Source organism: Colias eurytheme, chromosome 8 (genome assembly GCF_061535395.1).
Source record: "Colias eurytheme isolate Ceu_HAF_F1 chromosome 8, ilColEury1 Martin Lab GWU primary, whole genome shotgun sequence".
Lineage (NCBI taxonomy): Eukaryota > Metazoa > Arthropoda > Insecta > Lepidoptera > Pieridae > Colias > Colias eurytheme.
In genome coordinates this window covers 2,999,423-3,060,370 of record NC_142987.1, presented here as the reverse complement: position 1 = coordinate 3,060,370, position 60,948 = coordinate 2,999,423, and the positions used below count along the sequence as shown (strand labels likewise).

The window sequence follows — 60,948 nt, the reverse complement described above, 5'->3', positions numbered from 1 at the left end:
AATAAATCTTTTGCTAGCATTCTGATGCTTTATCGGTTGCACTGGATTTATCTCTTTTTTTTCAATCGCTTGAATGATATAGGATGGGGTCCTTGATGGGCATCGAATGCTGAAGTCTCGAATCACTGACAGTAGGCAATTTATGTAAAATCTTGATAATGGTCCATCATATTATTTTGCCTAAACGTTACATACTTTTTTATATATTCTATTTTTAACGAATTATTCACTCCAGTCCAAACAGCAAATAAGCAGACTTCTGCTTCTGCAACGTTTAGTTGTCCCTGAATTTAGAAAAAATAGTCATGATTCTTATCTATGACAAAAGTTTTATTTTTTGCATTGTATTTTTTTGAAATATTAAATTTTTTTAACCGCATCTTCCGCATTCATGTCTTTTGCCGGAATTAGACATTTAACTTCTACTAGTCCCATTTTCCCTTTTTGATATGGGAGTGTATAAAGTAATTTTTTTAGATATTTCTCGTTATACTTTTAAAAAGTTATTATTGTCATTTTGCTCATTAGGTAAAGTAATTTCGATATCAGTTTTAAGTTTTTTGATACCTGCAATAATAACGTCATAATCGCCTGCACATACTTATCGATTACACCCTGTATACAATCCACCATCCACATTTATAATGTTTTCCTGTCCTCCTCTCCTTTACGCTGTTCACCGATACATTTGAAATGAGTAAATCTGCTACCACTGAAGGATGTTTCATTGTGATCAGCAAATTTTCACCACTGTTGTCGATTATTTGTTTTTCATTTTTAATCAGCAATTGGGAATCATCAGTTTTGTTTTTTGCAGATTGGTGATGTACCCTAACAATACGTCGAAAAGGGAAAGCATCAACGAATTATCGTTATCGTCCTCTTTTTTTATTCTTCGCGTCTCTGTTACTTCTGTTTGTTTAGTTCTCAACACCCACTGAATTTTCTATGTTATTGTGATCTTCCATTACATCTGAGTTTTGATGATGTGATGATAATCCATTCGTTTTAATATTGGTACTTAGAGTTGGTAGACTAAACTAGAAATGGCGGACTAAATTTGTCAGCGCGTCTGTAAGATCAGAATATAAAACCAACATCCTGTATTTAAGTTACAAAATTAATAATCAAACAACATTAGCGGCATGTTGTTTGATTATTAATTTTGTAACTTTATTAACGTTGAAAATGACTAGAAGATAAAATTAAAAAATTTTGGAGTAAACAAATCATTTTCCCCGTATGGGGATTTCCCCGGATGAACTTGGGAAGTTCAAGTTCTCAATACAAGTTTATATTATATTTCGTATTTCTCAAACGAAAAATAAACATTTTTGGAACTTCAAAAAAATTATATTATAAGAAAATTTATGAGCTTACTTTAGTTTTAAAGAAATATACATCTCTTTACTGACACCCCGTAAAATAAAGAAATTGTTGCCTTTGCAATCTATTTGGTTTCATTAACTTTATGTTCGAAGATAATTTTTTTTTTTCTAGTAGTTACACGCGTATTTGTTTCGTTTATTTTCCATATCGAAATCAAATGTTTAAAAATACAAATATTTGCACAAAACTAAGATAAAAATAATCAATTAACAAAAATATTAAATTTAATGAAGTAGAGCAACTTTCACTTCGGTATGAAGGAAAATCGAGCGTAGAGCACACGTCAGAACGCTCCGGCCCAAGGAGCGCGAGTGCGCGACTAAAGAAATTCGCTAGGATTTTTACTAATTATTTTAAATATTTTTTTAATATTTAAAGAATTATCAAAATTAAAAAAAAAAATTTTTTAAAGGATTAACACTCATTGGTCTTCAACCAACTCGAATAAATTAATGGAAAAAATAACTTTTAGCAGTATTTATCAATAGATTTTGTAAGGCAAAAAATGGGAAATTTAATGAATTTATAAGTTATAACGTTCTAATTAAGAAAATCATAAGTTTTTCGGCAATTGTATTCAGCAGTTTTTAATAACGACTATATAAGGATAATAATGCGCTGATCAGATTGTGTAAATTGTAATCGGTTGCAACGTAGTGAGTGCACAAACTTAGCTCGAAATGTCTTTGGGGGAAAGAGACTTATCTTGAAGGCCTGATTAAGGTAACATAAAGTAACTTTACAAATGTGAAAAAATTCACGCACATTGCGTATATAACACTAATTGATAAACAAGAAAAAAAAATTCAGTTTATCATTTCATTAGCCGGGAAAAAATTGTCAAATAACTTGTTGAAAACGCAATTTTGCTAGACTGCAGCCTTAAGAGTACAATATTATTTTATTATTTACTTGAACTTTTGCATTGTGGTAATTTATTTTTTCAGCTTGCACGTTCACTCCCTCGTTTAACTTTTTATAGGTAGTTATTTCATTCCTTCATTCCGTTACATATACCTACCTAGTAACATTGATGTTGATGTATGGTTCTTATAATTTTACTTATGTAAGTAGTAGGATATTTATCAATAATTCAATATCTAGTAATAATGATCTTTAGACAATAGACAAACATTCCTTCATTTCATTCAATTCAATACATTTCATTTCAACACATCTTTACTCGACATCTACCTATGCAATTAAAATTCTTAATTCTTTTAACGGCCCGATTCACAACTTTGACAGGAAAATTAACTATAGGTACCTATATCTATCAGTTTCAAATCTCAAATTCAACTTTCTTACACAAAACACTTACCCTACGAATGGATACCTACCTAGCAATTCATGACTAAACAATATCAATCCTGAAAATCAGTTGTAGGTAATCTCACATGAAATTATTAAGCTTTTCGATCGCAGAGTCCTAAGGCCACTCTATACCTACTCTTAACCCGTTTATAATTAGGTAAGTACCTACCTACCTATCTATGTAACATTTACAAAACAATATTTGCTAATTGCTTCAATACTAGACCGTTTAGAAAAGCACTTAATTCTTAGTTTAAATATTATTTTATTCTTTTCATAACAATCAAATTGTTTCCTTTATTGTAATACTGTGACTTCGTGTTTTAGGATGAATGAAGCTGAAAAAATAGACTTTAAAATTGTTGTAGACTACAACAATTTTAAAGTCTATTTTTTCGGCTTCAACTTGTAGTATCTACTATTCTTCATTTCCTATACATATAAACTCATAGGTAGGTATAACTAATATACCTAACATTTTACATTTATTTTTTTACGGATATAAATAAATGTAAGAAAAATAATAAAATACTATATGTAATACCTACAACGGATATTTAAATCTGTGTACTGTGTAGGTACATACCTAATCCCTATAGGCTCGAAATGTTCTCACGAAACACATAATACCTAATTAGAAAATGTCCTGTGTCAAACATATTCAACATAAGTGACAGTAAAATATAAATAAAGCCCTAACCCTTTCCCCTTAGATATTTAAGTTAAAGCTCAATTCTGAAATCGTAACTTATCTCTCCCGTTTCCAGTAATTGGTTACTCAAGCCTCGGAATCCAATTATGGCGCCAATTACTGAGGAGGAACAGACTATACAAAATTTATTGCTAACCACTAGCTCAGTCTACGGTGTTGCCAAAGAATTGGTTTCAATTTACTATTTTTTATATTTGAAAACTGTGCTTAGTGAATCCAAGGCACTGTGAAAATATAAAAAAATCGTTGTTTTTATCTGTCGATAATATGTAAAAGTGCCACAATAAAATAGTCACTTCCATTAAAAATAAGTTAAGTTAGGTAACTACTATTATTGAATTAGGTAGACCGTAGATACTAGATAGTAGGTATCTACTTAGTAATAAAAAAATAATACTCATACGAAATTATTTTAAATAAACAATTAACAAAACCCACTCTATAAAATAAAATTATAGCAAAAAATATATTTTTAAAAAATTCTCAAAATCCTTATCCTACATTATACATTATATACATTATTGTTTCGGAGGCAGGCATTCAACTCTTTGTATACCGCCATCTGTCGTTGAATAGTCAAAGTAGTTCACTACGACATCTAGAGCTAGATGTCGTAGTGAACTACTATATATATTTTAAAGAAAAACATTACAGTGCCATCTGTCGTGCAATAGCAAATGTTAATTTATGCTATTATCCTATAGATGGCGCAAAGAAAAATTAAAAATATTATTTTTTTAAAACAAGAATAACTCCGATTTATATTCTTCATTAAATGTTTTATAAAAATTCAAATGTTTGTATAAAATTATTGTTCCCACTGTTATAGGTATTAGGCTTGGTATTAGGTATTATGAATACCACAGATGAATACTAATTATCTATTCAAACGTCAAAATCCTCGTTTCTCGATCTGTCACAAGTCACAACTTTCAAAATGTTTATCATCTATCATTGTCTAGAAAGTAGCAAAAACTTTAATCAAAATAAATTACACAAAGTTATTTCTTAATTTGCTGGCTACCCTCAAGCCTTAATCACTTTTCAATCCATACCTCCTCATCACACCGCAAACGCACTTGCACTTTTTGAAACACGAGAACAGCTAAAACTTCAAAACCATGTTCGTATTGAAAAGTTGCTTTCACATAATTTTAAGTTTACAATATTTTTAAAATGCTGACTGATTTTAGGAGTTTTGTTGACCTGGCTACGTTAGCAATGCATCGACGGCAGGAAATGGAGGCGAGGATACAAGTTTTTCTTGAAAAATGTGATCATGCCATACATGATATAAACAAATTAAAAGTTCAGGTAATTCGATTATTCCGTGAAAGTAACTCATTAAATATTCGTTTTGATTTGACATGAATTCCTATTTGTATTTTAAACTTTAATTAATCTAATCTTATCTGATCAATACTTGTTTATTCAAGGCACAAGGTTTTGTGGAGCAATTAAATTGTGAACCAGCAGAACTGAAGGAGCGCTTCTTGAATTGTATGCAACATCTGGACGAATACACGTATCTCATTACTGATTTCAACCTTGCTGTTGGAAAATTAGGTGCGTTTTTGCTACAATATGCAATTGTTTCATTATTATATCATATTTATAAAAGTAAAATTCAAGTGAAAGAACTTTATGCCAATATTGCTCAAGCAATATCTTAACTTCTTATTGTTCAGTATAATCTACCATACCTTCATACTATTTTCTACACTTTCCAACTCTCAACACCAATTTTTACATGTATTAAATGATGCATACATCTTCCTTATAGATGAAACTAGCAGTACAGATCTAACGCCAGTACTTGACACAAGTAAGAAGTTACTACCAACACCTGCAACATTCAACCTCATGGATACATTGAGCGAACCCACTCCTTCCACATCCACAGCCTGCCCCAACCTTTGTCCTGTTGAGAAACCGAAAAAGAAAAAGAAACCAAAAGAAGAGGATCTCTTGATATCCTTTTCTAGTGTCTCTTGCTCTACAGAAAGTGTTCCTATCGGTAATGATAGTGTGGAGAAGGAGGTACTTAAAGTACAGACTGATTTAGAGAATACTAAGTTAAATGGTGAGTGTTGTCTAAAAAGTTTTTTTTTAGATAAACCAATCAAGCATAAGGCAACCAATGCCTTAAATAATTATGGAGAATGTTTTGCCATAGACTACAAATTGAGAGTTCAATTACGGAGAATTTATAAAATTATATTAATCAAAATTAAATATTTAAAAGACTATAATTGTATAACAAAAAACTAAGATACCATTTCTCTGATTAGAGATAATGTAATTTATACACATGATTTATTGTTTTCTTTCTGTGCACATTCAACCTTCTAAAATAGAACAGAAAAGAATCTCAATTTATGAAACTTTTCTAGAACACTTGCATATTTTTTTCTCTTCAATTTCTACAGAATCAGCGACAAATGCAATAGGTAGTTGCAATTTACCAGCACAAACGCTACTACAAGTTGATGAGGTGTACCAAGGGTCTATAGTTCATATTGATGGACTAACCCTATGGGTAATAACTAGTAACTTTGACGATGTTTACAAGTAAGTTTACTTCCTTATCTTAATATATATAAATCTCGTGTCACAATGTTTGTCCTCAATGGACTCCTAAACCACTTAACCGATTATAATAAAATTCGCACACCATGTGTAGTTCGATCCAACTTGAGAGATAGGATAGTTTAAACATGTAGGTACCACGGGCGAAGCCGGGGCGGACCGCTAGTATAATATAAAATTCTTGTGTCACGGTTTTTGATGAATGACTGATAAAATGATTGTCATAAAATTTTATGTGCATATTGGGTAGATCTAAAAATCGAATAACATCTATTTTTCATACTATATAAATGTGTTAAGAGAAAGGCAGAACAACATTTGCTGGGATAGTATAATATAAAATATTTTTTGGTAGCTTATTTTTATAAATTTATTCATTAAAATTGTATATTCAAAACTATTTCAACTCTTCATTTTTTAGCCTAATGACAGACATGACTCAATACTATAAAGAGAACAAAGTAGAACTTAATTTGGAGCAAATAAAGTCATTAATATATTGTGCTGTATATGAAGAGAAGACGGAGGCTTTCTACCGAGGACTCTTTATAAGAATTTCAGAGGTGAGAGGAATAAAAAATTAAATTGTCATAAATGCAAAATATGAAAAATTGGTTATTCCTTATTTATTTTTCACTTTTCTAAGCATAACGATTAACGATAGATGGTTCAAACTTCGCATTTAATTTTTTATTTGTAATATTTTTTTTGTTTTTCGCAAACATTTACCATACACATAACAATTATTATTGTATGTAACACATGTTGTAATGTACCAGGATGACACAAACATAGCGGAGGTGTATCTAGTGGACACGGGCGAGACGAGGCTTGTGCCGATATGTTCATTGCAGCCATTGCTATCAATATTCTGTGACAAACCACCTATGGCTCGGTGCTGCCATCTAGCAGGGGTATGTTGTTATATTTTATTGGATGTTTTGTGATGTTTGGTTAATTTAAAATTGAGCTGGAGCTTTGTTATTAAATATTTAAATGTGTGTAAATATTACGATTCACACTTTTTAAGAACGATTTTCGATTCATAATAAAATATATGAGCTCTCTCTAAACATTTTTTTAAATCTTTGATCTTAATTACCTAATAGAGCGTAATTTTTTTTTTTTTTTCACTTTCATATCAAAATGTAATCTACTAAGTATAATATTTGTGAGAAGATAATTTTTCATTATTTTATGCAAGTTTATTTTCAACAGGTAGACCTTTTGGATTGCAATAATCAGGAGTTATTAAAAAGACAAGAAGTATTCATGGAGGACTTTATCGGCCAAGCATGCAGCATCATAGTTGATGATAAGTAAGTTAAATATAATTTTGTAATATAATTTTTAGTACAAAAAACATGGTCAGTCATTTATTACTATTAGATAAAAAAAAATTCTCTTGTCAAATTAAATTGTTATTACTTACAAAACACATTCCAATGTATGCATTTCTTTTATAACTGTATCATGCCTGTATATTTTATCAGTTAGTTCTTTAATAGAAAAAATGTTGATTACGTCTTAAAACAACTAATTATTTATTTGAATATTTCCATTTTTATAGCACTTCGGAATCGCTAGGCGTGTATGTGGTGTTACAATCAAAGAATACATTGAATGATTTGGTTGTTGAAAATGGATTTGCAGTTAAAAGTAAGTACTTTTCACTTTGATTCAAAGCAACGAATAATAATATATATGATTGCAAACATAATACATAGCAAAATAAAAAAAAATGAAAGCAACTCTGATAATCCCGAATTCTTTTGAGTGAACACTTGCAATCAAGGGTAAATTTATATATGTTATTACAGTTGACAACAGCACAACAAAAAATACAGATCCTTCCAAAGCCGCTGCAGATATGTCAGACGCTGACTTGGACATAACACAGTGTCCGGAATATGAGGATCCCGTTGAAGCTGTAACGGTAAGTCGCATTAAAAATTGTGAGACATTCAAATAATCTTATAAATAAATATTAATAAAATAAAAAATATTTAGCAATCAAATTTGTCTTTTTGAAAAATTTACTCGACTTTTTTTTTCTAGAATCGCTGTATCGAACGCTAGAAAAAATATTGCTACAGTTAAAAGATTTTTCCTACTTTTTTTTTTTTGTTTTTACATAACAGGGCTACCATAATCGAGACGAAGCTGATATATGCGCGCATTACAAGGGGGGACCAGAAAAGACTTGTTTCAAAGGTGCTAGATGCAAAAAGCGACATGTCTTGAAACATCCTGGTGAGATAAAAATTTTGGTTGTGCTTAAAATTGATTTTTTCGTGTGAAGTTTAAAGTTCTGTTATAGATATACTACGACATAACTACTCTGTATTCTTTTGCAAAATAGTTTATTTACGTATTTTCTATCTACAGATGGCTGGACACTGGACCGCGTGGCCGTAGCGGGCAAGGTGCGGGCGCTAGCGCTGCCGGCGCCGGGCACGTGGCTCCGCCTGCGCGTCACGTGGGTCGTGCACTACGACCACTTCTACGTGCACCTGCCCACTGACACCCGACCCGGTGCGTGCACAGATCGTGTGGTGTGTATGTACAGGGCGGACACCGGACCGTGGCCGTAGCGGGCGCGTCACGTGGGTCGTGCACTAAGACCACTTCTACGTGCACCTGCCCACTGACACCCGACCCGGTGCGTGCACAGATCGTGTGGTGTGTATGTACAGAGCGGACACCGGACCGTGGCCGTAGCGGGCGCGTCACGTGGGTCGTGCACTAAGACCACTTCTACGTGCACCTGCCCACTGACACCCGACCCGGTGCGTGCACAGATCGTGTGGTGTGTATGTACAGAGCGGACACCGGACCGTGGCCGTAGCGGGCGCGTCACGTGGGTCGTGCACTAAGACCACTTCTACGTGCACCTGCCCACTGACACCCGACCCGGTGCGTGCACAGATCGTGTGGTGTGTATGTACAGAGCGGACACCGGACCGTGGCCGTAGCGGGCGCGTCACGTGGGTCGTGCACTAAGACCACTTCTACGTGCACCTGCCCACTGACACCCGACCCGGTGCGTGCACAGATCGTGTGGTGTGTATGTACAGAGCGGACACCGGACCGTGGCCGTAGCGGGCGCGTCACGTGGGTCGTGCACTAAGACCACTTCTACGTGCACCTGCCCACTGACACCCGACCCGGTGCGTGCACAGATCGTGTGGTGTGTATGTACAGGGTGGACACTAGACCGCGTGGCCGTAGCGGGCAAGGTGCCGGATCACCTTATAAAACAGTAAAATTGTCGTGCTACAATTTCATGCCGATTTTCATAGGGTATGGGTACCTTTCCCGGTGTCAGCTCGACTCGTCGTGCCGAAGTTTGTTCGACTCCCACATAATGTACGTAATATGTAATATTTTTCTTAATTCTGACTACCCGCACTTATTTTCAGATTTCTTTTTAGGGTTCCGTAGCCAAAATGGCAAAAACGGAACCCTTATAGTTTCGTCATGTCCGTCTGTCCGTCTGTCCGTCTGTCCGTCTGTCACAGCCGATTTACTCGGAAACTATAAGTACTACAGTGATGAAATTTGATGGGAATATGTGTTGTATGAACCGCTACAAAAATATGACACTAAATAGTAAAAAAAAGAATTGGGGGTGGGGCCCCCCATACATGTAACTGAGGGATGAAATTTTTTTTTTCGATGTACATACCCGTGTGGGGTATCAATGGAAAGGTCTTTTAAAATGATATAAAGTTTTCTAAAAAACATTTTTCTTAAAGTGAACGGTTTTTGAGATATCAGCTCTCAAAGTCGTAAAAAGTATGTCCCCCCCCCTCTATTTTTATAACTACGGGGTATAAAATTCTAAAAAAAATAGAGGTGATGCATGCTAATTAACTCTTTCAACGATTTTTGGTTTGATCAAAGTATCTCTTATAGTTTTTGAGATAGGTTGATTTAACTGTAATTTATTATATTTGCTGCTACGGAACCCTTTGTGCGCGAGCCCGACTCGCACTTGGCCGGTTTTTTTTTGTTCAGGATTCCCGGCTTTTGTCATAATTAAAATTAATAAATCTGTATTCTACAGAGTCATTATACTAAAATTAATTTGATTTCATATGTAACCTGAAAAGAAAAAATATTCTACGAATTGAGAACATCATCATCAAAAATAAAGAAACAATAATTCTCCTAATTACAGAATCATTGCCGAATTTCGGAGTAGTGTTGCCTCCGACGACGCTGGATGCCCTAGTGCGGGATATGAACAGTCCGGCTACTAAACTGGCGTATAAACCTCTGAAGGTACTTTTTATCTTATACATTGTAAATTAATACTTTAGTGGCACTTCTACTAGTAGTGTAGTAGTTAGTTTACTTTTAATATTTTTTTTATTGTGTCTCAAAAAAATTAAATAAAAATCACTTAATACATTCTAACGTTTACTCAATAAAAATGCAAAAGTTACATTATTTTGAGTGACTTAAGTTATATTTCTTTTCTTCTGCCAATTCAAAATCTTTTGCAAAAAATTGGTCCAATTAAATATATTTTTTTTTGTGACAGACTACGCCAGCTCCGGGCGAGCTAGTGGCAGCTCTATATCCATTAGACGACCACTGGTATCGCGCCAGAGTTATATCCGCCACACGAATGGATCAATGTGTACAGGTAAAGTTCACTTTCTCATATCAATTCTCATTTCAGTGCTATTAAACATAATATATAATAAATCTTTAAATAGCGGTTATTTTCCCTCACAGTGGAGGACACAGGGGCGTGCACAGAGTTTTTCGACAGGGTAGGCAGAAATATTGTAATGATATTAAGTCATAATAACGAATACCTACCTACTGCAATGTTTATATTTTCACATTGCTGTACTCATATATGAGCTTACAATACGTAGTATTCCCCAAAATAATGGAAAATATATTACGATTTACACACCTACCTAACTACTATAAAATAATTTTCAAAGTACCTATAATAACTAGTGTTCTATATTATGAAATTAACGATTAACTTTACCTTTGTGTATTACAAATTCCGGTATAGATTGGCTCTTTTTTCTATCACTAAGTCTCTGTTTGATAAATGTTTATTCATAAAACAAAAATAAGAATTTTCCGTTAAATTATACCTAATTATCTTACAAATTAATACACTCACGATAGACATAATCTATTTAGTTACTCCCAAAACACTTCACTTGCAAATTGTCTTATTTAACATTATTAATTTTCTCAAAAAACAAATTTAACTTCAAAGTAAAATATTAAATAACGTTTGTTATTTCCAAAACAAAACAAATGAATAATGATACTATTTGCAGATGGTCTTTACCGCTACAAAAATGTATAAATTATCACACTTCTTAAATTGGTCGCATATTCAACTTCAGTTTCGGCTTTCGATGTGGTTCCGAATTCGGTTCGTACATTCGTATATCTTCGTAAAAAGACACTGCCTACCTTGTGTGTTTGTGTGCGTGGTTTTATAACATCAGTGTGCCGTGTTTATAGGCACGCACACATATAAAATATGCGTAGACACGCAGAGCACACATATAAAAACTTAGACACGGATAGTTTGTGTCTTTGCCGTCCCGTGACGTACTGAGTCCTGTGGCGGCGCTAGTGCAGCGCATGCATAGTGACTTGAGCTGTGTTATTGAAATTAGATAATAATGCCACCAAAATACCAATAGATGGATCTGAAATATATTTGAAATATTTTGATTTTTGTTTCTGAATACTACATGGCGTAATTAATAATAAAATATAATGACGCTGTGAATTTCATTTATGGATATTAAATACTGATCAGAGTTTGGTAAATGCTAGGGTAGGCAGTGTCTTTATGTCTTTATGGAATGCACGCCACTGGGAGGACATCTATTATAGTCCCTATTCCTAAAAGTGGCGAAGCTATATACAAAACTACAGCCCCATTTCACTGTTATCTGTGTTTGCTAAATGTGTTGAATCACTGATATACCCACATTTAACATACCACCTAAAGGCCGATTTTAATACCTGAACAACATGGTTTTCGTGGCGTGATGTCTACCTTAACCAATCTGGTCACTTACACTGATGATTTGTGTGATACTATTGACAGAGGACAAGAAATAGATGCAATATATGAATATGGATTTTAGTAAGGCATTCGATAATGTGGATCATTCGCTGCTGCTTTGAAAGTTGTCAAGGGTTGGTATTCATGGTCTAATATTACAGTGGTTTGCAACTTACTTGGGCAATAGAACGTCAAAAATTACGATTAATTGTTATGAATCTCAGCCATTTGTAGCTACTTCGGGTGTTCCCCAGGGCTCGGACTTGGGGCCTATTGTGTTTTTAATTTTTATTAATGATTTATTCTATGGAATTAATTGCTCAAGATTTATACTATTCGCGGATGACCTTAAAATATTCAAAAATAATACAGAGGGTGCTAAATTTCTTCAAGACGATCGAAATCGAATTTCGGAATGGACAGTATCTAATAAGCTACCGTTAAAATAAATAAGTGCAAATTTATAAAATTTTCCAAAAAGTTACAACCACACTCATCTTCGTATTCCATAAATAATGATCCTTGAGGAGATAATCCAAGTGCGAAACTTAAAACATTACATAAAAATAAGGTTTTATTCATCATAATAATAATTTATTGAATGACTTCAACAAAAGGAGGTTCATAAGTAACCTTGTTATAAATTGGCCATAAGCTTTTCTCACGAGCACTTCACGTTATTGTGGGAAAGCTATAGATTTTCATCCTCTATTTTATTCACATTTTAACTTTTTTGTCAAAACAAAAAGATAAAACTTTTGTTACATTTTTGAATTCTGAAATTTCACCAAAATCGGTTTAGTTGTTGAACGACAACAGCAGAGCATCTACTTTCCCATTTAAAACAGTAGGTGGGATTGAAACGTACGCATCCCCCGCAGGTGATGTACCTAGACTACGGCACCGTGGTGTGGGTGAAGGAGGACGCGGTGCGCGTGCTCGAGCTGCGCTTCCTGGCGCTGCCCGCGCAGGCGGTGCGCTGCGTGCTCGCCGGTGTCGCCGTGCGCTCCGCCGCGCCCGCCGCGCTCAGCGCCGCGCGCCACGCGCTCTCCGCGCTGCTGCTCGACCGCACGCTCGACGCGCACGTGCTGTGGGTGACTATATAAGCCCCGCAAGTTGATATTGCGATTGGCGGCCATCTTGGTGACGTAGTCGACGTCGCCCCGTCAGTACCGTTCGCTAATAAATAAACATAGATTTTTTACATACCGACCTGGTTTTTATTTATATTTAATAATTACATAACAATAATTAAAAAATATTTTCATATTTACACATCAACAATATAATTGATACGTTTTTAAGGGCTTAATCATTGTTTTTTTATAAGCAGCATACAAAACTAGTTTTTTATGGTACCGAAATTTCTTAGAAATATACCTATAGTCATAAACAGGCGTCTCGCTATTACAAATAAACCCATTACCCATGGAAATATTATATATTGTCTATATTTCCGTGACCATTACTCTAGCATATTTACTTTTTATTAATTTTTTTTTTGCTATAGGCACTTTATTGCGACGGATGACGTCACGCGGCTGATATTGTGACAAGGTTCCATCGCAATATCAACTTGCGGGGCTTATACAGTGTAGTGTGACGCGCCCATCGCCGTGCGCTCCGCCGGCATTTTATAAAATATTCATTCAATTTAACACCTTATTTCCGAGCAGTAACGTTCAAAATCCCATGTATACTCGTTAGAAAACTGCTTAATAGACGCATAGGCAGTTTAGCTCCTGACAATATTTGAGCGTGATTATTCCGTTAGTTTTAGCTTAGTCATTGCGTTTACGAAGAATAGAAGTATGCGTCATATCTGATCCTTTCGTAAATCCAACTTTTTTTTTTAATTGCAAGCTTTTAACTGTATGTTATTTACCATGAAGAAAATGGTCCTTCGAGCCGGATTGCAAATTTTTCTTTCGTGCCTGCTAATTTTCAATATTGTATTTTACTTGACAATATGAATAATTTTGTTGTTTCAGAGCACGTAACTATGACGAAATCACCGTAGAACTATTCGATGAAAACGGTTACAGCATAGCGGAGACACTCGCACAACAGAAAGTTGTTGAATTACGAGAGTTCGAAATGGAGGACGACAAAGGAGTACAACAAAAAATTGTTGTACCATAATTTTTTAATATAGGTAATTGAAAAATACTCTCAAAATGTCGATACAAGTAATTTTAATATTGTGAAAGTTTTTAATTATAAATCTTAGGTTACCGGCATTTATTAAAATGCCCTATACTTAGTTCTTATTGTTGTAATATGCAAATATTCGATTTTCTTTCCCAGTTAAATAGGAAACTCTCTTTAATAAGTACTATTTTAAGTGTAAAGTGATAACATTATTTAAGATCGTGTTTGCAATATTTTGTTTCCTTTTTTTAATTATTTCTTTTCTATTTAGAACCACAATTATTTTATTAAATATAGATACTTATACCTATAATGTTATTGCAATGTGAGTGTTGCAAGTACAGAAAGTTGGTGCTTTGTTGTATGTAATTTTCAAATTATAGATAGGTTTAAAATACATAAAATTCTCATTTTTAAATATACTTATTTTTAAAGTGTATGATTGATCAACTCCATTTCATCATTTAATTAATAATTTCTTTTCTAACACAGAAAATAAATTATTTTGCCTTATATTAATCAATATTTGCATTGTTCCTATAGATAGCATAATAATTATATTTTTAAATAATGTTCAATAAGTAATAAAGTCTGTGATTCAGATGTTTGTTTAGATTGCTTTTGATACAAGTGCGATTATTGTTAAGGATAACAGTGTGCGATGAAATTTGTGTTAAAATTCTGTTATTGTTTTAAGTTAATTAAGAAGTCAACTTGTTAGCTTGTTTTGAATATAAATCTCGGTCTAAAATCTAAATTAAGATTACGGCCATTTTTACCTAGTTTTATTGTTGATGTGTTGTCATGTTTAAATAAGTTTCTTTTTAATCGTTAAAATTAAATCATTGAACAATGAGCCGCGTTTCTTATGTCGATAAATTTTTCTTTCATTTTTATTATTGTATTGGAAATTTATAACAGTAAGTAAGTATGTATATATTTGGACTTTGGACGGCCTTCATAAATTTTAAAATATCCAGAGTAAGTTTTATATGACTATCATTCATTAGACTATTTAAAAATAAGTAGGTAGGTATTTAAAACAATTGTTGTTCATTTTTAACCGACTTCAAAAAAAGGAGGAGGTTATCAATTCGGCCGGTATGTTTCTTTTTTTTTTTTATGTATGTACACCGATTACTCCGTGGTTTCTGAATCGATTTACGTGATTCTTTTTTTGTTCGATGCGGGATGGTGTCGAATTGGTCCCATAAAAATTTCATTCGGATAGGCCCAGTAGTTTTTATTTTATGAGCATTTTTGTCTGTATTTGTAAATGTTGCAAGTGCAAGTTTAAGTCCGTTGTTACGTTAGAAAATTTGACCGCATAATCGTGCAATAGTCGTAAAGCTTGTATATCGATTGTAAAGAAGTTATAAATCTTCGTTGAAGAATAAACTCTTTTTTTGTATATATGCTTTTTATTTTAGTACTTCACCATTCTGATGGTTACTGAATAATATCGAATAAGAGCTCAACCGGAGAACTTGATAGAAGAGTTTTTACCTTTTAGTTTATATGCAATGCTTGTGAGCAAAATTTTCTACAGAAGGTAATCCAGTAGGCAATAAAATAAAAGAGAGGGTACACAGTAAGTATAGTTTAATATTTTAAAACATATTTAAATAAATTAATTAATCTTTAATTATGAACACTATAGATTAATCAATATTTCCAATTACTTAATTTGGAGGTAAACCATATCAAACTCTGAAATGCAATAACAATTTGATTTATCTAATATCGGCAATGATACTGTGATACATAGAAACAATTCGAATATTTATTAAGAATGATATTAAAAATTTGAACACTCATGTTAATAATTGTCATTGATTTACAAAACAATAAATGGTCTATAATCACAGTTTTGCTGTGCAATAGTTTACAAGAATAACTGTGTTCAAATTGCGGTACAGTGATTTTCAGGATTTTTTTTTTTTTTTTTTTGTAAATCAATGAGCTTAATAAAATATGCCAAATGTCTATCAATTTAACACTACTGCCTTATATATTAAAATGCATAGCCATAATATAACTAATTAAAATATCACACATTTATTACTATTCTAGAAGATACACATTTAAGTAAATATTAAAATATTGATTATACATTTTATTGGCTATTGAGATTGACAAAATCTAAACAATTGTAGTTTTGGTCTCCGTGAATATTGTTGAAAATGACTAGAAATTTATCACACACATAAGCTACATACAGCAGCAAGCTCTAATAGATAATTTTAACTTTCAGCAACAAAAAGTTTCGGCAACTCTGTTTCAAGACGAATCACTCTTACGGTGGAAGATAAGTGCCAATTATCATATGGATCTGATTTCTTCGTTCCATAATTCTCTGGAGCAACAAATGTACTGTAATATGATATCAACTCGTGGGATTGGTCGCCGTCTAAGTCGGCAATGGTGAGGGACCTTTCTTGGAATTCTAAATCAGGTTGGCATGTGGGCAATGGGGTATTAGAATTGATCTGTCCACGCACACATATCTGAAGTATATCCGTTTGACTGACATTCACATGAATATAGGTTTGCAATTTATCAAATGCAACTAAAACAATTCTCTCGGAAATATCGTGAGCTACAAAATTGTCGTATTTAATGAATGAGGATATGGATGCAATATTGATAGAGGGGCGATAGTAAAATTTGTCGTAGGTATTTTTCGGGCTTGAATTCTGCACGTTGTATCTTATTTCGTCGATTTTAAGTGCACCCTTTGCTAGGTGTGCACTGTTCCACTGTCATAATTTTAATACAAAGCCTTGTATCGAGTTTGGGAATGCGAACAAGCTAGGCCTCATTGCATAGACATGATTCGCTGTATACTCCCAGCTCACATTCGTTGTTCCATTGCGTTCGAGAATCAGCTTCAGACTAACTTTACATGAAGTTGGACATTCACCATAGTTTTCTACTCTTAGCTTACCAGCACCATTTGTATACACTTGTTTTGTGTTTCCAATATTATTTTTCAAGCTTAAATTAACTCTTTTAGAAGTTGAGGATACAGAAGAATTGTCATTTGTGGTACGATCAAACTTTAAAAGCTTTTTATATAGTTCTGGATATATCTGTCGAACAGCCACTGATGTGCCATTTTTGCACAGATAAGTTATGTTAGCTGTTTCATTCAGCAGTTTGACAGAGAGACAATTATCAATGATCATTGGATCTCCTATAATATTTCCTGTTGCACCAGAAATTATGAGGAGTGAATTATGATTTGTATTTGGATAAACTGTAGCAACTGTTAGGAGATCATTGACTTTATCCTTATCCATATCTTCAACAACCATGGGGAAATCAATTGCTGCTATGTTACTAAATACTTTTCCTTGTTTATGAATGTACCAATAATATGTTCCGGATAATGGATTCAAGGCAGCAAGCAATCCTTCCGTACCTGAGACTATACAATCATTCTGCTTATCATTATTAACATCAAGTATGTTACAGTTGATTTCTGTAGGGATCCTAGTCTCACGAGTATACCAACCCACTTTTCCAGTGTTGCCTACTATTAACAAAACCCCATTTACATTGTCGTTGTTATTTTGATTATTTTTCATATGATTGCCTCGGTAAATAAATATAAGGTTTTTTGTATTAGGTATTGCACCATCAACTACTTGAACGGCACCGGATAACTCGATTTCATCGTAAGGTACCTCCCAGCTAGTACTTTTATCTTGCCATTCTTTATTTGCACAGCTGCCTATATCGGAACATGGTATTCCCCATAAAAATAAAACAACAGTGAAGAGGCAAAGAAAAATCGAAGCGACAAAGGCGCATCGGCGCGGGAATGACATTTTGTTGGAGACATCTGATTGTAAGAAGCTTACGTTATCCATAGTGCTCTCCATGGTGTTCAGATTGGTATTGTAATCGTCCATATCGCTCATACTGTAATTTTTTGAGGATTGAAGACCGCTGTTGTAATCCACATTATTGCAACTATCGGAGGCTTTGATATGAACTGCATTTTGCAATTTCTGATCGTCTTCGGAGTCGGAATCTGATACCAGCTGCTTTAGCGGTGCATACGTACCACCATTTCCATTCGTGGACATGACTCTAAAATAAACAGCCTTTCACATGGCGAGATTCATCGATAAATAGATTCACTGGGTTAAACACAATAATTCTACAAAAATATTATCTAGAAAATTTATGACTAACAAAATCAATATTCAATAACTGCGCAGCTGTATTTATTTGACGTGACAGTTGACACTTGACAGTGACAGGGCCTTGATAATACCCACAGATCATAATCATAATCCAATTTACGTAATAAATTATTATGTATGTGTGTAAAACTAATAAAATTATAGAAATTTATATAGGTACTTCTGTGTAGGTACTGTTCTCTCTACAATAAAATATTCGGACTTCTCTTACTGTTTATTTTAAATGCATAAGTTTATCAGGAAATATCGATTCATCAAGTGAAACAAAATATGCTGCCCTCGGGCCACGGCTTTGTATTCGCATATCATGCACTATGCAGAGTTCAAGCATTGCTAAACCCACATAAAACATAACTTGGAAGAGGATTAAATTCGAATTTTCATCTTTTCAGTGCAAGTTCCCTAGTTCAACAATTCAAGGCATTACTATTTAGATAATATAATTACATATATTATATATAGATCCGACCACAACAGGCGGTAATTATGCGACGCGACAGTGCTTATAATAATTAGGGAATTCTCAATTGTATGATGATGTATTCTGTATTGTAATGCACTAGGCTCTTAGCTATGGCTAAATTTTGACCAATCAGCAAATATGTGCGCCGTGCCGCGTCGCGTATTTACGCCTAGTACGGTCGGACCTTTATATTTTAATAGATGTTGAACAAATAATTAACTATTACTGATATTCAGGTTCTCCAAGAAAATGTTAGAAATAAAACCATAACATATAGGCAGAATGTATATTTCTTTTATATAAATTACTTGCAGTTCTTTTCATACATTAGTCTAACATTAAACACATTTCTATTATGTCACACTTATTTAAATTGGTGCTTTAACTTAAAAGAATGGTAAGATTAACCAAGGAATAATATGCATACATTTTGAGGCTGAAACCACTGTTGTGACTAATAAATAATTTAAAAACAGCGATTTTATCCACTATAAGTTCCTCACGATTCGTATAGTTAGCTAAAAGGCTGTTTAAATGTCGTATAGAAAATCCATATACGACCTACAATGCAATATAATGCAAGCTGACCATACGATTCGTGAGCAAGTCTAATTTATCTGGCGCCTAGGCTAACACTAATTGAGATTATTGAAGGTACATGATTTTACATTATATTAGTGAATGTCACGAGCCACGCTTACGGTTGACCATTACATGATCGTTATTCATTTTTGACATACATCTCCTACACTAATTAAAATTAAGAAATAAATAGGAATACAAACAAGAACTATTTACAAACTCAGCCTCAAAAACACCTCCGTCTATTTAATATCATTGTGTTTATTTCCATTGATGGCACATTTTGTACAATATTCCAACTGTTGTGTGATTTGGGTGTATTAAGCAATATAGAATTGAACCTTTATAATACAGGATATTTTTTATATAGGAACAAATTAAGATTTAATGAATAATTATTAGCTTTTAACTTAAGTTAGTAGAGAAATAAATAAATAAAAATATATAAGCTCTACAAAATATTGTGATGATATTCTTAATATAATGGACAAGATCAGGCATCAACTTTGCATATTGTAAATAAAAATCGGTGACAACAGACGTACATCTGTATTATATTATTGAAAGGAATCAGTCTTGAATTACATATTCAAACATTATATACAGACAAAATTCTACCCGACACAGAATCAAACACTTCACTAAATACCATATTTGAGTCCCATATTCAATACTATTAAATAATACACGAGTTACGATTACCTAAACGTTAGTCGGTACATAAAGGAGCCCGCCCTTTTCCTAGCATCCCGTACTAGCAACATAATGGGAGCGAGTACGAACTAATGTTACTGTACTCGGTGGCAAAAATTCACTAATACCCTAATATATTCACTAAACGTTCCAATTGAACTAAGTAAACAGATCTGGTGTTAGATTGAGTATGGATATTCCCCGAGGTACTCTATGAGGGTCGAGGGTAGCGGGAGCAGCCTGTGCTTGGGGGCGCACCAGAGTTTTGGCGTGAGGGGGTTGGAGTCCAGCGCTTTGTGGACAGCCAGTCGAGCGGAGTGGAGAAGGCTTGGTGGAGACTGTCTCAGTGGAGTCTTGAGGAGAACTGGCGAGTGGGCACAGCCTTCACGATCCACCCACACGGTGCCAGCGGAACCACGGGCACCGACACTTGTATAGTGTTGCACTAGCTCCACCACACACCTGAACCTGGGCATGAACCTCGCTAGCGGCCTGTCGCAGTCTAATCTGTAAAGATGAAATATTTATATGAAAAAAATCGTTCAGTGTTGAAACCATTTTGTCGTAAATGTTTAGCTATATATGCCCATAACTAATGTTTGAATCATAATTATTCAAGGAAGCCATAATGTCCTTACATAAACAATCCGAGTAGGTAAATAATAAATATTAGTTCTGTTTCAAATACTTTTATCGTAATTTGAAATATGTCTTCAGTCTTTACCACAGAACTACAGAATGACAAAGTAACATTTTACTTAAAAAAGTATTCAAGTGCCATAACGAAACTTTATCGAAAAAGCTGCTAGCAAAGAATGTATTCATGACATCAGTGTAGGTACATCGCGATTAGCAGTAAGCGGTAATGTCAAAGCTATTTAACCCAGAAAAACCGCAATACTAGGAAGAATTACGCCCAATGCCTATTGCACAGTGGCTAGTTGCCGGTGTTGACTCAGTAATTATCTAACACTCGTAACAAGTTTCGTAAATAAATTCGATGAATGAACCTTAAATATTTCAATTTATTAACGATGCAATGACTCATTATTCTATACGAAATATTAAGACTATGCTATAAAGTATAATTACTCATCGAAATTTTGTGTAGCAAATAATTTTCAGTTGAATTAAAATAAATATCCAATGTACCCAGACTGGAATTAATTCTTCATAAATAATTAACAAAACATAATCTCAACAACAAATTCGTGTGAAATTTACATTTAAGATAAGTAATACTATTAATCGTACTATCGGTTGTATGCTTTATCTAAATCCCTGTTAAGTAGGTACTATAAAGATAAGACGCTTACCTAAAAAACCCTTGTTCATAATGCAGCCTAACAGATGTAGGCCCTCGTTCCGTTTGCACAGACAACGAGAATATGAAATTTCTATCGCCAGAATCCCGAATCACGAATGCACCAACACTTGCTTCTTTTAATAAATTTCTTGCACCCTGGAAATAATAAAAAATAACGTTAGTATAGAAATTATAATTGCAAAATTTTTACAAATCCATATAACATACACTAATATATCATATAGGCGGCCAGACAGTTATCATAAGCAAAATTAAGATATAGCTGACTGCTGATCCCATTAAAACTAAAGCAAAATACATTTTACGCTCATTTAAAATTGCTAATAGCAACAACAAACGCACGCACACACATCACGCAAACAAATCGCCTACTAGAAACAATTATTTATAATTGATGTTTTTATTTTCTTTAAACAGAAAAAATTGTAAACATGTTCAAATTAGTGGTGTTACGTGCATCCACAGTAATTTATCACTCATATAGTAATTTACATTCCTTGATTTATTTCATTTCAAACCTGCATTGTACATTAAAACAATAAAAAAATAATTATATTTTATCAATAAGATTATAGCAAATCATATTGTTTTTCCTGTTACAATTGCTCTTGTTATTATTATTATAATCTTTACGTTGTTTTTATCATTTCTGTGTAAAAAAGATAAAAGATTGTTTGGAACGTGTTACGTGTCTACATATGCTGATAAAGGCTTACAAATCTTTATTTTTGATTTGGCAGGAACTAAAATAACTAGTTTGAGATTTGAGCAATATCAAAAACAATTTCAATTATATTCCTGAACTAAAGAAATAAATTTACCTGCCAATCTAAGTTTCCATAGTACCATCCGGACAGCCGCAGCGCTTTGAGTGTATCTGCTAGCCGTCGTAGTTCATCATTGTATGGTGAAGGTATTAAGGGGGACGACGGCACGGTGCAGAGAGGTGAATGCGGCAAGTATGTGGGCTGTATGGTGAAGGGTGGCGTGAGAGGGGTCGTCTGAGCCTTCGCACACGACAGTGAGACACGGAGCTCATGCCTGCAGTTTGGGCAACAAGCTACGCCGGTCGACCAACTGTTAAGTGGCACCCCAACTTCGACGCACGCATCTGTAACAAACGAAACATATTTGAAATAGGTTTCAGAGCAAATATGCATTGGCTTATGTTCATAGTAACATGAGTTTAATGGCTGCCATGTGTGCTTTATTTACCAAAGTTATCACCAGCATAGTAACAGGCCTGAAAATACAAAATGGGACGCTGTTCGTACCGTTTTGTAGTTCACTACATAAAAATGTATTTATAAGAAGTGAAGTCCCATGTTCCCTCGTGGGGTAAGGGGCAGATGCATTATACATAATATTTATAAGAGATATAATAAAATTCAGTATGGAATCTGTATGTGCTTATCTCATGTACAGATAATGCAAGTCCTGTAGTTTTGACTTTCTCACAATAAACTGTAGACATAACTATAAATGTGAAGATTTCTCAAAGTGTGATCAAATTACAATATTGACCAAATTGAAACAAAAATTATAAATAGAACTTTCTATTGAATCATAATGATTTATTTTTCATAATTATAACTTTACTGATAACCATCTAGGGAAGAATATCAATTATTTCAATACTTCAAATAATAACGAGTAAACGCTTGTAAATGAAACCATTGTTATGTTTTTATTTCATATCTTTTACTATGTCTCCTTTCTTTTTACGCATGATCATAAAACAATATGTATTCTAATTGTAAAAAGAAACTAAAATCTACATCATAATGAAAAATATTTTTTTTACCATAAACAAGTTTACATAGAAATATAAAGCCTCGGGTTGTAGATATAGTTACTTACTACCAAGTATTCCTTATCACATACTATGAATAAATTCCCTTATCATTACGAGTTTAGAGCTATATTTACATTGAAATGATAAGGCACAGTAAGTTGCACGTGAACTAATAGAAGAAAAACACGGATTCTTACAATAATTAAATAATCATCATTTTATAAATTTTAGCGACTAACTTCAATAAAATTTAAAATGAAGTACCCAAATAGGTAAATAATTAGCGACACATTATTTTTGTGTAGGTAATGTAAACTCACTTTGTGAAGGTAATCTTCTTGCTATTGTCATGTTTAAAGGACGGATTTTTACTTCCCGCCTTTCAATCAAACACATCTGCCGTTTACTCTTCGGTGGAATATTAATTGTTCCACCTATTCCGTCTTCAGAGGCCACGGTTTTAAAAGTTTACTCAATCAAAAAGTCCAAAATATTCTCTTTCTTCTTCATTTGAATACCACGTTACGAAGATATCCTTCGATAAAGCGAACACTGCACGAAGACAATTTTAGTCTTTTACGAAACAACTTTCACTATTTCCAGTCACGATTCACCGCATCAGGCATCCCGCATCCAAAATCCAAACCCGAAATCCAAATGTCAAACACACCGCGTAAACTTTCAAATTAACAAATGTCACTTGCTAGTGATGTACAGATAATTGCACTATCCAAAGACAACTTCAATAATTCTTAGATTGGTATTTAGTAAATTCTGACTAGTAGTGAACACAACAGCACAACGCGATCGCACGATGAACACTAAAATCTAAATACAGTTGCGTATAAAGTGGGGATCGGTGCGGGAGGACGACGCGAACGGCCGAGTAAGCTGTGAGACTCAAGTGACGAAACTCGAACGCTCAGTGTTTCCGAGAATTCATTCACAAACGAACAATAATTATCTAGTTATCTAGTCATTTGCTTGCTATCTTCATTGTATTGTTTGTACGTGTCAATCATTTCTAAGTAAACTCACATTCATATCTTTTTTTTTATAATTCATTAATAAGAAACACGTTGAGACAGTTCGTTGAATTAGTTTTTGTGATAAGTAAACATTTCGTAGAATAAAATTCAAGACTTTTAAAAAAACTAACTGCTAAATAAGGTGTATTAAAAGTATTCATTACTGCATTTTTTTCTGTAAAAAACAATAAATAATCGTACTATCTAAGCCATATACTAAGCCATCGTCGCAACTTTTCGTTAACTACTTACCTAATTCCATTTTTTACTGTGATGGACATGACTTGGAAAAAGAAACGGTTTGACTAAATAGTTAAATAATGCGTGACCCGGTTACAAGAGTTCATGTATTTTTTACTGTACTGCGAGCAATACCCTAGTCACGTTCTATTCGTGGAAGAACTTTTATCATTTTCATAGACCGTACCTAGAGGAAAAGGTATGGTAGGTATCACAAATTTTTGTTAGAAATTACGTTTTCGATTAAATATTCAAAATCATTAGAGATCACGTCTTGATAGAACAGTAATTATATACCTACCAAACATAAATATTAATCTGATGTAGGTACGTAATTCGTCTTTACTTTTTTATACATTTCCATGTTATTGAATATGAAAAAAAATCGTTTCAAAATTTTTCTAAGATTCGATAGCGTCGATATAGCGATCCTTTTATATTTTGATAACAGAGTTACCAGACATAAACGCAGGTGGTTGGTACGCATACAAAATTCGGACGTGCCATAGAGAGCGAGTTCCCCGTAGTGCGATTATATTTGGCGTTCTCGGAATCACCTACCTGCATTGAAAAGCTTTCACATCCAAGAAACATCTGCCGTTCGCGCAGTGTTCTCATCGGCCGCGGCAGCTGCGTGTTATTTATTGTGATCTCGATTCAAAATCATGTAACCCCCTATCAAAATTAAGTATTATTGTTGTTCAAATTCGTTGATGCGAAAGTATGCTTTCAACATAACAGCTGCGCATCAAATTGTTGTTTTTTCAATGGTACGTTAAAATTTCTAACGACTTACTCCAACTACCCTATTCAGCCTCTAATGTTTTTGGAATGAAGTGAATGAAGATTTCTACTCTCTATAACCGCGTATTACATCACTATTTTTATCTGTCAGAAAATATTGCCATGTGCCATATATTGCTATTTGCCAAATGCCAATTGCCGTTTATTTGTTTCGCGGTCAATTGGTACAACAAGGTTAAGAAGGTAACTAAGTAGGTTAAATTTATGTGTACCTACAGTGTTTAGTGTACAAATTGTATTTCATTAGAATGAACGGTTAAATATTTGATTCGATGTCCCCGAATTTCATTATTTTTTGCTGTTTAATCGATAGCTGGTAGTGGATTTTCTTAACAAACTGCTTTTCTTTTCCAACAAAAATGCGTAGTTTTTGTGAAAATCGAAAATGAAAATTATTATTTTTAAGGTTATTTTTGTACTAAAAACGACACTTTTATACCATTGTCGTATTAAAACTTCTAGTAATCTCGCACACAGGCAATATTTTTAAATATAATGCCGTATTATTAATTTATTTATAACAATTTCTTAAATTATATTACCTGAAAAAATATGTAAGTTTGTATTTACCACGTATTTACGACATGCCATTATAGATAATAAATGTTATATGACGCGTTCACAATTGTAGATAATAAATATAATTCGAAAGTGATTTTTAAAATGAATTTGTCAAAAATAATTTTAAGGACAGCGCTAGTCGTCTGCTAAACGGATGAATAAAATAAATTAGTTGTCCGATTACCGGATGAATAAAATAATTTAATCGTCCGATAATTCTTTAGAGAACTGCCGCACGTATACGTTTACGTTTATACGTTTTTTGTGGGGGGAGGAGAGGGGGGAGGAGGTATTTTATTTTTTTGCGCGTCGACGGAGCCCCGCGAAGCGGGGCTCCTATTTCTGTGTAGTTTTTTTTTAAGAAACCTAACCTAACCTAACCCAAAGGCTAACCTAACCTAAACCTAACCTAACGAATTGAGGGCGAATATCTCGGCCATTTTTGATTTTAGAGAAAAGTTGTTCCTATAAAACATGCTTATATTAGCGTAATGTTTACGATAAAACAATAATAAATAGGTGTTATAATGACACCAACTCCATCAAAAATTTTCTAAGCCCAGAGCCCCTTTTGCTTTAGTCCAACCCAACTAGCTTTAGTGTTAAAAGGTTATCTAGTAATCCGAATAATCGGACGATTAAATTATTTTATTCATCCGGTAATCGGACGATTAAATTATTTTATTCATCCGGTAATCGGACGACTAATTTATTTTATTCATCCGTTTAGCGGACGACTAGACACTTCGTAATTTTAATTTAGATAGCATTTGATAATAACAAAAATTTTACGATACATAAATAAAATACAAACAGGTTGTTTAAACCTACGTAGTTTTTTTTTGTTTGAGTGGGAATCGCCCTAAAGTCGCTTCTGGCACTCGCCGGCCGCTGCCGCGGCACGCTCGCTTCGCTCGCTCGGCTCGTGCGGCAGTTCAACAGTTAACCTAACACGCTCGTCGCTTCGCTCCTCGCTACCTATTTGAATACTAAAAGTAAAAGTTAATCGATTTTAAAAACTGAAGCAAGTGAGCTATAAAAAAAACATTAAAAATTAAAATGTATCATTTATACTCTATGATAAGCTAGTATATTTGTATTGCTAATCTGTGATCTGCGTCATATTAACTAATCTGTGTTATCTGTGGCTTGTTGTGAATACAAAAATACTCAGAGGAATAAACCTATAGAGTTCTCAGCAAAAATATATGGAACGATTTTTGGCTATACTAAATTGTTAAATTAGTATTTTAACAAAATAAATTGTAATATGTAAATAAAGTAATAGGTACGTAAATATATTTAAAAATAATGCGTGTGAGTGTGATAATTAGACACTTTGATACTATAATGGCTTAAGATTTTACTTTAAGTTGCGTTTTTAGTACAAAAATAACCTTAAAAAATATCATTTTCAATTTCGATTTTCACAAAAACTACGCATTTTTGTTGGAAAAGAAAAGCAGTTTGTTAAGAAAATCCACTACCAGCTATCGATTAAACAGCACAAAATAATGAAATTCGGGGACATCGAATCAAATATGCAGCCGTCAATCGGAATATTAGGTAGGTATTTCGATTTCGTTTTCTCAGTGAATACCGTTGACCGGCTGTTATAACATTATTATACTCAGTAGGTACCTACCGGCTACCTTATTAAAAAAAAACCTGTTGTATTGAATTAAGACCGTTGTATCCGGATGTAAATATAAAAATTATAATACAAATTACGGGCGGAAATAGTATATACATGTTGTTGTTGTTGTTTTATATTCAATAATACGCACGCTTATTACATATAATATTAAATACTAGCTTTCCACCCGCGGCTTCGCCCGCGCAGTCAAAGAAAAACCCGCATAGTTCCCGTTCCCGTGGGATTTCCGGGATAAAACCTATCCTATGTCCCGGGGTAAAAAGTATGTCCTTTCTCGGGTATCAAAATATCTCTATACCAAATTTCATGCAAATTGGTTCAGTAGTTAAGATGAGGTGTTGAGTAACAGACAGACAGACAGAGTTACTTTCGCCTTTATAATATTAGTATGGATTAATATCATGTAGGTACCCAGTTGTAATATTTAGGAAGTTAGTTTATTTATATTAATTTACTTATAGGTTAACTACCTACAAGGATTTAATTCAATTCAACCGTTCTATCCATTTTGAAGTTTCATAACTACATAGGTATACATATATTAGTTAAGAACTTAAAAATTCAATAAAATATTTTACTATTCCTTATCAATCCTTTACATTTATGTACCTAAGTATCTATATTTTACATCGTAGTGGCTAATGTTAATCTTATATTTATAGGTATCTAACCAAAATGTTGCTAAACTCGTCAGCATAAATATTCATGCTTAGACATCACACGCTATTTGCGGCGAATTAATTCGTCATTACATTACACAATCCGACTTGATAAATAAATACAATTGATAATTATTTTAAAACGTGCGGACCGTGTCCTTATGGGTATCAAACCATAATATTGCCGTCTTCTGGGAATTTTGTTGAACAAACGCGGGAGGTGGTTGAACTGGTTAATACCACTAACCACAGTTACTATGTTTAAAAACGATAAAATCTCAATAGCTTTATTGTATTTACTAAATAGTTTATGAACGTTGATATAAAGGACATGAAAACTGTAACGGTAAATATGTCTCAGATTAAAGAATTTCGTATAAGTAACTCAAATTCTAAAGTAAATCCTCTTAAAAGATAAACAGTGTGGGTATGCGAAAAAAAGATAATCCTCTGAATTAATTACACTGTACAGTAATAAGACTTACTTCCTACGCTCATAGAATGTTTTACCGTTTTCGGTTTTGCTTCAATACTTCGCGAAAGGAACTGTACACGGTTCAAATATCAGCGCGAAATTCGACTCCTATTTTTATATTTGATTGGGAAAAGTTTTTTGAAATTGCAATGCTCAGCGAATGCTCAGATTTATAGTAAACTAGCTTACCGCCCGCGGCTTCGCCCGCTTTGACTTAAACCTAAGAAATTATATAGTAAAACCTTCCTCTTGAATTACTCTATCTATTAAAAGAAACCGCTTCAAAATCCGTTGCGTAGTTTGAAAGATTTAAGCATACAAAGGGACTAAAGGGACAGAGAAAGTTACTTTGTTTTATATTATAGTTTATACTATGTATGTAGTGATTGTAATTACCATAGTCAATCTGTGTCTGTGTGTATTATGTTTAGTTTTCTCAAATCAGCCAATGACTGTACATATAACAATAGACATACATTTATTTCTGTTTACTGAGAAACCATAGTCTTTCAAAAATAGTTTTCGACTCGAGAGTAGTGAAATTCCGAAATATTTCTACATATTGTAATGATGGCAAGTTGCCATACAATCTACTTGTAATTAAATTGTGTAATAAATAAAGCAAATGTAACAGAAGATTAACTTAGATTTATTATACAATTATGAAAGGATATTAATTCTATTTACTAATGCATTATTTATACGTATCGCTGGTAATTAATTCTCTGACATGAGATTAATATATGCTTGACTGAGCTTCGTTTCGTCCTCTATAAAAACACTATTTAAATTGTAAAAAAATCGTATAATATAATTACAATAACTATTAAAATATTAAAAAAATATAGACGAGCATATTTTTGCGTATACAGGGTGTAATCGTTAAGTGTGCACAAGCGATTATTCCGTAACTATTGCAGATATCAAAAAACTTTAAACTGATATCGAAAGTACTTAACCTAATGAGTAAAATGGCCATAATAAATTTTTAAAAATAAAACGAGAAATAACCAAAAATGTTACATTAAACGCTCCCATACAATTTATTTCCCATACATTTTGTATTCATAGTAGATTTTCGAAGTGACGTCCTTATTGTGCAATACAATGAGGAGGTCTATTTACAGTTTCTAAATGAACTTCCCTCCAAATTTGCGAAGTAATTAATGCAGAAAACCAAAAAAACAAAAAAAAAGCTAAAATCTTTCATATTAAATGTATAGGTTGATCCAAAAGTAATGATAATTGGGTATTTCCTGTGCACATAAAAATATAAAATAAATATTTTATGCTTGCACATGTAATCACTAAGTTATCACAAAAAAATTATATCTACAGGCCACGTTTCCAAGTATTAACATTAATTTTAATGTGAACAGTGCGAGCCAGAATGTTTCCCGACGAAAAGAAGAAACAACGATTCGACATTTAGAGGGTGAATTTCTAAATTTTTAATGAGATCAGGATAATTTTTTGTCACGATTTGTGACCATGGGCGTTACCTCGGTTCACCATGTTTATGCTGAAACCAAGAAACAATCAATGGCCTGGATGCGAGCTTCCAAAGTGACGGTGAAGATTTTCAAAGTGAAAATTAGTGGGATAGATTAAAGCCGTAGTTTTTTGGGACGCTGAAGAAATGTGGAATATTTTAAGAAGGTAGCCACTACTACACAGGGCTCTTACTACACAGACCAAATTAAAAGATTGCGGGTAGGTTAGTAAGAAAAAGAGACATGGCAAACTTCGGTCTTGAATGTTGGTTCACCAAGACAACGCACCAGATCACAAAGCGTCAGTTGCGATGGCTGCCAATCAAAAATCGGCATTGAAAATGTTTGAACACCCACCCTGTTTGTAAGATCTAGCTCCTAGTTAATTCTATCTCTTATCTCGGCACAAGAAACACCGTCGATACAAGAAATTTTAAGACGACAGCGAAGTGATGGCCGATTTTGAGGGGTTTTTGTAGATGAAGTCAAAGTTTTTTTTTTTTCTAAGTTAAGGAAAAAAAATATCGAAGTATATTATCTAGTTAGAAGACTATCTAGAGAAATACATAATTATTTTAACTGTAATGACCTTGTTTAATATTGATTATCATTACTTTTGGATCAACCCATGTACATGGGATATTCATATCTCATACTAAATGTATGGGAGGGTTTAAAGTTAATTTTTTAGATATTTCTCGTATTATTTTTAAAAATTTATTATGGCCATTTTACTCATTAGGTTAAGTACTTTCGATATCAGTTTAAAGTTTTTTGATATCTGTAATAGTTACGGAATAATCGCCTGTGCACACTCAACGATTACACCCTGTATAAAATCGCGTTTGCTTTGATTTGTATCGCAGAAAAAGAAACACTGAATCTTGTTCGATTGGACCTAACAAGGTTTCATACATCTTTATAAATATAACGTATTGTTTATATTTTTTATCATATACTATTATTACCCGGGCTCATCAATCATCATAAAGCTTTCTGCTGGTGAAGTAAATTTTCAAGTAGTTTCAGAGGCTAACTATAACTTTTTTTAAACTCACGCAAGTTAAAAATTTTCTTATATTATTGTAGATTTATTTAATTAATGGAAGTCTTGGCATTCTATACTCTCCTAGTAGTATGAAGTATGTAATTTAATAGCAGATTCAGATTAATTTCCCAACTTGAGTTAGTGTTGTAGACTATAGACTATAGTCTATAGAGTGATTAGTGAGTAAACTCTACACGCCCATTGTTATTTGGCAACGTGTTCGCAACAAAACTTTCCAACTTCGTTAGTTCGAGTGAGTTTAGATACGTTAAAGATGGTTGCTTTAACAACATTAATTATAATTTTGACTTCATCTGTAAAGTTATGATTATAATAGATCATACTATTGTAAAACAAAGACGTTAAAAGATTGGTTTCGCGAAATTATCTATGAATTTCACGGAGTTCTAGTAACTACGCTTATAGGTACTAGTAATATTAAAACAATGCCCATATAGAAAGTTACTGCACCCACACTCGTAATGTTCTCGCATGGTATTGTTAGTGGAGGTTTTCTCGAATTCTCTGTTGTATGACAGTATCTTTCTCAGAAACGCCTTTGTCGCTATTTATAAAGTATACCTATTATATTCTGAAAGGTGTTCGTTACACCTTCGCCTCGATACTTGGAAAAATATGAATAATTTTGTACTTTGCACACGCTTGGCTTTATAGAATTTTAAAATTAGAATAAAATATGGTAGGTAGTTATGCAGTATAGAAGTTAGAACCTGCATCCAATAGTCCTATCAGCAAATTTTAAGTTCTTTACGGAGCTGCGGGCTATAAAGGTGAAGCATATTTTTCTTATAAACAACACTAATTTGTCATATTGGAAGATTTTGATAATATCGTCTTACACGAGGTGGACAATATCATTTTCACGGTAAAATTATATTCATCATCTGACTTTTTTCTAAATTCAAATCGTATTGCATCATGCATAACATCCCACTTTATGTTTAAGTGGTAAATTTACAAAAATTAAAGAGTAAACCGATGACGAAATTTGGATTAAAATGAATACTCAAAATCAATTAAGCAACAAAACCTCACCGATAAAATTCGTGGAATCCATTTCAATACATTTAACAGCCTTTCGTAAGCATTTCACTGAACAGAATAATTGATATGGCTTATTGGTATACACATGAGATTATTTATTTTACGGTAACTGGACAGTTTAATAAGCGCCCGTTAGAACTTGGAAATGAACTGAACTTTCACATTGCTAGCCTAACATGTAATATTATGATACACGTATAAATGTCTCGGATTATCTTGAATTAATTTAATATTATTCTTATTTGCTAGCTTATAGGTACTGACAAGTTCGTATACCTATTAAACTAGGCCCTTTTTTCACCAAAACATATCTTTAAAAATACTGAAACTGAGAATTTAATTTGTAATGGCACTTTGGCCTGTAAAGTAGGTACGCGAGCGAAGCTGCAGGCTGAAAGCTAGTCATATATCATAAAGTCACGTCATCCGAGAATTTTGTCAAACTTTTAACGATTTCTTTGAATGTTGTATCTGTCTGAGTTTCAAGTCTAGACTAGATCGGGTTGCTATGACAACGCGTCTCGTTGCGAGAATTGTGAATGATTTCATCATTAATCTTTATTAAGCGCGGTATCGCCTTTCCGAGACTATTAATCTCTTTCACTACAAAGCGGATGTTAATTAAGAATATCTTTTGAATTTCTAATTCACTAGAAATTATTACTACTATCCTTTACTATCTAACATTATTATAATATTATCTGTGCTACGCCTACTACTAAATGTTTGTAATTATATTATTTTTTATTATCATACTAGCGGTCCGCCCCGGCTTTGCCCGTGGTACATGTTTACGTTTTCTCTACATAAGAACCATCCTCGTACTTCAAGGAATATAATAAAAAAAGAATTATCGAAATCGGTTCAGTCGTTCTCGAGTTATGCGCTTACCAACACATTTTGCGATTCATTTTTATATATAAAGATTCTTTGTTTCCTAGTATGAGTCATATTAATATTTATGACAAGATAGTATCATCAATTAATACCTAATACTTAATTCCAGGTACTACGTTCGTAAATACATACACTATACAGATAGTATTACGTTATAACACAGCAACAGTACATATCCGATCAAATTTTCTATCTGGCTGCCTACAATTTGCTTATTGCACTGTGAACGACCAAATAGGTCAACATTTCTTCAAACTCAACTGTAAAAAATGTATACGGATCTGTCATTTAGGTGTCACTTGAAGGCATTTATCAGTAAGTAGCAACGAGCAACACCGTTTAGCAGAATTAGACCCGAGTGCTTATTTTGTGGGTGTTAAAAGTAAACTACTAGGAAACACTCGTCATACCGCACATTATCGTTATGAAGAAATATTCACTGAGTCACAGGGCTGAACTCGTCGAGTTTCTTTGTTTTATTTTTGTTGCGTCCTTGTAGTAAAAAATAACAATTCTAAGTATAAATATTTCTGGCAAACCATTTGTCTGGATGAAAAGCGAATCTGGTTTATTGTAAATACAATGAATTCCTGAACGAGTGCGTAATTTCGAAACTTAAAAACAATAATAGATACGTACCAATACTATGTATCTCGTTTACAGTCTTATGTAGAGAAAACGTAAATATGTACCGCGGGCAAAGCCGGGGCGAACCGCTAGTTGCATATAATACTGAAAGGTTTAATAATAATAATATCGGCCTTCTACTATCATATGCTATCTATTTACTATCATATCATATTTTAAATCGTAAGGGGATATATACATAAAAGAATAATAATGTATGCCAATGAAAACGTGTTAACAAATGATGTCAACACAACGGAATTTAAATTTCGATTGTTGAAACAGCTGTTGATACTCGCTCGTTTGTTAAAATTCACGTAAAAATGTATTATCAAGAAGTAAGAGCAGAACATTGCGAAATTAATTTATATAACGCAGCAAAACCGCCATCGTTTCTCAGAAGGCGATTTAAATGTTCCGCGAATAATCGCATGTCGATATTAAAACACAATTTGTATTATTACGATATCTTGGATATAAAATATCTGAACGTATTTCCAAGAAGGACGTCTAATAAAGACCTCGAGTGCTTTCGATACCTTAATTGGTTAGTTACAAGAATATGCCACTACCTGATAACTTCTGTTGATTTGAAGCTTTTTTCCCACGACGCGAATGTCTTGTACTGGGGTTCGTAAATACAGTGAAACTTGGTTAAGTGGGACCTGGATAAGTGAGAAACCTCCATAACTGGAACTCATGTTGAGGTCCCAACACTTTAGCACTGAATTACCTCTGTTAGTGGGACGAGCTAAACCTCTATATCTGGGATTTGTTCTTTCGATTTATCGTCATAGTTACCTCTATAACTGAGACAGCAAGTGAATTTTACATGCATAAACCTCTGTAACTGAGATAACATTGTTTGTTTACTCATTCTTATTCAACCCACAAATTCCACACGTAATTCCAAGTACGTAAGTACAAATTTTGAGCTTCAATTACCTTCAGTTTTAGTTTTGCTTTACTATCATACAGATGTTTATTTGAAAAATGTCAAAACGAAAGCTACAATCGTTATCACCCTTCTGTAAATGAGACAGATATTTATTTATACCTGTATATCTGAGACACTAGGTAAGTGGAATACCTCTATAAGTGAAACGACATTGCAGGTCCCTTGATGTCTCACTTAACCAGGTTTCACTGTAATTAACTATGGTATAGACTTTAAGGTATATGGTCAAGGTTCTCATAAATAAATAAAAAATAGTTATTATTTTATGCTCATTAATGATATTTGCCACGATTTTTGCAGCGTCTCAGCTGTCAAGTCTTTTTTAGTGTCGCCAATTAAATACCTGAGTATGTCTGTAGTTGTAGATCTTTTTTGGTAAAGCAGTATTAAAGTCATATTTGTAATCTTATATAAAATTATATCTAGATATTTACAGCTTCTTAAAATAATCCAGGTAGAGCGTAGAGTAATAATTTATCAATCAATAATGCAATCATCCGTCCATTTAGACAATAATTTACACAAACGGCGTGCTAGATTTCCGATAACATTTCATTACCTGTATTTTTAACAATCCATACTAATATTATAAATGCGAAAGTAACTCTGTCTCTCTGTCATGAAATGACATGAAATTTGGTATAGAGATATTTTGATACCCGAGAAAGGACATAGGCTACTTTTATCCCGGGAAATAGGATAGGTTTTATCCCGGAAATCCCACGGGAACGGGAACTATGCGGGTTTTTCTTTGACTGCGCGGGCGAAGCTGCGGGTGGAAAGCTAGTTTAACATATATTTTGTTTATAAGCATTGACACATTTTCATCATACTTCTATAAGTTTCAAAACGTGTCTTAGTAAAAATCCTTTCACACTTTCATTGTTCGCACTAAAAGGTGTGCATAGAATCTTGATAATTGATATGATTATATATAAAGATCTTTTCATACTATGTATCACTTTTTCTTCTTCTTAAAGAATTGCATTTTCGTTCTTTATTTTTATTGATATGTGATAAAATTGTGAGTCAATATTCGTCACAGTTTATTTTCTGTTTATCTGCAGGGTATTCCCTATAGGCTATGATAAGATATGCCGCTCATATCTTTTGGTAATCTCACTTGAATACATAACTATTCAGATTCAAAAATCCGTCTTCTTACTTTGGTCAACTATTTCAGGACAGGACATATTTCAGGACAATTTTCACACACGGCACGATCTGATCCCATACTAAGCTTTCGCTTGTGTTATGGAAACCAGATGGCTGATAAACATACATATATAATTTTAAATAAATACTTATATAGATAATTAACACCCAGACACAGAACAAACAGTTGCACTTTAAATTTCAATAATAAAACAGTGCTTTCTCTAGCTCCCAGCAATGTATAGCAATTACCAATAGTAGCTTAACTTGGATGTTAATAAATTTATTTGAATTAACAACTGTAACAGCTATTCATAATATGGTGATAAGTCGATCATAGATACTCGTAATGGGTTGCATAGTTAATTGGGTATACTATCCCATTATTTATTAAAAAAATATCACGTTGTTGCAGAAAATATTTCTCTCTGCAAAGTTCGATTTTCAATTGCGCAGTTTCAAAAGCTTTTAAGAGAAAATTGGATGCCGGGAGCGAGGGCCTTTTAATTTAAGCTTTATGCGAGTAAACGCAAATAAAAATGTTGATCGAATATTTTTCGTCCAATATTGTTGTATTTTATAGTTAATTGGGTTAACGATTTTATAATTGAGTCCTTGTTAATTTTAACAGCATTTCGTAAATATTAAATTCGTTAATAATAATTTAATCCGGTTGGACGTTTTCGTTTTATAATCATTTTATCTTCAAGCATGTTTTCGAATGTGAATAAATATTTAATTTCTATTTTATATCTAAATTCTAAAATGACGAATCAAAGAGTTCTTTAAAATAACTATACGGAATAGATGTAGAGCAACATAAGAAATAAACTTTATAAAAACTTTATAAATAACAGTTTTTTCTCAAAGCAAAGTCCAGTTTTTTATGTTAATAGATAAGAAGATGAATCGGGAACTGAAATCAAGTCCTAAAATATATAAACACGTTCTACTTAAAAATTGAAATCAAAATCGGTACCTAGAGCTCTTATTATCATACATTAGGTACACTATAAGTTAACACTCAAATGTGCTAGAACTGTTTAGCTATACTTATTTAATAAACATGCTCATCAATCAGCAATCTCCTCAGAACACACTTGCTTTATCGCTATTGATATTAGATTTCTCAGTTTTTTCACACTTCAGATCAACACTTCGCTTTAAGATATTTAAAAGATGTGAGATGATACGAAACACAACGTTTTAAAAAAATAATCCAACAATAATATGCAAAACATTCAGCATTTCTGACTCGCACAAATCTTTGATATATGTATATACGTCACTCCAAACCGTATAGGATAAATACCTATAGACGAATTGTTTTCCGGAAACTCAGCAATGGACACGGCCTTCACAAAAAATTGTTTCGAAATGTAGCTAGATTTAAATTTCAGAGCATTTTTTTTTGCAAAACTGCAAGTAGCTCGTGGATGTCAATTAGGAGATTCCTTTATAATAAAAGAGAAGCACATTGATGTTTCGTTAGTCACTTCAGAATTCCTTTAGTAGGTGGGTACGAAAGGGCCATTCACTTTAGCCTCTGACACCGAGGCGAGGTCGCACGATTTCATCAGGTTTTCGTCGCCTACGTCCCTACTCATTCGACTTCTATGAGAATTGAAAATGTGCACTCATATGTGAACAGTAAACAAAACGTCGTGTAGATATATAATTTTTTAAATAAACATTTATAAAAACACTCTATAGACTGACAGATTGTTGTCAATTGTGTGTATCGTCCTTGGTACTCGAAAGGAAAAGGAGGACGATGACGATGATGTCAATTCATAATGTCCGAATTGGCCTCAATCCAGTGCCAATAAAAACGGAGTGTGGCGCGGCTCTGAAAGCTCATAAAGACTTTGGCAATAAACGTGCCGTTCGAATGTAGAGTTTCGCTGAGCAACCTTCGCGTGTTCTCAGAAACTTCGACGACCGGTTGGCCGTTCGACGCTGCTGATTCTCGGAACGACAACTCGTGGCCGTTTCGATTTTTTAAAATAAACGTTCCGTTATAGACTTACGTGCATAGCTTAAGATTCATAGACGCACAATTAGATGTTATGCAACCCATTAATAAGAGTGACTATTTATGTCGCGAGCCAGCCACGCTTCCGAGTGAAAGGGCTTCCTACTCTGAACTTGTTAAACTGGTTGTTGGATAACGAATTTGCCTTCATTCACGCGTCCAGTATCACTACAGCGTTTTGCTTACCTAATGAAAATATAATATTTCTTACACGTGGCTAAATAAAACATACACCAAGAAAGTTAAACATGCGACATACGCCTTATCAGTCAATATGAGTCGCGTTGCAAGTAGGTATACGAGTATATTATTATGTGCCGTTTTGCTGACGTAAATACAAATGTTACGCGCAGACTGATTGACTGACCGACGCTGATCAGGTGATCTAACTTAACCTTCACCTTATCGTAATTTATTATGATACAATTCAGTGCACTACGTTGCTTAAAAGTATGTAAATTTAAAGAAATTTTATTCTAAGTCAATATAAAGAGTAATTCCTCGAAGCGTTTGTTGCGTAAACAAGTAAATAACATTTAAGAGATTTCTCAGATCTTGCAATTTGAACGGCGGCTCTGAGTATTTATAAAAAATCCTCCATCAGTCGATATTAAAACTAACAGCAGCATTGCAATCTGTGCTCTGTGTTGTTTATGGTAGAGCTATTTCGGTGCAGCAATGGAGATCAAAGCAGTATTTCAATCAGTTCATTAGGCGAAACCGCCGGCCGGCTTCGCAGTATTCCGCTATTGAAATTTAAACTAGTTTATATTCCAGAAAACGTTTTTGCTTTTCCGTTTTGTCCTAGGGCAATGGTAACAACGATGCCCAACCGTGACCAAGTAAATTTATGCTACACTAGATCCTAACACGCGACAGCTTTGGTAACGGATTGGTTCAGAGAGCTGATGAGGAGATAATATTAATGTTCATATTATAATTGAAATGAAATAGACCGGACCATTGGTCGATTGTAATCTCTTATAACCTTATCCATTTTTTGTATCTATTCAAGTTAAAGGTAAACAGCGGTAAGTATGATATAATTTCTGATCCTGGTTAATTGGAATTGATTTGATTAATCATTTCAAGGAAGTTTAATGAAATTACACGATTAAAGTTTTCTCTATAAATGGTTATGTCATTCTGTGAACTTTTGATCTATTATTGACTAGAAAACTTACATCATTTATTACTCACATCAACATCGCTTTACAGTTTGCACCACGATGACTTCCTCATAACTTTATGGAAGAACGAATACTACAATGCATAATGACTGTAAGTTCTAAGAAGCATAACACGAGCTTCGTACAAATCTCAGGTCAGCAAGCGTTAAGTAAAATTTAACGGTGTGTCAATCTTAGGTTTTTCGTCATTCCGCGAACAATGGTATACGGTGGAAAAAAATGGGCATTATACTTGCCATTTCTCATAACAACCCTCGGGTCGGAGGCTTCTGAGGATTAATTACGCGTTCCGCGTAGGGCCGCCACCGGGCCATTCGATTCTCGGTAAACACGAATCGAAAAAGGAGCAAAAACGGACGCGGCTCATTCCGAGAACACGCATACCTGCGCCAGCGCACACATCCCACCTTCCGACGTTTCGATCCAACGCACATTTTCCTAGTAGTTTGTCTTCGAATGAATATCTCTTTTTCATATTCCTGTTAATTTTATATATCGTAACGTTACATTGATTGATTGGCTCTATTCGTGATATACGTATGACATTCAGGTACTGATTAGAAGGATTTTTTCTAAGATATCAATTGAGGAAAATTGTAAGAGAACAATAAAACATGTTACTAGAGTCATTGATACGTGTGTCACCAACGTAAGTTCTGAAACAGGCAACAATTTGACTAATTGAAAATTAAAATAAAGAGCAAAACGCGGTCGGCGATTCTGAGAATATTCATTTCAGTTATATATGGCCTGCCTTTGTATTGCCTCAACATGTTTTTCAAGATAAAACCTTTGCCTAGTAGCTTGCATAGTCAAACGACGTCGATGACACCGTTTTCTGGGAAACGGTGTATGTTTGCATTATGCAATGCATTACGGCTAACATAAAAGCATAGTATTAGTTAAACTAAGTACAATTTATGTACATCTATCTATGTATCATTGTGAATGCAGTTTATAATCATGTTCTGAGAACGCTTTAAATTCTTATTTGCAGGAATTTTAATTTTATGATTATTATTCGTAACTGGCCTGTAAATTACATTTAGTACCATTGATTTACGTTGAGTACTAGTATTAATCAAATTCGTATGCATTTATTTGCATATTTCCTTATTATCTAATTAATTGTGAAAAAAATTTAATGCTTTAAACCACAATGATTTTACGATCCATTTTCTGGGTAGTAATACTGGTGTTATAAATTATAATGTGACAGTGTAGGTAAATTTAAAGATCTCGAGAAGGACGAGGCAAGGACATGATGTCAATCAACACAAAACCACAGTAACAGGTTTAACACCAAATTTGCAACGAAACAAAAGCGGTAATTCTTATTAATAATTGTTACTTCATGAAAAAAGATAAAAATCGGTGTAGAATTGTATTTAAATAGAATCGAAGCAACGTTAGCTCTTGGACGAATGCATTTTATCCAATCCAAGTTCCGACGACGAGTACAATCGCATATTGTTTGTCATTTACCGGGAACATCAGAGACTGGTTTACGGAGAACTATTATTGCCTTTGTTTATCGGCGAAGGGAGACAATGGTGTTTTTTGCGTGGTATATTAAGCCAAAGAGCGACCACTCAATGGCTATTGTTGGCTTTTATTGTTCTACGATGATTATTTTCGTAGAACGATTGCTATTATAGGAACAATTTTATAGAAGCCATACTGAGAAGTCAAAGAGGATAAATTATAAGTACTGTTATTTAAATTACGGGGAAATTATTATCTCCAACCTTGACGTTGATTACCGACATTGAAGTTTTCTTCTAATACTAATTTAGAAATGCTTTAAGAATTCCACAAGAATTCTAAAGAAAAATAAGTACATAAAAAATTTATAGAATCATTTGAGGTGATCTTCTCTTCAAAGAGAAAGTGGCCTTGGCTACAAATAAAATTGCAAGCAGTACAGTAATTCAGTTTCACTCTGTAAGAAGTGAAATTAAATAATGGATAAAAGCATACAACGTTCGTGAAAGTAACCTCCACTTTAAATTACTTTAACACTTTCTAATCGTGCAATATGTTTTAAATATAAACGGACATAAAATAAAATAAAAATTTACTGATGATAGATTACCTGCATAATAAATAAAGATTTCTGCAATATTACAAATATATATTATAAGCTTTTGGTCGCGGCTTCGCTCACATCTATACATATAATAAATCTGTAGAAGGGTCAATTCTGTACATTGAAAATATTGAAAAAATAAATAGCAGGGGGTGTTACTGGATCGATACCAAACCCAAATATGTGATTAAAAAAATTTTTGTCTGTCTGTCTGTCTGTATGTGAAGGCATCACGTGAAAACTAACAGTTCGATTTCGATGAAACTTGGTACAATTATACCTTATTATCCTGGGCATAAAATAGGATACTTTTTATCCCGAAAAAATACGTAGAAAAAAAAATAAATCTTATTTTTTCTTAATTTTTCCGCGCGGACGGAGTCGCGGGCGGAAGCTAGTAAGTAATGTAAAACTACATCCTTGAATCAACCACACAAAAAAGTCAAGCTGTTTATGAGGAGTGCAGTGACAAACACACACGGAATGAATATAAACATGCGTATATATTTTTGATAGGAAAATAGAATTTACAGACAACGATCGATTTTCCTTTACAGAGGAACGATACAATGTTTACGCACAATACTGACTATTGATTGCGTTGCGTAACATCGGTTTGTTCGCTTAATAGGCTTTAACATTAGTACAGCGTATTATACTATATCATATTAACATATTAATTTTAATATCCTTGACAATATTCCTTTCTTAAGGCGAAACAAAAAAATGAAAATGTTTTGATTGTCGTGAAGAAATTCTTGCTACTCGTTTACGATAACGTCGCACAAGTTCGTAAAATTGATAACGTACCTATACATACCTATTTGATAAAAAATACTATATCATCGATATAAAAAGTGGATTGTTATTAGTCTAGACTGTAAATATTTATGAGTATATAGATATCAAAGTAAATGGCATAATTTGATGACATTTGCTAGAGCTCTACTTAAAGTAGAGTCAAAATATGTAATGGAGGAATACGAATTCTGCAAACTCATCTTCTGTCTTCAGTAAAGCTTTGGATAACGTGACAATTGTTTTCGTTCGCGTAATTGTTTTCAAATGAATGCCCTGTCATTAACACGCTTCGACAACATACTTGTGTACGTAAACATTTACCATTTACATTAGATCGATCGCTTCAATTAATTATTCAAGCTATTCGTGGTTAGATTAAATATCAGTACCTATCACCTTATACTCTCGTAATAAGGATACTATTTTACATTAATTTCCAATGAGATGTATGCAAAACTCAAAGACATTTAAATACAAAATATTCATTATCATATGGCATGGGTCATGGTAGTGAAACAAATGCCAAATTTATCTGAAGATGAGATCAAAGGTCGCGAGCAGATAATAAATTCAAAGAAATTTAAATAGTGACATAATAGCTCATGATTATTTTATTTTTTATATTACTGCAAGATAGAAGGTGACAGAAGGAACTGGTGAATATTGTTTTTATTTTATGAAATGATGAAATGTTTATTTAAACAATTCTTCAAGCTTCCATAACGATTTTAAGATTGCATTTTTTAACGAATCGAAACTTGAACTTTGAAGTCAATGTCGAATTTGCACCCTACATTCTACAACCGCCGATTACATTTTAATTGATTTTATGTTCTTTTGTTTTAAAATAAATAAATCTACCCCTTTTTTGTTCTGGAAATAAGGTAAAGGTGATGTCAAAATATAAACTGTTATCCTGTGCTGTTATCATTAATACTTACCTACCAAGTTATTTCCATAATACATAATATTACCTAGGTATGTACCTTACATTCTGTCCTCATTTATTGCTTTATTTATTTTTTCATTATATAGGTAATACATATTTCTTTGAAACAGCGCATAGCATTTAATGTAGATGACCTGAAGACCTTAGCGATATCAGTTGGCGCCATTCGTGATGTCAGTAAATTATTTCGTTTATTTTGACGTTCTTAACAAACAACTTTCAAGTCCCTCTAGAACTTTCTGTACTTTATTAATTTTTAAGAAATCATTCTATAAATATTGTACTTAAACTTATTAAAACTAACTCTTACCTGGTAGTTTAACCACCATTTGAGGTGTGAACGAATGGTTGGGATCCAATGTAAACGCCTTAAAAGACAACTAAACACAGAAACACAAGTCCACTTTTAATTATATTTCCTCAAATCCACTTCATTTGCTCTTTCGATTCGCAGTAAACTCTATAAGCAGTTTCGTAGAAAGAGAATGCACTGGAGAAATTAATTTGCAGAAACCGACGTCGCTGGCGGCTGTTCGTCCGCGTGCCGTGTCAGAAACGTTTTCTAAGAAAGCTCACATTCAATTTCACTCAATGTCGAGAGTATTTATCACAGATAACGATATCGTAACGGGAGGTGAAAGTTCGACGAGGCGGGCTGCATCGACGTAAGCCCTCTCTTGTGTACGAAAGTCGACTGGCGAACGCGAAATAAACACGCGGGAAGCAAGCGAACGCCAACGCGACCCGCGCGCGCCTTCTCTACGTCGCCCGACGTGCCCACACTTCCAAGAACTACCAACCTTGACGTTTCGAAGAAATAACTCAAGGCATTGTAACTTATTTTATATAAAACTTATATTTCTTAGAGCACGCCATCCGGCGCGCAGCTGGCGTTGCGACTTCTATAGCGGCCCCTCTTCGACCTTTGATAGTTAAATATGTCTAGCTTTATTGTATCTATCAATCATGTGACGTACTCGCCCCCTGTTCCCAACAGACGTGGAAGTAATAAACGTGTTGGAGTTCATTCACTTCGTAGTCTATTTTGTGCTGATGGGCGCGCCTCGAAACATTCTGTTAATAGTAGATAGGAACTTGGTTCCAATCAACGGAATGTGTATCCTAATCCTAATAATGTATAAAGAGTATACTCTACATAGATTTAAGTAGGTATCCTATACACCATGTACATACTTTTTTGGTTTCCATTATCCATAATAATCAAAGTTGAACAAATAATAAATCTTATCTTCTTAATGACATCCATTTTTTTATAATATATACATAATTATCATACGAATAGAAGGTATCCGGTATAATCAATTTCACGAATCAAGAAAATATTGTGTAAAAATGTCATAAAAATGAACTCTAGATTTAAAAGGTACGCCTATACCACGAATATCTACTTTTTTATTCGTAGATCAAATTGCAAAAACTTTCGAGAGAAATTCTGAACTTTGGCCTTTGGCCTTTTTTATCTTTATTGCATACATGCATAGATCGATGGGGCTTTTGGCACTTTATATCTACCGGTAAACCTATCTCTAGCAAAATTTATCTGCTTCGGAATTCATGTCATTTAAAAGAAAAAAAAAGACTATAATATTTTCATAAAGTCGGCTCTATCTATGGAACAAATGTTCAGATTTTAACTTAATAATTCTGAAAATGGTACATATTATATTCCGTTATAAAAAGACTTAGATCATAAAAAGACGACTCTACATTTTCTTTACGCTAACTGTGAAATCGTTTTCTAAAATAACTAATCTGACTCTAGCCTTGTTATGTCCATAATTTTATTAATGAGAATCGGCATTTCATTTTCTAAAAGGTTTTATATATAGGTACCTATATCATATATGTAGTGTTCTATAAGTATGTTAAGTGTGGTGACGAAAAAATTTTGCAGAAGTAATTCAAAAATTCTCAATTTTACCGAAGTAAGAATTTGGGTCTAATGTAATGTAATGTTCGTTGACCATTTTATAATCAATAATTTTTATTCGTTATCTGTAACCAAAATTTTCCATTGTTATAGTTTGTATAACAATATTGATATATGTAGTTAATTAGACATTGTTTTTGTGTTACGACATAATTGTTTTTTGTTAGGTAACCCGAACATTTCGCGGTAACTCCGTATCTTTTTTATCTTCATGTAATAAAAATTATTAAATATTCACTTTAGAATTAAATTATATATTTAGTAACATACTAAATTCTAAGAAAAGATCAATTCGAAACGTACCTAACACTTATGATATAAAAAATTGTACCAAAACTTTGTACAGTGAATATTATGGTACTAGCAAAAAGTATTTTTTATCATTCTATCTTTGGAAATCAAATTATGATTAATAACGCAGATACTGTCGACAAAATATAATATAATCCCTAATCAATGATAAAAAATTGTTGAATATAACGAGATATTAGATGACAAATGACTGACAGAATATGAAGCTTGCTAAGAGAATTTAACACATTATTAATCTGTGATTATTTGTTCATTTTTACGCTTAGAGCATTTTTACTCTAATACAGGGGGCACGGAGACCAATGAACGACAGAACAAAGAGGTTTTCTATAGGATTACTTATGTCAATAATATTAATTTCATCAAACAGTCAATACATTCTCAAGTAGTGTGACCTAACCATTACCAAAACTTCATAAGCTTAATTATGTCAATTAGTAGCAATAGCGGATTCTATTCTTTAGCGTTTCTGCCATTTGTCACAGGCCCGAAGAATATTGTTGGAGATACCGCCAAAACTGTTTTAGGGTAGAAGTGACCTGAATTACCTAATGTATATTAAATTAATATATAGCTTTTATATATGTTTTAATTCATATATATGTAGATGCAAAATAAATCTTCGAAATCTTAAAATGATATTAAGTTGCGTGCAATAGATCTCTACCTAATTCCGGATATGTCACTTCGAAAATTATAATAAAATCTGACTTAACACAACTTCAATACTTTCTAATTTCTATCCTACTATAATTATTTATTGAAACAAGCTGCAATCACAAGCGAATTGAGAATCGAAATGTAACTAACTACATACCTATATGTATATAAAATAAAACACTATAAAGTGGGGATTGTTTTCATTTTAAAATTGAAATACCTACGGAGAAAAATAACAATGAAATTTCAAGATAAGGATTTGGATTGGAGCTATCATTGGCGGAAGGCCAATGCCCCTCAGCTGGGCTAAAGTTCTTTGATAATACAAGGGGAGCGAAATAAATCTAATCTCATACGTATAGTATCTATATGTGTCTGTTTATATACAGAGATGTTGTGCTCTCTCATCCAACAAAGGCTGAACTGATTTACCACAGACTAAGTAATAGGTATTACCCGAGAAGCGATGTTTGCATATTGCAGGTGGATTATGGCCGAGGATAACATGTTTTATAAGAAAAATGTATACATACGTACTATAATAAATACTACTTCTATAAAATTAGTGTGCGATCCTTCAAAAGTCTGTGATATAATCATACCTTTTTTTTTTATAGTGGGGAAATCTTCCAAAGATACCCAGTGCCCCCGGGGAAGGAGCCGTGGGTTATGTCGGATTCTTACCGACTAAAACCCCACTGTGTTCCATCGAGCCGCTTTAATGTGATATAATCATACCTAGTAAATTTCTCCTGATCGAATTTCGGCTACGGCCAATTTAATGGACACGTGCTTAACTAACATACAAGACAATTAATTACTATTGTAGATATTTAGTTTTTTACTAAGTACAGCCTCATAAGTGGTATGCCAAACATTAAATAAAACAATAACATTCTACAACAAGCCAAGTTGCAATCATACAAGTCTTTATAGAGATTTACAATTTAAACCATTTAAAATATTCCGGAATCTCCACGTATAGACATTATCTAATCAAATTATCATAAACTTGATCCGAAAAAACCATGTCTACGTATTATATCATAAATGGTTTTTCTAATACCTATGTACCTAGCCTGGTTTTTCTCAAGCGAAATAAGATTCTGGATTTAAACTGGGTTTTCCGTTTAAACATTTTCTATTATTTCAAGTCAAAAGACATTAATAACGAACAAGCCGATATGATACAAAATTATATTAGAAATGATGAATTATAAATTATTAAAACTCTAAAATATCTAAGTAAAATTTTTCGTCAAAAGAGCAATCTAGTTGCTTAGTCTAGTTGAAAAGGATGAAGTGGAAATTTGCCTTCCATTTTAAACATGATAAAATATTTATTCTTCGAATGGCTCTTGGTCTATAATATGATGCCGGATACTCTCACAGGAGTTCTTTTATGTTCAAAGCCACGTGATTCATGTTTGTATGAAATAAAATTGTATCCTATTTCATATCCTTCTAGCCACAGACATACAATGTATGATATAATTCGCTATGCAACAATCGTTACCACTCTAATATTGTAGACTTCGAATATTATTTGTATACAAATTAATATCAATGAACTGTCTATTCGTAATGACAACTTAGAAGTATTTGAACAGGTTGATATTATGGACACAGAATACATAATAGTAGCTAAAAGTTATGGATCTAAAAGTGTAACTAATTAATACACCACCTACCGCAAGTAAAAATTTTCTTCATATTAATTTTGATTCGGCTAATCTCGGAAAAAACTTGATCCATTTCAACGGTTAATTATAGCTAAACTATTTAGAAAAGAAACTCTCAATTATACACACAAATCGCTTTGCCCTTTTTGTGTCACAACGAATCATTTATTGAACATTAGGTTACTGTTGAAAATTTCATGAATGGGAAAAATACAAAAAATACTTTAAGACTTTACTTCGTGAACGTTTAAGCTTTTCTCGAGCACTTTGTCACTTCTTTTGTTACACAGTTGCATTTTCTTACAATTGTTTTACAGTTTAATATTCACAAATGGAATCGTTTACGAACAACGAAACGATTTCTAGTCTATAGAAAACTTTCTAAGTAGTTTTTCAGAAATGTAAATTTTATTGGAAAAATATTCATTGGATGTTTACTGCGAGGAGCTTTTAATGTTTCAAGCAGATTTTCACAGCTTCCATTCTTACTATATGTTACTACATAGTACATACCTACATAATACCCGTAGCATCTCAAGAAATTACGGGGTATAACATTAATTTGTACAAATACCCCGTAAATTATATGATACAATTACATAATAAAGAAAATAACATTTTGCCTTTCTGCTGCATGCTGAAGCTCTATCTAGCCCTATGCTATTGGATTCGCTCGCAAGGCACCAAGGCTTAGCCTATGCGTTATTATAATATTGACCTATAGGTCAATGGTCATACTCCCAAATATATCAAATGTCAGCATAATCGTTCTTGTTTGATATATCCATCAATAGCACTTTCATCATATTCGAATTCTTATTAAATTGGGCTGTAGAAAAGTTAATCTTCAAAACATTTACCAAAAACTTACACAGAAAAAACCATTCTTCTTTCGTATAAAAGCAAAGCTTTCTCTTATTTAAACGAACATTAACATTTAACGACACACGTTTCATAATTTCCAGAATATCTTTCTATAGTCGTACAACAATGGGAGATTTCTCCTCTCCAGGTTAAGTGCAGATAATCGAGGGTTCCTCGAAAGGCGACGCGTGTGACAACTGACATGCGCCAACTTCTACGAACACATTTCTTCATACGCTTTCTGTGTACACTCGCTGAGTAAAGTTATTTTGAAAGCAGATAATATCGTACGTTTGGATTTTTAAAATATGGTATCTAGAGCAAAGTTTCATGAGTGAATTTTTTACTGTATTTGGTTTGTATCTTGTTGAATATTAATATATGTAGAAATAATAAATTATAAACGCTGATTACTAACAAGCAGTGCGGTATCTTATAAAACTATAATACCTAATATTTTATAGAACAGATTTATTTCATCGGAAAAAATTACATTCCAAAATGACTGTTACCTAAGTATCGTTTTTATATTAATTCATGAGACGTTGAATTAAAGCAGTTGTAAAATAAATATTTACTTCTATATGTATTTTTCTATTACTAATCCATTCTGTTGCTGACTGTACACGCAACACATGGTGCACATATGGTTATTGTACTCTCTTCTCCCAGCGTCATTTATTAATCGAAATTATAAATTTCTTAACGTCATTGTGATAATGACGAATATCCGACACAAAAAAAAACCTTAATTATAGCTATTATCAAAAGATTTAAGACGTGTTCATGCTGACTATCTGCAGGACTGTATAGTGTATTTACAATTGGCCATGACTAGATAAAATTGGTATGGAAGATCTTCCTAATTATTAGGTCTTAGAGATTATTATCATATATAGGAAAGATCTTTAAATCTGGATAGGAGAATTATTAAATCAATATTTCCAAGAGCACAATTATCGTGAATTCAATAAGAGCGCAATTTGTCGTCACGAGGCAAGAATAATTTCATTGGAAACTCAATGGACGTAACGAGTCAACAAGGGAACAAAACGCTTCGTAAAAAAGCTTTAATTTTAATTTAACGTAACGGTATTCCAGGTTTTCAGAAACAAGAACTAATCAATTCCAATATCCTATGTACTGAATCATGCTGTTGGATGTTTGCGTGGAAAATCATTGTATTGGATTCTAAGAAGAATTTTTTACTATCTGTTTACGAGAAACACTTTAGATATCGTTATTCCATGAATTTTTTTCATTTGATGCCTTTTTAATTGCCAATTGCAAATTCGAAAAACAATTATAAAGAAACTATTACAATAAGGCATATTACTGGGAAGTAATAAATGATGTTTGTTTTCTTATAATATAATTAGATGAATTATAAGGTGTGTGTATAAGTGTTGAGTAGATGAAATAAATACCTACATAACCTTTTTTTTAGAGACTTCTCTACACGCTTAAAAGCTTGGTTTAAAGATTACCTACTAAATAGATTGATTTGTTTATTAGGATTAGGTACTAATTTAAAAATAAACATTAGGATTAAATTAACATTTGGAAGGCAATAAATCTTATTTACTTTCGTATATTTTCACATCAGACAAATTCATAAAGTTTAAATTAAAATAAAGTTCTAAAGGAAAAGGTTCTTCTCGCCTCATCTACGGGTGGATATTTTTTTCTGTTGAATGGTAGATATTGTATTTTTTCAAGGAAAAGTATTTTTTCAAAATAACTATTATTTTCTTAATCTGAAAATCCGTTGAGCCGTTCTTGAGTAACAAGTGTATAGGTAGTTCTATACTAACACTGCTTTCTATTCCAGATACAGTATATACAAAAACAGGTACCTACCAATCATAAACACACATTTTCACTGCTTTCTCAATCATTTCGTAGATTACACATACCTAAATAGATGCTAGAAACCTTAGTTAGAAACATTATCATTACTGAAAGAATCCCCACCAAAATAAGAAAAAAAATGTATGGTACCATAAATATTGATATTAATTTTACACACCTCGATTTTGACTTTGACTGGGATTACCGGATACCTCCTTAAAATTAATGCCTACCTTGTTGTTATTATATTATGGTCAGTATTTTGACGACACAGCTTGTACACTGAATTTCCTTTACTTTTCCTTCCTTGATATCCTACGTAACGATTTCGTCAAGAGAATTTACGTCAATCGTTTACGATGAATGGGTCAAATTTACACATAATTTGTGTCGTAGGTGTCATAATGTTGCCTCATATAATTTAATTATTATATGAGTAGGTAATACATTATCATCTCTGTGACGTAGATATCGTGGTGAAATGATACGCCACTGATAGGTAAGCCATGACTAAATGAGGAACACGGTTATTTATTTCAAACTGTATGTTGTTTGAAATATTGCCGCGTGTGAAAAACAACATCAATCTTTTTAACGTTGACAAAATAATCGTGTAAAACGTTGAAAGTAAAATGTTAAATGATGATATTCATTCAAAAACACACTCGTGTAGCGTAAATGTCACTCTTGCAATATATTTATAGATTCTGCTCTGAATCAGTTTATCGACGCACGTGTCCACGTGTAGGATATGCTTGGCGAAAAATCCTGGAAAACAAAATGTCCTTTTGTACATTCCATTATCTATACTAATATTATAAAGCTGAAGAGTTTGTGTGTTTGAACGCGCTAATCTCGGGAACTACTGGTCCGATAAAAATTATTTCGGTGTTAGATAGCCCATTCATCGAGGAAGACTAGGTAGTCTATATGTAGGTACATATCATCACGCTAAGACCAAAAGGAAAGGACACTGCGGGTAAAACCACGGAGCACAGCTAGTAATAGATATTTTGTCACTTGAAACTTGAAACTTTTTTATTCTATTTAGCATAATTATTCTTCATCAGATGTAAATTGTAATAGGTAGGTAATAGGTATACAATACGCCATAGAACTATAAGTAGGTTGTTACCGTGTTGCTACTAAGGTCAGCTAACACAGAATATGGGTTGCAGGCTGCAGCCCATAATCAAACACAAGAAGATACTTAGTTGGTGAGACACGAATTTCAAAAGCTTCTAAGTTGGTATTATAATTGGAGTGACCATCACCATCCACAACGCTTGCATATTATATTTTGTCATTCTTATTTGTTACAATCAATAATTTATCCTTTTTGTTTGTAATCTGTAAGCATGATTGTGAAATGTTCAATTAAAACTATCCTAAAATGTGTCTTTTATGTAATTAAAGACACATTTTAGGATAGTTTTAATTATACACATATACACAAATATTAAAATAAATTAAATAGATCAAAGTAAATAAAAATTATATTAATTTCAAACAAACAGCGGTTCCTAAAATGCAGTTATCTGCATGTACATACTTCTTCTGTTTATGTACATACAATATAATAATCGATATAAGCCTATAGTTTCATAATTATAATAATTTAATTATTTAACAAGAATTTGTTAATACGTCAATAATTGTCGACTCATTGGCGTTTTATTGTTCGTGCGGAAAATCGTTTCCATGAAACAGACCAAAATACACGAACCACCACAAATACAGGCTTATTAAAGTGTTTACATTATGGTTCATTGAATTTCAATGGCTGAAAATCTCTCAATAATTTGCGTGGAACATATTATACGTAAACTACTTAGATGTATAATAATTAGATTGTAAACTACATATATAATAATTAACTACCTAGGTGTCCCAGATCACTTAGGAAAACAAATAGAATGATAAAAAATACATGGTATCCGATTTTCAAATCTACCCGATATGCACATTTCGTGAGAATCGGTCTAGCCGTCTCGGAGGAGTTTGACTACATACACCGCGACACGAGAATTTGATATATTAAAAGATTGTATTGATAATAATTTGGCGCATATCTAGTAACTTGTCTTAAACATGATTCATTCATGATAGCAGGTATTACCTTGTTTGTTACTTTTAAAAACGAACATCGACTATGACTAGCGTTTTTTTTTTAGGAAATATCGAAATATGAATCGCAGATAATACGACGTCAAGTCCCTAACTTTCCTCGTCATGGCACAGTAGGTTGATCTATGATAAAATATGAGATATTTTATTTTTGAAGTTTTTTTTTATTCAATTGGTAATGGAAAAACTTTCTCCTTTATATCGTCAGGAAAATGGTTGTCACACAATTTAAACCATCCTAAGATAACGAACGCTCTTCACATCTCAGACGTATACAAATAGTCAAATAAGGATATTATTACACTGACCATACAGATATTTTTTTAGAATTATCTAGTTTAAAAATTTGTCACGATGACTCAAAATTTTTTGTGTGAAATTTTGAATTATAATTTGCAATAATCGCTCACGTTTTATCAGCTTTATATTTTCAAATCACCAATGATTCTGAAATTTCAATAATCCATGACCTTTTTACCATTTATTTACGTTTTAGTTAATTGGAAGCAAATGAGTAACGGAATAGAGACACAGAAAACAACCACATAGTACGAACGAAAATAGTTTCATGTTTTTCATGTATTTGGTTAAGTTAGTAGAATTTAAAACAAATAGCTAATTCCAGTTACTAACTTTAAATTCTTTATTAAAAAAAAAAACAATTAGGTAAGTATAGTAATTAAATACATAGTATTTTTATAAATCCTTAAACCTCGAGAAATATTTCAGTATAACTTTAAAAAACTCTGCTCTTATAACTTTCATTTGGCCTCTTTTCAAACAAGATTAAACAAATACAGATGTAGCGCACACAATAATTTTTAAAAGTCTAAAATTAACGGGATACTTCGAGGAAAAATTTCGATATGTTTACGCAACTCGTTAAAACTATAAATGCTCTACGGCTAGACGAGCCGATTCTTAGAAACGAGAAATCGTAAATTATATCGGGCCTTAGTATGAGTATGTACAATGTACATCTATTTGTTTCTTTGAATGTCTATTTTTAAGTAAAAGAGGTAAGTTCTATAACTACCGACTGGACTCTGCTTGTTATCGATCATCATACAAGTCTCTAAAATATTTGTATGAAGTATTGGGATTTTTCCTGAAGATTTTTCATGAACAATTTATTCACTTAATATACATTACATATTATCGGACTACATATTAGCATTCTATTAACAGTTTCTTATTTTCTCAAGACTTACACTAAACCTTTGTAAGTACGAATTATTTATCTACCAAGAATTCAAAAACATATCTGATAGGTATATTATGTCACCAATAACCATTTAGTATTGGTCTAAGATCCGAATATAAGTCGAAATGCAACGGCGTGATAATAAAATGAGACCAATTTTATAATAAATTTAGTGTATTAAAAAATGTATTAAAAATGGGTTGACTGGGAAAATCATGGACAGGATATTTTTTATTAATTATTAAAAAAAAATTATTTTCATTTTTTATTAATTGCAGTTTCGAGATAATAAAACAATTTTGTAATAAAACAGCGCTGACATAATTTTTTTTTCATCATCCTATCAAGTGAAAGTAACTGGTATACCGACATACCTGTTTATACCTGCCAACCTAGCCGTTTGTCCCGGTAAATATTAGAAAACGACTATGCCTGCATATTCTGTAGGTTTCATACTTTAAGTCTATTACAATTTTTTTTTATTATGTTGATACTGCAATTAATTAAAAAAAATGTTTTTTTTTTTTTAATTCATTAAAAATGTCCTGTCCAGGATTTTCCCAGTCAACCCATTTTTAATACATTTTTTAATACACTAAATCTTATATATAAAAATGAATCGCAAAATGTGTTGGTAAGCGCATAACTCGAGAACGGCTGAACCGATTTCGATAATTCTTTTTTTATTATATTCCTTGAAGTACGAGGATGGTTTTTATGTAGAGAAAACGTAAATATGTACCACGGGCGAAGCCGGGGCGGACCGCTAGTTTATTATAAAATTGGTCTCATTCTATTATATCACGCCGTTGCATTTCGACTTCTATTCGGATCTTAGACCATATCTTTCATTTAGTTTCTTACTTTAAATTACTAAAGGAAAAAAAAATCACCCCCGACAGTTTGAATATGTATCTATAGGTACTCGGGAATTCCACCATAAAATGTGCCTAACTACGCCGCAAGTAGAGTTCAAAAGAAAACTTGTACACGTGTGCTATTTTTCTAAGAAGTTCAGGTGAAGTACAAAATAATATGACTAATAATATTTTTCCCGCTATTGACTTATCCATTTTGTAATGTATATGTTACGGCTAAAGGTAGGTGAGAACATAAACTTAAGATTAGCCGGCTAAACTTAGGTTTATTTTCGACGAGGTGTTAATGTTAGTTTGTTCTATCTTTAGCCGGCTAAACTTAAGTGTAACCGCAGGCCCGTGGCTAAAAATGTCGGGGTGGGTAGATTTGGTTACTATAATACATGTAAGGAACAGGGCGAGTGTTTTCTGGCACTTCGCCGGCTGCTGCCGCAGCACGCTCGCTGCGCTCGCTCGGCTCGTGCGGGTCTTAAGAGTTCTAACCTAACCTAACCTAGCCACCAGCTTTCTGCCCTGAGTCGGGGTGGGTAGATTTGGTTACTATAATACATGTAAGGAACAGGGCGAGTGTTTTCTGGCACTGTGCGGGCCCCTCAAGCCCTCCACCGGCCCGGCGCTAACCAAATCTACCCACCCCGACATTTTTAGCCACGGGCCTGCGGTTACACTTAAGTTTAGCCGGCTAAAGATAGAACAAACTAACATTAACACCTCGTCGAAAATAAACCTAAGTTTAGCCGGCTAATCTTAAGTTTATGTTCTCACCTACCTTTAGCCGTGACATATATAATTTCCCAATAATATACCGCATAGTTATCAGGTGTGCAGTGTGCGATAATAATTTTTACATCTGAATTGAGTTTGAAAAAAAAAGAAAATTTCAATTCATCTACACTTCTACACTAATAATTATTCTACACTAATAATAATTCTAATAATTATAAAGAGGAAAACTTTGTTTGTTTGTTTGTTTGATTGTAATGAATAGGCTTATAAACTACTGGACCGATTTTGATGAAATGGCACAGATAATCTTTAGACCCTGAGAAAGAACATAGGCTACCTTTTATTGCGAAAAATGTACCACGGGCGAAGCCGGGGCGGACCGCTAGTAAACATTATATACATATTGGGTACTATGTGATGGGGGAAAAGTACCTATAGGATCTTGCGATACTTTACTGAAAAATAGAGTCATTTTTGTTTTTATTTGATTAATTAATTTACGATGTAAATAACAAGTTACCAAACATAAAATTATGACACTATTATATAAAATAACTATTAGGACGACCGACGACGATGTATGTAGAATAGAAGGCAAGTTCTCTAGAAATTAATTTGTTTTATTGCAAACAAAGGAAACTGCGGGTGGTGGCTACTTAGTATTAATACAAATAACAAATAAGCGAAAATTTATTACACGTCCATTTATCCGACATGAATTACACATGTTCGCAGTCTTAAACATGTTGATGAACGTATTCCGGGAAACAATTTTAATCAAAATTATTACACGAGATAGGAGCACTCAATTAACGAAACGCCTTATCTTATCTCGATCCGACAAGAATACTGCGCCTCGCAATTTTAAGGAGCTCGTTATAATTTATTGCATGTTACAAATGACTTTTGTTATTTAGATGTTGTGGCTTGTGGCTTCCAAATACGCGAAGTCTTATTGTCGATTAAAATAATTGGTTGGCAAAGAACGTATGCGGAAATTGTGGGCACATTTCATTAAATATGTACATATTTACATACAGTAATACTGTAATAACATAAAGATATCCAAACATTAACAATTACAAATACGTTTGTCGTTTGCATTGCGATTGAGCTATTTTTTAACTAAGTATTAACGACTATAATATTACCTTACACGTCTCTCATTAAAAATTCCTTTTTAGCAATAATTATGATGATAGATAAAGATAATAATGATAAATAATTCCATGTTTAGCACAACACCCTCATATTACCATATAGTATCGATTATTTAAAACACGGTGTCGTTACACGTATTCCGAGAAGTATCCAATTATTGGCTTTCAGTCGTGTCCCCAATGACAATAATTATGAGACGATTAAAACGTCATTAACGAAATTATCTCACGAGGGCCGACAAGGTGAAACTGTAATGGGTTTGTGTATATTTTATGGCCTATATATTGAATGCCTCATTGTTAACTGCCTTGTAAATTCATCTAATATGCATGCGACATTGCATCGTTTCTTTGAAATACACAAATGGCTTGTTTTCTCGAAAGTAGACAATTGACAATAATCCAAAGTTAATACGCGGAAAATTGTGACTGTAATAATGGGTTAGAGTTTTGCTTTAACTATACAGCTTAGATATGAAAATGCAATAAAAGTTTATTGAAGCGAATAAAATGAAGCGAATTTTACTTAAGAGGGGGCATAAAGCAAAATAACCAATCTTCTATTAGATGATACGTGTAATATTCAAGACCAAATCTAAAAAATAAAATATATATCAAACTAGATGATATGTTCAACGATTCTATTTAATCAAAAACATAAAATATTAAAATTTACTCTATAAAAAAAAATCACCAAGTTAGCTCTAATTTTCACACTTTTACGTTTTCTACTTGACATGGTAATACCTACTTATTATGATTTTTTTTTTCATAAACAATTATATTAAAACATTTGGAAGATTTTGTGTGTAATTACTTTTAGTTTTGGTTTTATCTGCGATAAACCACTTTTGGCGCTCTTCTTTTCTCGAGATAAACGTTTGGTTTTGTCACGATAAAAGTGGTTTACGCAGATAAAACTAAAACTAAAAGTAATTACACAAAATGCTCTGACAAATATCTTGCAAATGTTTTAATATAATTGTTTATGAAAAAAAATCATAATAAGTATTACCATGTCAAGTAGAAAACGTAAAAGTGTGAAAATTAGAGCTAACTTGGTGATTTTTTTTTATCGAGTAAATTTTAATATTTTATGTTTTTGATTAAACAGAATCGTTGAACATATCATCTAGTTTGATATATATTTTATTTTTTAGATTTGGTCTTGAATATTACACGTATCATCTAATAGAGGATTGGTTATTTTGCTTTATGCCCCCTCTTAAATTCTTGGACCGTTGATATAAGTACCTATTAATTTGATTGCAATCCAATCGTTGCATGATTTAAACCTTTTTTACTAATCACCTTTATGACATTAGATTTGTTTTTCAAACGGTTTCAAACGGTTTTCAAACGGTTTTCAAACAACGAACAACGAACAACGAACAACGAACAACGAACAAAGAACAACGAACAACGAACAACGAACAACGAACAACGAACAACGAACAACGAACAACGAACAACGAACAACGAACAACGAACAACGAACAACGAACAACGAACAACGAACAACGAACAACGAACAACGAACAACGAACAACGAACAACGAACAACGAACAACGAACAACGAACAACGAACAACGAACAACGAACAACGAACAACGAACAACGAACAACGAACAACGAACAACGAACAACGAACAACGAACAACGAACAACGAACAACGAACAACGAACAACGAACAACGAACAACGAACAACGAACAACGAACAACGAACAACGAACAACGAACCACGAACAACAACGAACAACGAACAACGAACAACGAACCACGAACAACAACGAACAACGAACAACGAACAACGAACAACGAACAACGAACAACGAACAACGAACAACGAACAACGAACAACGAACAACGAACAACGAACAACGAACAACGAACAACGAACAACGAACAACGAACAACGAACAACGAACAACGAACAACGAACAACGAACAACGAACAACGAACAACGAACAACGAACAACGAACAACGAACCACGAACAACGAACAACGAACAACGAACAACGAACAACGAAAAACGAACATCGAACATCGAACATCGAACATCGAACATCGAACATCGAACATCGAACCCGAACAAGGAACAACGAACAACGAACAACGAACAACGAACAACGAACAACGAACAACGAACAACGAACAACGAACAACGAACAACGAACAACGAACAACGAACAACGAACAACGAACAACGAACAACGAACAACGAACAACGAACAACGAACAACGAACAACGAACAACGAACAACGAACAACGAACAACGAACAACGAACAACGAACAACGAACAACGAACAACGAACAACGAACAACGAACAACGAACAACGAACAACGAACAACGAACAACGAACAACGAACACCGAACAACGAACACCGAACAACGAACAACGAACAACGAACAACGAACAACGAACAACGAACAACAACGAACAACGAACAACGAACAACGAACAACGAACAACGAACAACGAACAACAACGAACAACGAACAACGAACAACGAACAACGAACAACGAACAACGAACAACGAACAACGAACAACGAACAACGAACAACGAACAACGAACACCGAACAACGAACAACGAACAACGAACAACGAACAACGAACAACGAACAACGAACAACGAACACCGAACACCGATCAACGAACAACGAACAACGAACACCGAACAACGAACAACGAACAACGAACAACGAACAACGAACAACGAACAACGAACAACGAACAACGAACAACGAACAACGAACAACGAAAAACGAACAGCGAACAGCGAACAGCGAACAGCGAACAGCGAACAGCGAACAGCGAACAGCGAACAGCGAACAGCGAACAGCGAACAGCGAACAGCGAACAGCGAACAGCGAACAGCGAACAGCGAACAGCGAACAGCGAACAACGAACAACGAACACCGAACACCGAACACCGAACAACGAACAACGAACAACGAACAACGAACAACGAACAACGGACACCGAACACCGAACACCGAACACCGAACAACGAACAACGAACACCGAACAACGAACAACGAACACCGAAAACCGAAAAAAACCGGTTTGCTAGAAAATCGTCCACGCCAGCTTAATGACACTAATTCAATGTAAACTTATGGTAAATTCTTTTGGTGCACACAATACGTGGCCATGTTTTTTAAGCCCCGCCCACTGGTCCGTTGTCAATAACCGTAGTAATTGAAATAAACGATCAATTTTGATCTGTGCACACATGACACTTGATATTGGCAGAATCTGCCCTCTATGGGATTGGGAAGGCCATAAACAAAAAAGAAGAAGGAGAAGAAGAAGAAAGACAAATGTATTACGTCATAATAATGTAGTGCACATTTTAATATAGATTTTAATATCTATATTTCGCAAACGATATATGTTTTTTTTTTTCAAGTAAAAAGCCGGTTGTTTTTTTTGTAATAGGTACATAACATTTCTGAGTACGAGTAATCGAGTCTAATTACATTTCGCGGTAAGAGAACGGTGCCTGATGGTAATTACTAATTACGACACATTCGAATGTGTTTCGACGAATAGAATACAGTTATATATGAAACAATAATGTATAATTTTTCGCGGCACGGTATGCGTGGAACATACAATATACATTAATACATAGTAATTGTTCAAAGAACAAATTGACTCAAATAAAAACGTAACCTTTGTGACTTCCTATTAAAACCAACATATATGTATACCTACTAAGGCTATACATATATAACTTCAGAAGAGTTCAATTCTGTACAGGGAATAAAAACGAACAAAAATACCCTTAGGATTACAAAGTGTATCAAGTATATTAGACAAAAAAAAATTAATTATGAATTTTTTTGTCAGTCTGTTGTCCGGCCTACACATATAAAGTACAAGAGAGATTTTGAGAGAACATTTTTATGGCTATTAAAGTCTTCTGCAACTAAGTTTATATAGTAACTAGCTTTCCGCCCGCGGCTTCGCCCGCGTTTTCAAAGAAAAACCCGTTCCCGTAGGATTTCCGGGATAAAACCTATCCTATGTCCTTTCTCGGGTATCAAAATATCTCTATACCAAATTTTATGCAAATTGGTTCAGTAGTTAAGGCGTGATTGAGTAACAGACAGACAGACAGAGTTACTTTCGCATTTATAATATTAGTATGGATTATATATATTAATTATTAATTATACCTAGGCTATAATTTTATTTTAGAACATTTTTAATTTCAATTTTAATCGACCTCCTTGTTCAAATAAATGTACCTAAGTACCTAAGTAAGTAATTTAAAATAAACTACTACGATTTATTTTGCGTTTTGAGCACAAACGGTGCATTTCCAGCGAATTAAAAAGAGAAACATAAAATAAGTTATTTTAAAACTGCAGACTGCAGAGCGATTTTATCAAAAAAATGTCTCAGTGTAGCCTTTGAAGAAATCTGATTATAAGTTGGAATTGCTAAGAATTGTTTTTGGTCCTAAATCTAAAATGCTGATCTCACAA

General features: G+C 33.4%; 3 protein-coding genes across 5 annotated transcripts; 1 reads left to right on the top strand and 2 right to left on the bottom strand.

The window, feature by feature from the left end:
• Positions 1–4,361: 4,361 nt before the first annotated feature.
• LOC149906367 (uncharacterized) lies at positions 4,362–15,145 on the top strand. Of its 2 annotated transcripts, XM_090104567.1 has the most exons (16): positions 4,362–4,538; positions 4,609–4,729; positions 4,852–4,981; positions 5,199–5,498; positions 5,845–5,986; positions 6,426–6,567; positions 6,784–6,918; positions 7,223–7,323; positions 7,575–7,663; positions 7,825–7,940; positions 8,146–8,257; positions 8,393–8,539; positions 10,188–10,291; positions 10,554–10,658; positions 12,950–13,158; positions 14,060–15,145. In XM_090104567.1, coding segments are annotated over exons 1-16 (2,106 nt in total). In that variant the 5' UTR covers positions 4,362–4,536; the 3' UTR covers positions 14,211–15,145. The 2 variants fall into 2 exon arrangements, with proteins under 2 accessions (XP_089960693.1, XP_089960694.1); XM_090104568.1 differs by lacking the exon at positions 12,950–13,158 and having other exon boundaries at positions 14,060–14,172.
• Positions 15,146–16,837: 1,692 nt separating this feature from the next.
• LOC149906366 (protein FAM234A-like) lies at positions 16,838–18,467 on the bottom strand. Its single transcript, XM_090104664.1, has one exon. The coding sequence runs from the start codon at positions 18,311–18,313 to the stop codon at positions 16,982–16,984; it is 1,332 nt and encodes a 443-aa protein (XP_089960790.1). The 5' UTR covers positions 18,314–18,467; the 3' UTR covers positions 16,838–16,981.
• A 701-nt stretch (positions 18,468–19,168) lies between these two features.
• Positions 19,169–43,734, bottom strand: LOC149906365 (suppressor of cytokine signaling 2-like). 2 transcript variants are annotated; one of them, XM_090104448.1, is made up of 4 exons: positions 43,335–43,734; positions 22,320–22,609; positions 21,488–21,633; positions 19,169–20,678 (listed from the first exon to the last, which is right to left on the bottom strand). In XM_090104448.1, the coding sequence occupies exons 1-4, from the start codon at positions 43,351–43,353 to the stop codon at positions 20,351–20,353; spliced, it is 783 nt and encodes a 260-aa protein (XP_089960574.1). In that variant the 5' UTR covers positions 43,354–43,734; the 3' UTR covers positions 19,169–20,350. The 2 variants fall into 2 exon arrangements, with proteins under 2 accessions (XP_089960574.1, XP_089960573.1); XM_090104447.1 differs by lacking the exon at positions 43,335–43,734 and adding an exon at positions 23,614–24,090.
• Between the last annotated feature and the right edge of the window lie 17,214 nt (positions 43,735–60,948).

Bases quoted from the DNA above. Each gene is read 5' to 3' on its own strand.
- LOC149906366 (XM_090104664.1), bottom strand. From the start codon at position 18,313: ATGTCCACGAATGGAAATGGTGGTACGTATGCACCGCTAAAGCAGCTG.
- LOC149906367 (XM_090104567.1), top strand. The intron at 6,568-6,783 runs GTGAGAGGAATA...GTAATGTACCAG, and splicing joins TCTTTATAAGAATTTCAGAG to GATGACACAAACATAGCGGA. The intron at 6,919-7,222 runs GTATGTTGTTAT...TATTTTCAACAG, and splicing joins GGTGCTGCCATCTAGCAGGG to GTAGACCTTTTGGATTGCAA.
- LOC149906365 (XM_090104447.1), bottom strand. From the start codon at position 23,689: ATGTGTTTGATTGAAAGGCGGGAAGTAAAAATCCGTCCTTTAAACATG. The intron at 21,634-22,319 runs GTAAATTTATTT...TATTATTTCCAG, and splicing joins ATGGAAACTTAGATTGGCAG to GGTGCAAGAAATTTATTAAA. The intron at 20,679-21,487 runs GTAAGCGTCTTA...TCATCTTTACAG, and splicing joins TATGAACAAGGGTTTTTTAG to ATTAGACTGCGACAGGCCGC.